The sequence below is a fragment of the Homo sapiens genome, chromosome 3 (genome assembly GCF_000001405.40).
Source record: "Homo sapiens chromosome 3, GRCh38.p14 Primary Assembly".
Classification (NCBI taxonomy): domain Eukaryota; kingdom Metazoa; phylum Chordata; class Mammalia; order Primates; family Hominidae; genus Homo; species Homo sapiens.
The window spans coordinates 73,666,986-73,739,074 of record NC_000003.12 but is presented as its reverse complement, the minus strand read 5'-3'; the positions used below and the strand labels follow the sequence as shown (position 1 = coordinate 73,739,074).

General features: G+C 39.3%; 1 long non-coding RNA gene across 2 annotated transcripts; it reads left to right on the top strand.

Annotated features, from left to right (window-relative positions):
* Window positions 1–32,051: 32,051 nt before the first annotated feature.
* On the top strand, window positions 32,052–60,815 carry LOC105377164 (uncharacterized). Of its 2 annotated transcripts, none has more exons than XR_001740755.1 (3): window positions 32,052–32,289; window positions 41,744–41,855; window positions 60,650–60,815. It is a non-coding gene; the product is annotated as an uncharacterized LOC105377164 (long non-coding RNA). The 2 variants fall into 2 exon arrangements; XR_940966.1 differs by lacking the exon at window positions 60,650–60,815 and adding an exon at window positions 44,965–45,191.
* Window positions 60,816–72,089: the final 11,274 nt, after the last annotated feature.

The following is a 72,089-nucleotide window of genomic DNA, read 5'->3' as shown; positions in this document are numbered from 1 at the left end:
ACTCCTGCTTCCCTTATAAATTTGTATCTTCTCTGTCTTCATTTTAGCAGATAACTAGAGAGAATTCTATGACATCTTCAGAACAGATGCACTCATAATATATGTTTGCACAAAAGGTTTTGTTGTTCTGGCCCAGCCATTTCTTAAAATGACCCCTATTAGTTAACAGACATCTGTGTTCCCAAATGATTGGGAGGAACGCTGTCACATGTGTTCCAGCCTCTAACAATGTAACTACTAGAACAGACATAGAGTAAAAGAAAATTCAAGGACTATTATTATGAAATATATTAATATTATATTGTTCCATATATTAATATTATATTGTTCCAGCCTCTAACAGTGTAACTAGTAGAACAGACAAGGAGTAAAAGAAAATTCAAGGTCTATTATTATGAAATATATTAATATTATATTGTTCCACAGTCCTGGTCTTCTGAAATTAAAACTATCGTATTACAAATCTGGCAAAAATTGGCATATATCTATACATCTGGCGTATACATACACGAGTGCACAATATTGCAATTTTCCTTAAAATTTCAGAAAGTATATACTAGTATTTTATCTTTTCCTGACCGTGTAAGCTCAAAAATATTTCAATTATTTGTCCTTTAGAATCTATTTTTCAAAAATATAAAGGGAGAATATACAATTCAAGGTATACTTTTATGAACACAAAAATTCTCTCTCCATATAAACTTGTGGAGATTTTCTTTCAGGTCAAATTCAATTAATCTTCATTGTGTCTTCATAGAAGAGCTGTTTGTAATTCAGCAGAAAACAAAACAAAGGTATAATGAAAGTGGTCAGCTTTTTTGGCTTTATTTTTCAATTACAAAACTTGAGGATAAGGCTTCAAGAGTATTCTAGTTACAATCCAAAGTATTGACTTGTGCTATGAAATATTATCACATGCAGAAATAAATTATAAGGAGGGAAAGTCTTGTTTGTATCCTAACCAGTCCCTCTGAATTTTATTATATCTGTTTTTATGGTATCAAAAATTAGATGTCCACAGTACGTTTTCAGAAATCCCTGCTTCTTGCACTCTTGTCAGTAGGATTCTCTGCCATCATCAACCTAAGTTCCAATCTCAGCTCCACAAGCTGTGTGACCTTGGGTCAATTTCATAATCTCAGCTTCTGTGCTTATGAAACAAGATAACTGTAAAGTATGGATTATATGGGATCATATCTGTGAGGGTAAAAAGCCCTGCAGGGTGCTCAGCACACAGCAAGCACTTAATATATAGCAGTTCTCATGACAATTTCTAATATTCCTGTAGCCTCTTCTCAGGTCTCTTACTGCCCAAAGATGAATGTGACCCCTTCAATCCAGCTATAACTCCACCTGTCTGAGGTAAACAAAGTTATGGTCATTAATAGCCATGACTATTTATATGGTGTTGTTTAATGAGCCCTTTGGGGTCCTCCCTGACATTCCAAATTTCCCACTTAACTCTTTGGGATGAAAACGCTGTCTTAGGAAGACCTATAACATAATACAAATGTCTGGGATACCATCTCAGCACCTATTAACACTGAGTCAAGATTTTATATCACCTAGCTCTCATGTGGCAACAGTTCTTGAGAGCAAGGAACACAGACAGAGGAGTTTTGATGAGGGAAACGGATGGGGAAAAAGTACTAAGCAAGAGGTGACATCAAGAGAACATATATCTGAGGGGTCTGCTTGCCCACCATTTTTTTATGCAACAGAAAAGGAATCTTGTTTCCTACCTTACTGAGGGGACCCATGAATGCCAGAATCCTTCACTCACCTGCCTGCTGCCCCTCCATCGCGGAGTCCTTTGGGGTGAGAGCTTATGTTCAGTTTTGCCAACACACGTGGACCTTATTAACAACAATTGCAACTTTTATTATATAGTCCTTTAGAGTAGTACTTCTGAAACCAATGATGTGCATGCAAATTGCCTGAAGACATTGTTAAAATGTATATCCTGATTCAGTAGGTCTAGGGTGGGGCCTGAGAGTCTGCATTTCTAACCAGCTCCTAGGTGTGCCAATGATGCCCAAAGGCCATAAAGAGAATCCTTACAGCTTACAGATCATTTTCACAGTGACCTCATGCATCTTTACAGCAAACCAGGGGAGAGGGAGGACCAATATTTTATCTCTATTTTATAGGTGAAGAGCCTAAGGTGCCTGGAAGTTAAATGGCCTTCTTAAAGCCAGATGAGCAGACATTCAGGATCCTAATCCGACATTCTTCCAGCAGCGTTGTGCTCTCTCCCTTTAATCTTCCGTGTCGTTAAGTATCATTACTGACTTCAGATCAGTTCATAAATTAACTTTGGAGGAAAAAGGGTAAAGGATGTAGCTGACTCTTCTTTCTGGTGATCTTGGATCTGTTATGTACTGCATCATATCCACCTCCTTCCCTCCCTTTCCCAGGTGTGCCTCCTACCTCATCCCATAGTCTTCACTATATAAATGCATCTGTGGCATGCAGATGAACCTCTTTAATTCCACTCCACAAATATTTGTTGACTTTATATTTGGGCAAGGCATTGAGTCATGATCTAGGGACAACAAGATTTAGTCCCTGCCCTCAAAGAGCATACACAATAGCAGAGAAGACCAGTGTCTTTCCAGCTCGCTACACTAAAAGTCATGCTATGCCAATGCAAGGCATGATTTGACAACAAGAGTAAACACGCTGCTAGGAAAGCAGTGAGGAGGGGCAATTAGTCCCAACTTAAGAGGATCAAGGAAGATCCTCAAAGAAGGCAGTATTTGTGGCTTGACCTTTAAAGTAATGCAGAATTTCAACACGTGGGAAAAAAGGTGGAGGAAGAAGAGAGGGAAGCAAGGACAAATCCCAGGCATGAGTACAGGCTCCGTGGAAGTGATTTTCTGGGTTTGTGGTGGTTGGTCTGTTGCACCTCCAATTGCCAATCAGGTCTGTACATCTGTAATTTAGTCGAGGGGAAAATGCAATACCTTGCCTCTGAGGGTACTGGCGGCAGAGCTTATAGTCTGGTATCACTTGCCCTCGGAATGGAACCCATCCAGGTTCCCACATCTCTTTCTTCCTGAGTCCAATCCACCTCAGGAAAAGTATCACTTTTCAAGAAGGGACTTAGAGGCTCCGATAACAAAGCTCTTATTGGTAGGTCATGTTCTTCTTGGCAGTCCCACAACCTGCCCCTGGATATTTCCTTTCTAGCCTCTTTCTTTTCCAATCATCCCTAATGGAAACATTGCCTCACACCTTCCTTTGCCAAGCCCTCCAGCTTACCTTAAGCCCCACTTCTGGGATGTCTTGCACGAAATCAGTCCCTATCTCCTACAAACAAATCAGTCAGGCTGTCCTCTTTGAGCCGTTTGGTTGCTAAGCACAGGTGATGCCGAAGCTTCTGATTCATGGACCTCACTCTGGGCGGCATAGATCTAAAGTGCCATTTTCCCATATTGACCCGTCACAAGAATTATCTGAGGTACCTGTGAGAAATGACCATTTTCAGGAAACCCCCCATCCTGCTGAATCAAAATCTCTAGAAGAGAGGCCAGGAAAGCCACACATATGTCAGGCACATGAAATGACTCAGGTCATCAGCCAGGTAGGAATCCCTGGTCTAAATTACCCCAAAAATCAAAGCCTGACACTCTCTGATACTATGGATACACGGGAACAACTACCAACTTTAAAAATCCAAGTTGTGCCCTCTTTCAATGTGTTGTTTTAACTGATCTATGCTTAACGATTTATGGGATCTCATTATACAACTAACTGTATGTATGCTAGGCAGTCTTAACAACATGAGCCCCCTCTGTCTCAAAGACCCAGGTATAAAACTTTGCTGAGAAATGAATTAAGATGAACAGATACTATACATATGCATGCTTGGTGTTGATATCTGTGTATGGCTAGGGTTTTATTTGTCCAAGCGTGTCAGTTGCTCAGTGGTTAAAACTGGAGGGGAAGAAGGAAAAGAACAAGATGAAAGGTTATAAGACTTGAAAACCAGTAAATTTGGGGAATGTTTGGCTTTTTGCAAAATATTTTTTAATCACAGATTGTCAGTCCTCTTTCAGATGTGCCAGGTTCTTGTTTAATTACTGCATGTAAATGTCCATATTATAATTAGCAACTGATAGATATACACATAAATACATATGAACAAGCACATACACGTATAATTTTTACATTTGCAAAGAGTGTTCTCTGGACAATCAGAAAGTGTATTTGCATAAATTGTGTTTAAGACTTCCCTATTCAGCTCTGCACACCCTTCCCACGTCCACTACCCCTATTCTTATGAAAAAGAATTGTTGAGATCAATAAAATTATCTGTCTTATATTGATTAAATTATACAAATACTACTATTATTAAACTGTATTCTTCAGCTTTCTGAGACAAGGGAAAAAATACTTTCTGGTATGTAAGTTCAAAGAAATAGACCCCTTACCAGACATGAGCAGTTGTCTTGGGAATGCAGATTTATGAAAATTGATAGCCTGTCTTTGTCTGGCAAAACAAAGTGCCTTTCTTTCCCGTTTTGTTCTCTGCCTGTGTAACAGAGACAATTCTTTTTTTTTTTCTTTTTTAGGAAGGGAGGGGGATGTGACTTCTTAAATTAAACATACCTCTCAAGTCCTCTGCAAGGAAACACCTCTAGGGTCTCTGCACTCCTTTGAGCCCCAGAAAAAAAGATGTTGACTTCAAGTTCAAGCTGAAATAAAGACTGAAAGCAAATAAGTTGGGGTAGAAGGAGACAGATGTTCAGATCATGTGTTTAAATTGATGATAAGTAAACAGGTTATTATAAACAAAGCCAAACAGCTGGACATGGTTACAGAGTGCTTTTTTAAAAAGTAAAATAAATAAAATTAAAATTTTCTTTTAAAAAATGAGAATGTAGAAAAATGTAAAAAGACGATAATTTTGTTCTATTTTGGTATCAGGGAGACAGTATCAAGGTTTTTATATTTTTCATTTCCATAAATTATGTTTATATGCATGTTACACTTACCTAGGCTTACTTGGCATATGCTAAAAATAATACGGACTTTTCATGTCCTGGGACACATCACGTGTTCCTCCAATTACCCTGTTTTCAGTTTCAGGGCCGCTCAAAAGGTAAACAGGCAGCTGACATAACACTACAAATTTAAAACGTCACTTGAACCATACCCATTTAATAAGGAGACAAAGGGACCACGGTGGCTTTTTTTTCCGCCCTAAAAATCTGGAAAGCAACTGCATTTTCTATCACACTTTTGGGGATTTGAACAGTATCCAGACATCTGTAAGATGTGTATTTTTAATCACTTCTGACTTTCACTTCCAAGTCTTGTGTATGAAAAACTTGAAACTGCCATGTGGCCTACAAGCCTGTGAAGGTCTCCCCACCCCATCCCCAAATATGTGGGGTTCCAAAATCATTTGTTCCCAATTTCCCCAGTTTGGGTTAGAGTATGTCCATAGGGCTCGCTGACTCTTGGTAAACTGGAAACCTGATTTGATTTGGCAATGTTTCTGCTAGCTGCACCTTCCCAGGGGGTCTTGCCTTCACTCTCTTTCTGACCTGAGTTAACTATATATTTTTTTCATTTGCCTGGAATAGTGGAACAATTTTACTACTAACTAATCACAACACTTATTAAGCATTTATGAGTTATAAGGCATTGTACTAGCATTGAAGTGAGAGGGGCCCTGTAAACAACACAGTATCTGCTATTACTGAGTTTGGCATCCAGTTAACAAAGAACATACAAGCAGGTGAAATGATCAATGACGATCAAAGATGTAAATAACAATCTGAAAAAGAACCAATAGCAAAAGGTATATTTGTAACTATTGCCAAGGATGAAATATAAGAATAATTAGAGTTCAAAATGGCAGAGAGAGTATTATAGTGGAAATACAAACTAACTAAGGGGCTACTATGATTGACCAAGTATACTGATTTGGCTGTGACAACATCAGTTTATACTTGTTGTCCTGGTATCATATTTATTCTTTTCATTCTTTTTTTTTTTCTTTTTTCTTTTTTTTTTTGAGATGGAGTCTCTCTCCGTCACCCAGGCTGGAGTGCAATGGCATGATCTCGGCTCACTACAGCCTCTGCCTCCCAAGTTCAAGCAATTGTCCTGCCTCAGCCTCCTTAGTAGCTGGGACTACAGGCACCCGCCACCACACCTGGCTAATTTTTATGTTTTAAGTAGAGACAGGGTTTCGCCATGTTGGCTAGGCTGGTCTTGAATTCCTGACCTCAGGTGATCTACCCATCTCAGCCTCCCACAGTGCTGGGATTACAGGCATGAGCCACTGCACCCAGCCTCTTTTCATTCTCATAAGTGTTGCAGTTAGTATAAGAAATTATGTGCTCACCCTATTTATGGAAGAGTGAATTTAGACACAAGGAAGGAAAGTGAGAAAGATATTCCAAAATGACATAAATGAAGATTACAAAAAGAGAAAGGGGAAAATAAGGCACGTACAAAGATTCAGTGAGTAAACCAATGTGTTTAGCAACAACACAGATAAATATATGTAGTGTATTTGAAGCTTATCACATCTAATCCACTACCTATGTACAGGAAATGATTTTTAAATTATTAAAATTACACCAATCTAATATATGGTGAAATAAACAGAAAATACAGATGATGAAAAGATTTGTAATTGCCCATAATTTCTCATACCCAGTATTCATTATTGTTAATATGTTCACTGCATGTTATTTAAGAGTTTTCTTTGCAGATGTAACCAAACAATGGCATCATCATATTGTCCATATGATTTTAAATATGCTCTATTCACTCACTACACTATGAATATCTCTCCATATCAATAAATAGATGTATGACAATTGTTTCATGTAATAGCATTATATAGTGAACTGTGATATGTTAAACAAGTTCCTAGGTTTGATATTTGGAAAAACTCATGGAGAATTTTTTGCTATTATGAACAGCATTGCAATGTATATTCTTGCACAAAATCTGTGTTCAGTTGTCCAATTACTTTCACTTAATACATGATGAGAAGGGTAATTTCTAAATAGATTATTTTTTAGAATTTTTAACTTGCAGCAGAGAAGTTGAGTCACCCAGGCCATTGACCTATTGTCATTTTGTTTCCACATGACCACAAAGAATAATCTTAAGATCCTTGACTTTTCTCCACTGCTGTTATAGCTATCTTAGTTTTCCCGAGGCACTGTGATAGCCTCTTAATTTATTTTACTTCTTCCACTCTAACTCTGTCCCAAATATTCTCCACACTGCAAGAAGATGAGTTATTTTAAAATGTCACCCAGATTATGTCATTCACCTGCTTGAAACCCTTCAGTGTGTTCCAGTGAAACTCAAATAAAACCCAAGCTGTTCACAATAGCAAAGACATGGAATCAACCCAAATACACATCAGTGATAGACTGGATAAAGAAAATGTGGTACATGTACACAATGGAATACTATACAGCAATAAAAAGGAATAAGATTAGCCAGGCACGGTGGTTCATGCCTGTAATCCCAGCACTTTGGGAGGCCGAGGCAGGTGGATCATGAGGTCAGGAGATAGACACCATCCTGGCTAACACGGTGAAACCCCGTCTCTACTAAAAATACAAAAAATTAGCCGGGAGTGGTGGCACACACCTGTAGTCCCAGCTACTCGGGTGGTTCAGGCGGGAGAATCACTTGAACCTGGGAGGCGGAGCTTGCAGTGAGCCGAGACTACGCCACTGCACTCCAGCCTGGGCGACAGAGCAAGACTCAGTCTCAAAAACAAAAAAAAAATAATATGATCATGTCCTTTACAGGGACATGGATGGAGCTGAAAGTCATTATTCTCAGCAAACTAATGGAGGAACAGAAAACCAAACACCACACCTTCTCGCTTATAAGTGGGATCTGAACAATGAGAACACATGGACACAGGGAGGGGAAAAACACACACTGGAGCCTATTGGGGGCAGGGGGTGGGCGGGGGAGAGACAGCATCAGAATAAATAGCTAACGCATGCGGGGCTTAATATCTAAGGTGATAGGTTGACAGGTGCAGCAAACCACCATGGCACACATTTACCTATGTAACAAAACCGCACGTCTGGCAACACATGTATCCCGGAACTTAAAACAAAACAACAACAACAAAAAAAAAAACAAAAAAAAACAAGCTCAAGCTCCCTCACATGATCTGACCTGTGCCCTCCTGGCCTTCCCAATCTCCTCCCCGCTCCCCGCCATCTACCACACCCCAGTACCAGGGCCACCTTTCAGTTCCTAGAAGGAGTAAAGCTGCTGGCTGCTTCTGGGTCTTCACCTACCACTTCCTGCAACACTCTTCTCCTTTATGACTTTGCTCAAATCGTAATTATATCAATCTATTTCTAGCTAGTTTATTTTTCAGCTCCTCTAGTGGATTCTACGTTCTGTGGTGGCACTAATGAAATTGGATTTTTTCACTATCGATTTGGCAGTAATCCTAATACAGTGATTGGCACATAATAGGTGCTCAGGAACTATTAGAGAGGTAGAGGGATGGGTGAAGTTTGTGGCCATGGACCCAAAAAACCACCCCCACATAAGCCTGGGTCTTTTACTCTTTTAGCACGGTATTCTTAAAACCTTAGCTAACCACAGCAGGAATAGAAGCACTGTTGGTGTCAGATAACAAAATGCCAAAATGGGAAGTACCTGGAGATAGACTAATATTATCTGTAAACTCCCTAGAGACTGGCACCTTGGATAGCCCTTTAGTCCATGTGAGGGCTTGGCTGACCCAAGACCAGGACGGAGGCAAGCAGTCCAGCATTATCCATCTGACTTTCCAAAGGAAAGCAGAAGTCACCCCAAGGGTAGGATGAGTGACACAACACAGCCGGCACCAGGATGACCAACAGGATTAGCTGGGTCAAGGCATCAGCCAGCCAGAGCAGCCGCGACAGGCCCAGCAGATGCCGAGGAGTGATCGGCTGTCACCTCTGCTCATCTCCATCTGTTTGTTTGGCTGACCCCAGCGCTGGCCCCAGCTTTCTTTCTGGACTCATAGGCAGCTGGGACCCAGGGAAAATGAGTATCACGCGAGAGTGTTTGGCAACTGTGTGTCTGATGTGCACTCATAAGTCATGGGAATGACCAGGGCGAGGTGTCAACTAACAATTTCTGCATGCTTCCCCTCACTCCTGAGCCCACTCTCCACAAGCAGAGAAAGGGGAGATGGCGATGGCAGAAATCTTCGCACAGGTAATTCAGAGGATAAACAAACCTCAGGGAGCTGGTCAGAAGTCTGACTGGGGCTAATCCTTTGCATTACCTTGCATTCACCAGACTGAGAGAGATAATCTTGAGCCCAAGCCCTCTGGATTCTAAATGCCTGCTTAAGACTGACACTGTGTAGGTAAACGTTTTAGGTCAGAATATTAGCTCAGTCATTTCCTGGCTGTGTGGCCTCAGGCAGATTTCCTAACTTCTCTGAGCCTCAATTTTCTCTTCTGGAAAATTATGCTCAAAACATATCCTAAGGCAAAAGACAAATGAGAGAATGTTACTTGGGGTCTTAGCACAGGCCTATAACATATTAAGTTGTCAATTAATAGTTGTCAATGACAGCTATTGTTATTATTAAAATGTATATAGACAGAAGTATGCATATACACATGTGTTTTGCTCAAAGAGCCTCATACTCTTTGGGGAAAGAAAGAATCATAGCATTTCACTTAGAGCTTTTATCCTATCCTACAAAAATCTCACCAATTTGAGGGCTCAAAATACCAACTGGCAAGTACTGTTCACACAGTGTTTCTATACAGAAGTTTATTGAAAAAAAGGTGTCAGAATACTCAATGAGCAACACGTATATGGTTGCTCATTGAATACGAGATACCACATTCAAGATACCAAGATAGTATTCTGCCAAGTTATGGAACAACTTGGAATCTTAATAATTTAGTTATCGAAAGCGTACAGAAAATAAACAAGAAAGTCCCTGTGTTGCCGGGCGCGGTGGCTCACGCCTGTAATCCCAGCACTTTGGGAGGCCGAGGCAGGTGGATCACGAGGTCAGGAGATCGAGACCATCCTGGCTAACATGATGAAACCCCGTCTCTACTAAAAATTCAAAAAAAATTAGCAGGGCGTGGTGGCGGGCGCCCGTAGTCCCAGCTACTGGGGAGGCTGAGGCAGGAGAATGGCGTGAACCCGCGAGGTGGAGCTTGCAGTGAGCCGAGATTGCGCCACTGCACCCCAGTCTGGGCGACAGAGCAAGACTCTGTCTCAAAAAAAAAAAGTCCCTGTGTTAAATGATTTCAGTCTTATGGGGGAAATAAGTAATAAGGGAATTAAAAACAGAGTGATACGTGCTTTGATTGGAGTAATCATAAGGTACTGTGGGAGTACAGGGGAGGGATGCCTTAGCTACCCTTAGAGGATGTGTGTGTGTATTTGTGTGCATGCACCCATGCAGTTTTGCACCCTTTTGAGTGTAGGAAACACTACCTGACTATAGGTGACAGGTAAACTCTAAATATAAGATAAACATTGGAGGGAGAATATGAGGAATGAGATAAAAGGGTAACTGCAGGGGGAGTAAAATATAGTAATGACAGTAGGCTACAACCTATCAGCTGTGTGACCCTGAGAAAGTCAATCAACCTCTCTGAGCTCAGTTTCTTCACCTGTAAAATAGGAATGTCAGCCCCTCACAACACTGCTATGAGGATTAAATGACACAAAAATAGCTCAGTGCCTGCATATTGAAAGTGTTTGACAAATAATAGCTGCTTTTATTGTCATTGATATAAATTATCTTAGGTTTCTCACAGTCCTTAGAAAGGAATCAGAGAATCCCCCAAGATATTTTGAAGCTTTGGAACCATTCTGTGATATTTGTCTTGTTTCTACATTTCATCTGGTCTGAGAAGTTCTCTCTGATCTTCTTCGGTGGAATGCTTAAGTATCTTCAATCTCATCTGGAGTGCTAACTCTGACGTGTTGCTAATGACTGCCTCAAGTGAAAAAGGGCACTGTGATCCACTGGCAATGTCAGTTATGGGGAAGGGTGAGGAGAGCAGTGCTACAGAGTTCCTGGTATTTGCTATCCAGGAAGCACTAGTACCATTTCTGTCACCAAGATGGCCTATTGTTCTTTCTAAGGACACCTCTGGCCTTGGCAGGTGACATCTAGCTCCCTAGTCCTCCCTAACACTAGTATATGCCCTGTATTCCTTCTCAAAGCTCCCCCATTCCCAGAAAGAAAAAGGCAAAACAGCCATATGCTACCAAACACATTTCTTCTTTCCAGGATGTCTTTGATTCTCTTTCATGAATCTGAGTCATCTCTCCACACCCACCAGCAGTCCCAGCTGAAATTACTGTTTTCCACAGCACTTCAAATTTTTATATCCTCAGGGCCTGCTTTCTATCTGGATCAGAATGCCTTTGGGGGAGGGGGAAGGCACCCAGGCTTCTCTCCTACAGGGATTTCTTCTTGAAATGTATTTTCTCCTCCACATCAAAGTCCATTGAAAACACAGAAACTTCAACCCATCAGGGGTTATATACACATATAAATACATTCATCACTTCCGCTAACCCTGGTCAGTATCAAGAGTAACTCCTCTGCGAGGGCACAAGAAGTACATTTCATAAGGCAGCCGACATGATCACTGGCCCAACACCATTTTCCTCTGCATTGCAAAACCCTGCATGATGTTCACACTGCAATCAGTGTGCTCTCAGGGCCTGCAAGCCCCATTCCTAGCCATCACTCAATTGAGGCCACTTCAGGGAAATCTTACTGAGTAGCAACAAAATCTGTGCACAGCGTGATGCAAGCCACATCTTCTGCAGCAAAGGAAATTCCATTGTCGCGGGAATGTCAGCCATTCCCAGAAGAGCCAGCTTCTCTGGCTCTCTAAGCAGTCAGAAAGCTGAGCTGACAAACGGATCTGAGTAAGCTCACTGCAGCACGACAAGCTGGCAGCACTGTCTTTCCCAACTCTTGCCTCAGTCATGAAAAAGACAAGAATCATTACATCTAAAGCAAAATTCTCAAAGCCTGGATCAAAATCATGAAGAGGAGAGGGGAATAAAGGATGAGGAGGAAGCATTTGTTTAAAATGCAGATTCCCAGGCACCCACAGGACCTACTAAGACTGTCATCCCTTAGAGCAGTATCCAGGAATCTGATTTAAACCCAAACATGCAGAGGTAGGCTTGGACACATATGCTGAGATTCTCACGCACAGTGAGGTTCGAAGCTGCAAAGAAAAGTTTAACTCGTCAGCCATAGTACTGCCTTCTTCTTCACAGACCAGTAGAGAAATGTGCTACTTGATTACTTAGCAGAGGAAACTTTCATAGCACCAACTTCCCAGAGGCAGGAAACGTTTTCAGCTCTTATTTTTCCCATGACACCTCGTTTGTTGTGAAGCCTTTGTTGCCCACATGCAAACTCTGCAGCATCTTCAATATGAAGCCTAAGTTTTCTCCATCTTTTTCAAATTTGTAAACGGATAAGCCCCATAGCCACATCTGCTGATAAAAGGCAACAGGCAAGACAATTTTAATTCATATCTATAACAGTCCTTCTTTAAACTTACGAGGATATCAAACTATTTTTTCCTTCACTTACATTATCTTCCCACCTGCCTTTGTTTTACTTCTGGATCTTTTTGGTTGCAAATAACATAATCTACTGAAATGAGTTGAAGCTACAAAAGAAAGAAGATTATAAAGTAACAAGGTAGGAAATACAGTTAGGCTTCCCCAGGAGCTAAATCTGGATCTTTGCAAACACTAGGAATTATAGTAGACCCTGTTTACTGTCTGTGCAGCATTCTCCTCTTCCTCCTCCCTCACAGAGCCCCAGTTTCCCTCCAGCATCCATCCCTCCCCTGGAGGCTCAATGGTCTCTGAGGAAGCTGCACCCATCCCAGCTCCCAGTGTTGAACCTGAGGGATCCAAGCCATTGATTCCTGTTCTAGCAATTGTATTATCCAGAAATGAAGCTCAAAGCTAGTATAATCTATATATTTTATACAATCTACATAATTTCCTAACTATGATATAAAAGATTTTAAACATTTCCTATAATAAGATTATATGCATTCCAATCAGAAAATGCCCAGGCATGACTCCTTTAAAGCACATAATAAATACTAGGAAAGTGGTGTACTTGTAAAAAGAAGCATTGTGAATTTGAGGACTCTGAGTTGACATCATGTTTTCTCAGCCTCAGCACTATTGACATTTTGGGCTAGATAAGTCTTTTTATTGTTGTTGTCGGGGGCTGTCTTATGCATTGTAAGATATATAACAGCATCCCTGGACTCCATCTACTAGACACTAGTAACACACACACATACACACACACACATACACACACATACACACACACACCTCACAACCGAAAATGTCTCCAGACATTGCAAACTGCCTCTGGGGGAAAGATTACCTCTGGCTGACAGCCACTGGTATAGACTGATAGAAGATGTGTTTTTTTGGTAACCGAAATACAACAAATAGTGTGGTTGCCAATTGTATCTTGCAAATCAGTGCTTTATGTTTATATGTAAATCAGTCATATAATGCACTCAAATGGTTATAGAGATATTCCCACCTGCAGATCAAGGAAGAATGTAAAATGGTGCAGCTGCTTTGGAAAACAGTCTAGCAGTTCCTCCGAAGTTTAAAAATAGAGTTGCCATATGATCCAGCAATTCCATTACTAGGTATATACCCAAGAGAAAGGTAAGCATACGTTCACCCAAAACTTTGTATGTGAGTGTCCAAAACAGCAAAAAAGAGAAAACAACTGAAATGCCCATCAATGAAGATTCAATATTCATTATGATGAATGGATAAATAAAATATGGTATCTCCAAACAATGGAACATTGTTCATTCACACTGAACATCTTATTCACACTGAAAAAGAATGAAGTACTGATGCATACTACAACATGGATGAACTTTGAAAACATGCTAACTAAAAGAAGCCAGCCACCAAAGTCCACATATTGTTTCATTTGATTTACAGTCATGTGCTGCTGATGTTTTGGTCAATGACAGACTGTATACACAACAGTAGTCCCATAAGATTACCATACCATATTTTTACAGCTCCAATATAGTTTGTGTATATATATATATATCCCCACCAAATCTCATGTTGAAATGTAATACCCAGTGTTGGAGATGGGGCCCAGTGGGAAGTGTTTGGGTCCTTGGAGTGGATCCCTCATGGCTTGGTGCTCTCCTTGTGATAGTGAGTGAGTTCTCACAAGATCTGGTTGTTTAAGTGTGTGGCACCTCCCCACTTCTCTCTCTTGCTCCTGTTCTGGCCATGTGGCATACCTGCTCCTGCTTTGCCTTCTGCCACGAGTAAAATCTCCTTGAGACCTCCCCAGAAATCAAGTAGATGCCAGAGCTATGTTTCCTGTGCTGGCTGCAGAAACATGAGACAAAGGAACCTCTTTTATTTATAAATTACTCAGCCTCAGGTACTTCTTTAGAGCAATGCAAGAACAGCCTAACACAGGTACTTCTTCTATGTTTACATATGTTTAGATACATAAATACTTTTGTGTAACAATTGCTTACAGTACTCACTACAGTCACATGTTGTACAGATTTGTAGCCTAAGAGCAACAAACTATACTATATATCGCAGGTATGTAGTAGGCCATACCATCTAGGTTAGTATAAGTACACACTATGATGTTACACAACAATAAAACTTCATAACAACACATTTCTCAGAAAGTATTGCCATTGTTAAGTGACACCTGACTGTATATCAAAAATCCAGACTAGGACAATCTATAGAGGCAGGAGGTAGATTAGAGATTTCCTAGGACTGAGAGTGGGAGATTGAGTGATTGCTATGAGTATGGGTTTTTTGGGAAGAGAGAAAGATGAAAATGTTCTAAAATTGATCATAGTGATAGTTGTAAAACTCCTTGAATAATGTAAAAAACATTAAACTGTGTACTTTAAATAGGTGAGTTCTATGGTATGTAAATTATATCTCAATAAAGGTCTTTTTTTAATATCCTGCAGGTCAGAGGACAGTTTCGTACTGTGTGAGACTATATTGTCATCTTCTTTATGCTTTGCAAGACATTTAACTTCTATTCCACCTGTTCTCTCAAATCATTGTGACAACAACAGCCCCTTACATTTCCTCACAGTGCTAGTTTCAGCCCCATGGAGAATCAGGAACCACTCACTGGTCTAAGCCGTTTCTCTAAATCAGTTCTTTCTTGCCAGTGATTGGTTGAGAAATTCGGATTTAAGCCAATCAGTAAATATGTTTAGCAGGGTGCCCACATGACTTGTGTTGGCCCAATCAGAACAAAGAAAAGACTTTTAGCCAGCGATTTTGGGGAGCCTCACTTTCTCTCTCCCTGACTGGGTTTGAATAAACACACAAATGCTTCTGATTGCTCCTGACAGCCACTTTGAGATGAAGAGTAAAACCAGCTGTAGAATCAAGCCAATGGTGTGGATGGTAAGGCAGAAAGAATCTGAGTTCATTGCTGAACTGCTGAATTAACCAACCCTACAGCCCAGGCTACCTTTTGATTTCCTGTTTTGTGAAATAATAAAATTCTTTATTGTTTTAACCACTTTGAGATCTGTTCTCTGTGAAATAGAAACCAAAGTGGACAGAGGATAGGGAGTGAGATTTGCTACTACCCTACAACAAGTTGAAGTCCCAGGATATCTGTTCATTCCTGGCAAGATTTCCAACTCTGCCAAGGAAGCACAGGAAGTGGAATCAATCCCATTCTAGAGGAAGCAACATATCAAAGAGCATGTTTTGGGACCCCAACTTTAAAATTAGGGTTCAAGTCAAGGCCCAGACCTAAAATGGGAAATTGGCAGACCAGGCTGTGTAAAGGGCTATGGTAAAGGGAAAACTAATGAAAAGATTCAGCTACAATGATACCCAGAGCTCATCTCTGCCATTTTTAGAGTTTCCTATTGCTTGTAGGTATTCTCAAGCTTGCTTTTTATTGATGTAAATACTCTGAATTCATTGTTTTATAATTTTGTATTGATGAGTCCAATATCTGAAGTCTTCATTGTTTTTGCTCTCTGTTGTCCCTGCTGGTTCTCACTCTCAACTCTCACTCTTGTTGCCTTATTTCCTTGTTTCCTTATGTGCTTGATTATTTTTAACTGTATGTTGGTCATTGTCCTTAAGTATTTGAGGGGATTCTATGTGACTTAAGTTGAAGTGACTTCCTCTGGAGATAATTTGAGTTTGCCTCTAGCACATACCTAGATACATAGGCAGTCCAGGACAACTTTAATGTAAATTCCTGAGTTGAGATCATGATGAACTTCACAAACGAGGAACACATTATCAGTACCAGCATCAGCCTTATTCCTACCATTATTGAGCATTCTGTGCATGTATTATCTAAGCTATTGGTCCTCAACCTTTTTGACACCAGGGAATAGTTTCATGGAAGACAGTTTTTTCCATGGACCAGGGAAGAGTTGGGGGAGATGGTTTAGGGATGAAACTCTTCCACCTCAGATCATCAGGCATTAGTTAGATTATCATAAGGGGCACTTTATCTACAACCCTCACATGCACAGTTCACAATAGAGTTCACACTCCTATGAGAATCTAATGCCACCACTGATCTGACAGGAGGTGGAGCTCAGACAGTAACGCTCACTCGCCTGCTGCTCACCTGCTGCTATGCAGCCTGGTTCCTAATAGGCCTGTGTATAGGTCTGCAGCCTGGAGGTTGGGGACCCCTGATCTAATTACTTCACTGCTTCCTCACACTTGAACTTCACAGAAACTATGATGCAAGTATCAAAATAACCTGCATAATACAGAAAGAAAATGAGGGCACAGTATATTAAGTAATTAACCTGAAGTCATATAACCAGCTATTGGTAGAGATATAAAAGACCTATAACCTAAAGTCCTATATGCCATGACCTACTTACTAAGCTATAAGTACTTAATAAATGTATGTTGATGATGTTCATCGCTGTAAAACTATTATTCCTGTGAGTGTAGAAAGGAAATAGAAATAAGATACAAGCTTGGCTGGATTAAAGTTTTGAGATGAAGTCCTCCAATCTCCATTTTTCTCCACACTACGTAGATGAACTGAGTATGCCTGGTAGTGAAACACCAGGCAAAGTTTGAAGATGCAGTCAAATGTTATGCATAAAACAGTAGACCAATGCCAACTCCTTAAAAGAATAGACATCTGAGAATCACAACTACCACTGAACTCACAATTAAGTTTAAAATTATTTTACAGGAAGAGGAAGCTTTGCAGAGGCACTGTCAGTAGCAGCCTGAATAAGTTATCCAAGAAAAAAATTGGAGAGAAATTTCTTGGAGTTTCCTGCTATCATTAAGCTAGAGATTCAGTACGAATTGAGGGTTCCCAAGGGCAATTTTCTGAAAGGGCATAGGCACTTTATCCTCCTCTGCTAGCCAGATTCTTATTGCCTGTTCTTGGGACCCTGCCATCAAGTGTTCTGGAGGCCACCAGGGCAGATGATGAGGCCACAGAGCCAGGTGATCTGAAACATTGCCACTGCCCTAGGTTGTGCTTTTCCTCATTATTCACCTGGACAATTGAAATTGAGTCCAGACTGGACTCCAGCCTCTAGTTGTCTGCAAGTACCTTAAGAGCAGGAATTACTGATCTTTACTCATTAGTGCCCAGTACAGTGATGGCACATTTGCCCGCTGGTTCAGCAGCAATTACTTCTTGAACATCTACTCTCCGCTAGTCACTGAGGATACAATGGTGAACAAAAACTTGCGTGGTACATGCTCTTATGGGGTGCATGGTCTAGGGAGGAGCATATAGTTGCCAAATAATAAAAGCCAAATGCATAATTACAAACTCTCTTATAAACGTGATGAAGGAAGGGAACTGAGGACACTGAAAATCTGATCTATTCTGGGGGTACAGGGGAACCTCTGAGAGAAAATGGCATTCAGGTTAAGTTAGGAAGAGTATAGTTTATTCGAGTAAAGAGGGAAAAAACAGAGACGAAGAGAACTATAGTTGCAAAGGCCCTGTAGTCAGAGGAGTAGAGCATAGATAACCCAATAAAACTTGAATGTATAAATTAATGATTGAGTGACTCAGAATAACAACTAACATTTCTATGGTACTTACCATGTGCCAGGAATTATTCTAGCGTTTAATTTATACCAACTCATTTAACCTCCACAACAACCCTATGTGATAGGTATTATTTTTGTCTCCATTTTGAAAATGGGGAAACTGAATTACAGAGAAAATATGTAACTTGTGAAAGTTGAACAATTATCAAACTGTGCAACTGGGATTTGGACCCAGGAATCTGGGCTGAAGCAGATAACTAGGGCTTCTCTGGTGATCTATGAAATCCCTGGAATAACATGTTATTAAATAGAGCAAATATGGTGGCCTGAAACAGGGAACATCAGTTCTAAAATTGAGTCTACGAGATCCAGGAGCAAAGTTTTTTGAAAGATGTGAGCTACTCAAAGGAATATGGAATAAGAAGAAGAATGCAATGGAATTAAACATGCTTGAAGGTTTTAAAAACTCAATTAAAAATGCCATTGTAAAAGAAAAAAATGTTAAATTCTATAAATTTGCAATAAAAATAGTAGAGAATAAGAAAACAAATACTAACTTCATCAAACTTTGGAGTGAAAATATTTACATAATCAGCATTGTTTCTTTTGAATATCTTTCCCATGCGCGTACTCTAAATATTATGAACATCATTTCTTCTTGTAATTTTTTCCTCCCTCTGTCATCTATAAATGGACCCTGCTTAACATTTTATATCCAAGTGCTAGAAGCATTGAGAATTGGGAAGCCCTGGAAAACCCCTTATTTCTCCACAGTAAGGATGTACTCATGAGCTCTGCTAGGAAATTCATTCTGGTTGTCAGCTGAGACTTTATTTCCTCTCTGATGCTCATATTTGCATGAATCCAAAATCCAAATTAAGTCATAGGTCGTGGGACTATGCAGGCAGGCAGCCAGCAGCTCTGCCAATGCCAGTTACCTTCATAAAACCAAGACGTCTTTTATTATCCGAGGATCCTCCGAGTGAGGCTTGCCCTTTCCACTGAAGTTTTCAGCAAGTTAAGTCCAGGGTACTTAGAGCTGCTTGTTTACTTTAAAATTTCCTCTCTTGCTCTCTCTCTCTGTCTCTCTTAACCCGCGACCCTTTTTCTCTCTCTTGTCTCTCTGTTTGTCTCTTTCTGGTTTTCTTTTTTCCTTTCCAGCTTCTTTGCTCCTCTTGGCTACTCTTGAGAGCAAGCATTGGCAGGCAATGAATCAAAGTGGGCTATTTTTGCTCTCGCTGTGAGGATGTTTACAACATATTGAAAACTCGGCTTTGTAGTTTAACGTCATTTTCAGTATATTTTCAGAAAATCTGACTGGCTTCCAAGTTCAGTAGATGACTGTGAAACCCACAGAGGGCCTTATGTACCTCATACCTTACCTTAGGCGGCTGCCCTGACTCTTAACGGCTCACATTGCATCAAATATGGCCCCACATGTGTAGAAATGGAAAGATGGGCATGCTGACCAAATTTATTTCCTAACAATGCTGATTTCATAAACAGTAGCTCAAAGTTGTGAAACAAGAAATTTAAAACTAGCTGTGTACAACAAGAAATTCTATGAACACTCTATCTCTGGCCTAATTAAGCTATTTTTCCTTCCCACCCAACCAAGCTGCCCCCAAATGTTTTGGATACATGTACCATCCCATTAGAATATAGTTAATCTTGAATATATTTCACCATGAAATATGAACATAGTAATTAGAGAATTTTCCATTCAACATCCCCTATCATATTCCTAGCATATTGGAGTCTGTTAGAATAGCATTTAACTGTTTTCATATGGGCTTCAGCAGACATCCTGGAAGATTTGAAATAGCCAATAAATTCAACACAATGAAACCTAGTCAAACTTCTATCCTTTTCCTTCCTTTCTTTTCTTTTTTTTCTCTCTCTCTCTTTCTTTCTTTCTTTCTTTCCAACTCCAGGTTCTAAATAAAATAAGATTAAGGTTGACCTAATTTTCTAAGAGCCGCCTGCTGATTTATCAGCTGATAGCATGTCTGAGGTATTCAAGCCAATTAAACTGGTTCACAAAGTATTGCTCAGTGGGTAAATATGAGGTAGAAACATCCAGGAGGTCTTCTTTTTATCTGATGCTGAAATCAGAGGTCTGGACAGGCTAATTGGTGTTTGTAAGGGTGGTGGGGAAATAGCCCACTGGTGTTCACTAAAAACTGTACTAATAACTCATTAACAGAAACCTCAAGCAGAGACACTCACATGTGGACAGTGCAGATAGAGTGGGGCTGAAATCGAGCTGGCCTGCTTTCTTGGACCAAGGCTAACTTTCCACTGAGGTTTTGATCCGTAGCACTGTATTAAGTCCTTGTTTGTGAGTGACTTCTATTGTCTAGGTACTTTGCAGGCTCACACCAGGCAACACTGGGCCTGTTGTTCCAATCCACTTTGAGATTCTGTAATTTAAACAGCACAGAGCGTGGGCCAGCCCCGAGAGTTATAACCTAGTTTAACTGGATTTAGAAAACTGGTTAAACTAGGCTACAACTCCCTTGGTCTTGAACCTGCAGTTTTGGTTTTGGTTTTGTTTTTCTTTCCCTTCTGTTCAGAGTATAAGTTCACTTGCTTTAGAAAAATGGAAACAATAAGAAAATGGAAAATGACAAATATGCTGGGGAATTTATTTGAACTGGCACAGTAGTCTTACCTATAACAAAGAAATTCTTTAAACTTCTAGCATTTGCTAATGACACTGGCCAGCACTATACCATAACTGCTTAAGATCTGACTTTCCCACTAGACCAGTGGTTCTCAAACTCCACCCCACATCTGTGCTGTCAGGAGGTCCTGTTAAGATGCAGACAGATGCCCCACTCATGGTGTTGCTATTTCAGTAGGTCCAGATGGGATCTGAGAATTTGTCTTTCTAATAAATTCCCACATGATGCCAATGCTGATGGCCCAAGGAGAACATGTCAAGAATGACCGCACAAGACTGGCAACTCCTCGAGGGCAGGAATAGTCTCATTTGTCCCAGTATTCATAGCACCTAGTGCTGTGTCTGTTACACATCCATATTCTAATAAATGACTGTAGCTATTTATCTAAGTAGTATTCAATATCTACAATTTGTCAGAAATTGTTCTAAACACTAGAAATTCCACAGTGAACAAGACAAAGATGTCCCATGTCCTCAGAGAGTTTCCATTCTAGTGGTGCAGCCAAGTAGGAAACAAAGAAATTTATAAAGTCATGTCAGTTTGTGCTAAGTGCTATGAAGGAATTCAAAGCAGGACAAGAGGACAGAGAACAATGGAGGCAGGAGGCACTGTTAGATGGGGTGTCAGGGAAGGCCTCTCTGAGGAGGAGACATGTGCAGAACACTGAATGAAACGAGTGAGCAAGTCATGTGAAGATCTAGTGGAGGAAGATTTCAGGTGGAGGTAGAGCAAGTGCAAAGGCCCTGAGACAGGAGTAGGATTGGTGATGTGGTTTTGCTGTGTCCCCACCCAAATCTCACTTTGAATTGTAGTTCCCATAATCCCCATGTGTTGTGGGAGGGACCCAGTGGGAGGTAAGGAATCATTGGATTTGGCAAAATGGAGGCCCTTGGTGACTGTATTAGTTCACTTTCATGCTGCTGATAAAGACTGGGAAGAGAAAGAGGCTTAATTGGACTTACAGTTCCACATGGCTGGGGAGGCCTCAGAATCATGGCAGGAGGCAAAAGGCACTTCTTAAACATCATAGCGGCAAGAGAAAATGAGAGAAGTGCGAAAGCAGAAACCTCTGAGACTTATTCATTACCACAAGAACAGTACAGAGGAATCTGCCCCCGTGATTCAAATTATCTCCCACCAGGTCCCTCCCACAACACATGGGAATTATGGGAATTATGGGAGTACAGTTCAAGATGAGATTTGGGTGGGGACACAGAGCCAACCCATATCAGTGACCTTGACAAAAGCAGTTTCAGTGAAGTGGTGGAGATGAAAACCTGATTGGAATGAGTTAGGAAAGAATGGTACATGGAGAAGGAAGGACAGTGAGTAGACATAACTATCCCAGTGAACATATTTTATAAAGAAGAGCAGAGAAATGGGACAGTGGTAGGACATGGAAGTGGAGACTTGGGAGGTTTTTCAAGAAGGAAGATTGCTTATCCTGTTTGTAAGCTGGTAGAGACAATCCAGAAGAGAGCGAGAAATGGATTATGTAGGAAAGAGCAGTGTCAACTGCAGGAGTGAAGTGTGTGAGTAGATGAGAAAAGAAGAGACCCAGTACACAGAGAATGAGAATGCAGATGCAGTACATGTTCAGAGGTGATTGGGAAGATGGGCAAACTCTCTTCCACCCAGGATTAGGGAAACACAAAGCTTTAATAAACATGAGTCACCTAGATGAGTAAGCGAATAAACCAACTAAGGATATGTAATCAAGTTGCAGAACTACACTCTTTCCCACTTGATATGGTGTCTGTAAATGTAATGTGGAACCCATCAGCAGCGTTTCCTCACATCACATTTCCTTGCTGGGGATCAAGCATGGAGCAGGCAGAGGGTTGGGTTGAGGATATAACTAGGGATGGGATGTGCCAGGGCAAGAAATTTGCAGGTATATGGAAGACAAGAATAAGAATGTTAGACTTCGGACTCTCACCTGGGCAAATGGGGAAAAGATATGAGAGGTGTCTCAGAAGAAGACAAAGTGGTAGAATCAATGGCTAGACGTCTTGAAGGAATGGATGGAATTATTGTGCTGGGAAAATGATTTGGAAGGATAGGAGGAAGTATATTTCTTGATAAGTGTAGTTCTGGGCTGATTGAGGTAGATAGAAGAAAAGATTATTGGAAGTGATGAAGTTAATGAACAGAGAGGCTAGTGGGTTGGCTTGATCATAGAGCTGACAGATTGAAGCCAAAAGCCACCATTGAGCCATGGTGGCTCATGTCTGTCATCCCAAAACGTTGGGAGGCCAAGGCAGGTGGATCACTTGAGCCTAGGAGTTTGAGACTAGTCTGGGCAACATAGCAAACCCCCTCTCTACCAAAAAATAAAAACATTAGCCAGGAGTGGTAGTACATACCTGTAGTGCCAGCTACCCAGGAGGTTCTGCTGGGAGGATCACCTGAGCCATAGGAGGTCGAAGCTGCAATGAGCCCTGATTGTGCCACTGCACTCCAGCCTGGGTGACAGAGTGAGACCCTGTCTCAAAAAGAAAACATGAAAAAGAGCAAATAACTCAAAGCAACGAGAAGTTACCATTCTATGTAGAACCCCTAATCACCTACAATTTCAAAGTTGTGTACAAAACATAAAGAAGCATACAAATGTCAAGATAAATAATGTTTGTGACATAATCTACTTTACAAACAACGCACTTGTTGCACAAAGCCAAACTTACCCATAAAATAAATGCAATTTGGAGGGTTTTTGTTATTTAATTCAAGTCCAAATCATTATATGACTATAATGTTTATAGCCCAAAGAGAAACCTGGATGAGTGAATTTTATGATTCGGAATAATACTGTTAAACTAAGAGTTAGATAGATTATTGCAGGTAATTCCCTGTGGCCTCAACAGCAGCAGTATTTGGGTAGCTCTATACAACTTGTTTGCATTCGTTTATTTAATTCTTTTAATAAACCTACGGAGTTCCAGAAATAGGTGATAAATAAGATCAATCTCTCCAGTCTGGAATTTCACAGTTTCATGTCTTTTATGTATGCTGTGACTCTTTTTTTTTTTTTTTTTTTTTTTTTTTTTTTGAGACAGAGTCTCACTCTGTCACCCAGGCTGGAGTGCAGTGGCGCAATCTCAGCTCACTGCAAGCTCCGCCTCCCAGGTTCACGCCATTCTCCCACCTCAGCCTCCCGAGTAGCCAGGACTACAGGCGCCCACCACCACACCTGGCTAATTTTTTGTATTTTTAGTAGAGATGGAGTTTCACCATGTTAGCCAGGATGGTCTCCATCTCCTGATCTCGTGATCCACCCGCCTCGGCCTCCCAAAGTGCTGGGATTATAACCAACTTCACTGTACTTTTAACCTTGGCTCTTGAAATATCAGGGCTAAATGTGTGGCCTACCATGAAAATGTACAGAACTTCCCAGCAGATGCTTTGCAGACTAATATATTTTTTTCCTCTCTTTTGCTCCCTTATCTTGTTTTCTTCGACTATTTTTTAAACTCTTGATTTTACAGTTGTATGTACCTCTGTAAACATCTTTAAGTTCTTCATGAAACAGATTTAAGAATAAATGAATAAGTAAATAAATAGCATAAGGCACTGTACTATTGACTTTAGTAAAACTGGCTTTAGTTTCTTAAAAATTGACACATTAGCTCAGGTAACTGGAAAACTCTAGGGCTGGACTTTAGGCATAACTGGATCTAGGTACTTAAGTAATGTTGTCACAAATCTGCCACTGTTCATTTCTGAACTCTGCTTTCTTCTGTTAAAGCATTAATTCCAGACACGAACTCAAAAAGTAGGGCAAAGAGATATACTAGAAATTTCTAGCAATCTCAATAGAAAAAAAGTACTCCTATTTCCCCATCAGTACCTTGGTGGAGTCAATAGACATTTCCAAAGCAATCCCTGTTGCTAGGGTAATGCCATGTTCTATTCAGATAAGTCTGGGCCACACATCCATCCCTGGGGCAGAATAATATTAGCCCAACCAAAATCACATGGATTAAGAGATGGAGAAAGGATAGTTTCCATTAAGGAAAATTAGAGTGCTGTGCCAAAGAAGGCAGATTGGATCATTCGCAAGATGAAACCACAGATGTCACCACTCCAAACTTACAATCTAGTTGGGAAGACAGGTCGTGGGTACCAGAAATGAAGTGAGGCAGTGCATACACGATATACGAAAAGAATGGTTCAGCCATGATGCATATCGCACGACAACAGATGAGGAGGAGGTCATTTTGAATGAGACACGTCAATCATTCAAATATCATTTCCTGAGGACATTCTATGTGCCAGCCTCGGTCCTAGCTGCTTGGAATACATCCATGAGCAGAACAGAGATTCCTGCCCTTCTAGAACTGACATTCCAGATAGTAAACCACAGATGTAAAAACAACTGTAGAGTTTATTAGAAGGCAATAAGTACTGTGAAAAATGGGAAAAGATGGAGTAAAGTAAGGATGATTGGAGGTGCTGCAATATTAGAGTAGGCCTCATTGAGAAGGTGACATGTGAGTCAACACTGAAGGAGCTGAATGAGCCATGTGAATATCTGGAGGAAGGGCATTCCAGGCAGAGGGACCAGCCAAGGCAAAGGCTCTGCAGCCTCAGTGAACCTAGAATATTCCAGCAACAGCACAGAGGTCAGTGTAGCTGGGCTGGTGCGAACAAAGGTGAGAGTTGAAAGACATCAGGTTGGGGAGATGATGGTGGGGAAGTGGGAAGTGGAGCCGACGTGGTTGGGTCTTCCTGGCCTTTCTACACACTTAGACTCTTAGTGAAATGAGAGCCATTGCAGGGTCTGGCAGAGGAGTGACCTCTTTTGACGTACATTTTTAAAGGATCACTCTGGCTGCTGTGTAGAGGACAGGCTGTAGCAGGAAAAGAATAGAAGCAGGTACAACCATTAGGAGGCAATTGCATCAATCCCAGAGCCAGTTGATAGTAGCTGGGACCTGAGTAATAGCTGTTGGAAGCGGGTTTGAGCCAGATTCTGAATAAGTGTTGAAGGTAGAGCCCACAGGATTTCCACTTCCTATGGCTCTACCTTCCACCTCCACTAGCTCATGTGCTTTAAGAAATGGGCAGGATTTACAAGAAGAGAAAGAAAAAAAACATTCCAAACTAAATGAAATAGAAAAGCAAAGCAGAAAGAAAGAAAACACAATTAATTAACAGGCCATTGTAAATAGAAAATTTGACTAGAGTGGAGAACTAATATAGGGAAGCCATGGAAGGTCAGTTTAGAGTCAGATATTATAATAGATGTCTTCAGTGTGGGTTAAGAACTTCTGACATCATCCTGTCCTCAGTGAGAAATATTGCAATGTTTTGGGAAAAATAACAAGACAGAATGTTAAGGCTTAGGGAAATGAGTTAGACTCTGGGAAGCATTTTGAGGGTGAGTTTCTGGTGGCAGCGAGATTTCTCACAGAACTTCTAACAAAACAAGTGCTTTAACCAAAGCGAGGCAGCATTTTGTAGGGAGTAAGAGAACAGGTTTTAGCATCAGACAAACATGGGTGGGATGCTGACTCCATTCTGTTGACCATGGTCAAATTATTTGGCCTCTCTGGGCCTCCATTTGCTAATCTGTAAAATGGACATAACTGTATCTAATTCAAAGGGTTACCATGGGCATCAAATGACACCGTGAGTGTTCAAGTGTTTTGTCCAATACCTGGCACCAAGTAAGCACTCAAAAAAAACTATTCATGACTATTTTTACAGTAACAACTTTAAATTCAAATGAAGTTGAAGGAATTAATAAATGTAAGGAGAATGAGGGAAATAGAAAATCACTGTTAGAACATCACAGTAATAATTAAGACAGGCAAGATCCACTGATGGATGCTAAAATTAGTGGGCAACAAAACGATACAATGGCATATCTGTAGAATCTCAAAGTATCTTCCTTAAGACACTTATTAATTACAAAGGAGAAAGTATTAACTTGAGAGCAGAGGAACCCAGAAGACATATTATCCAAGTAATTAAGACGAACATGATCATTGTTTCAGGCTGGAGGCAAGGAGATATAATAGCTAAATGTACTTTGGGATCCTGGAGCTGAAAAAACAGATATTACTGGGAAAACTGATGAAATATGAATAAAGTCTGTTGTTTAGTTCATGGTATTATACTTAGATTACCTTCTCAGTTGTGATAATGGTACAATGGTTGTGTATGGTGTTAATATTAAGGGAAGCTGGGTGATGAATGCATGGGAATCTTCTGTACTAGTTTTGAACTTTTCTGTAAGACTGAAATTATTTTTAAACAACTTTTCAAATGGCATGGAAATTATCTTTGAAAGGTATCACGAAAGGAGGCATCCACAGTGCTTAATGGGTTGGCTTTGAGGAATGAAGGAGTTGGTGGGTCAAAGCCACCTTGAAGACTGTTCCTTGAGATATTGTGGTGCAGGATCCAGGATTAGGAAGCCTTTAGTGAGGAGCTGCTTGTGTGAGTGTGAGCATGGGATAGTGGAGTGTGTGTGTGGGGGGGTGTTGGAGAGGCGGTAATCACTCTTACTTTAGACATGTATGCAGAAGTTTTCCAGGCTGCTGGATAATGGAAGCATGAGATGAGAGTAAAAAAGACACAAGGCAGAGAAATCAGGTTAGAACCAAATGAGAGAAAATAATAAAAGACAATTGTAAAGACAAGATCCTCAAAAAAGAGGGCTTAGAAAGGTATGAGGAGACCTCAGTGGACAACTGAACATTATGACTTTCCATATAACAATTAAAGAAAAACCAAAGAATGACAGAGATGAAGTCAGAGAGGGAAAGAGAATCAAGCTGACGTAGCATCACAGGAACCAAGAGAGGAGACTGCTACATGGTCAAGCCAACCTTGACCAATGCTGTTGTCATACCAGGTAGGAAAAGGACTCAGAGAAAGAGTAAGAAGCAAGAGGTGATTTTCAAGACCATTTCATTAGACCAAAGTACACAGAGGGTGGATGTCAAATGGGGTAAGAGGTGATAAGTTGAAGGTGGTGTGCCCTTAAGGTCTGGAAGCCACAAGTATGGCCCTAATTAGATCCTCAGACTTAGAGGGAACTAGCAAATTAGATATTCTTTCGTTCACTCATTGAGTACATATCTGAGTGCCCACTATGTGCTTGCAGCTTTCCAGAGGAAGTGAAGCAGATATACAATGATCGCTTCCTCTGGAAAGCTTCAATCCTAGTACAGTCATCCCTTGGTATCTGAGGGGGAGTAGTTTCAGAACCTCCCTCAGATACCGAAATCCATGGATGTTCAAGTTCCTAATTTAAAATGATATATTATTTGCATGTAACACATGCACATTCTCCCATATACTTGAAATCATCTCTAGATTATTTGTAATACCTAATACAACGCAAATGCTATGTAAATAGTTATTATACTATATTGTTTAGGGTATAATGGCAAAGAAAAAAGTCTGTACATGTTCAGCACAGATGCAGTTTTTTTTTTCCCCAAAATATGCTGGATGACAGTTAGTTGAATTCATGGGTACAAAACCCACAGATATGGAGGGCCAACTGTATATTCTGCACACTGACATTCAAACTCCTCAGTAACACAGTAAGCTTTGAATTTTGTTTCTGAAAGAGACTAAGAATAACCTGGATGAGTTAGCAGTAAGACATCTTTTTAACTCAGCACTAGGAGTTTGATCGAGATGGCAATGACTTATGTGATTAAGGCTTTGAACATTTGATCCACAGTTCAATCTCTGAGGTGCAACTTGTTTTGTTCCTGGGTTTGAGGAAATCTCCTCCTTTGTTCTCCCACAGAACACAAAGCCCATGACACTATGCTTAGTATGGCTGAATTTCCCATCATGAGCTTTTATGAGTAATATGCTTTCTTTGAAAATCTCACTCATAAATTGCTGAGTTTAATCTTACAAATAAGAATGAACTAGCATATTAAAACAACAAAATTATGCTTTTATTTTTACAGTAGACAATTTACAAAGAGTAAGTGTATAAGACAAAATTTATACTTGGTTTGACTAGAATAGTACAACTTCTCATCCCAAAATGACAAAATGCATAAACAAAGAGCAAAGAATATTGATTTGCACAAGCAAGGTACATATACAGGAACACAGCTTCAAAAAAAAAAAAAAAACACCTTGTACGTTGTAGAGCCTCAATAAATGTTAAGTTAAATGTCTAGAAATGGTGAAAATCCAAAGATAATTTATCACTTGCCTAAATTTCCCAAAGGCTTTTAACTACTGTTTTATAGTGGCTTTAAAGCTTAATAGTAAAGAGTAGGAGAGTTTATGGTAGGAGTTCATGTTGGTCTGCAGGAATTCTACCATGCTAGGAGAAATGAGAAACCAAAGACGGTTATCAAGAAAGGATATCTTAACTCCTTTAAATTTCCAAGGATGACTCAGCAGCTTTTGGAAATGCTGGCCTATTTACTAAATATGTGACCTCAGTCAAGTTACTTAACTTCTCTGAGCCTCAGTTTCCTTATCTGCAACAACCTTATTTCATATGGTTGTTTTGATGACTTATAGCACAGTGCTAGCTCTTAGTAAATGGCCAGATAATGACCATTACTTTTCTTATCTTCCCTTAACTAGATTTGGCAGAGCACGTTATATTTATTTATCCTTTGGTCTTTAGTATAAAAACGCTGAGCAATGTGTTCAGCTGAAAAATAATTACTTTTCTACCCTCCCTTATACATAGGGATGGCCAATGAGATGTGTGCAGAAGCTCTGGGCAGAGGGCTTCTGGGAGAGACCCTTGCCCTTGCTCTTCTCTTCCCTCCTGCTTGGCAAGCTGAGGGTTAGAGCTCTAGTGGCCATCTCAGGACCTAAGGATGGAAGCCATGCATTGAGGCTGGCAGAGCAAAAAAGATAGTGGGAAGCTGGATCCACAGTGATTGTATGGAGCCTCTAAACTAGCCCTGGACTACTGTCACCAATTTTCTTTAAAATGAGGGAAAATTCGTCCCTAATTGGTTTGAGCTAATATTGTTGAGTCTCTGTTATCAAGAGCAAAAAGTAATTTCTAACTAATACACTAAATATTGAAAATCTTCAGCATTTCCATCCACTTTCCTGTTGACCTGCCAACAAACACTTGCACAGCTGTAACTAGTTTGTCTCCGTTTTCATTCATCACTTGCCTCTGTGGGAATAATCTGCTCCTTCCATTTAACCCAGGATTCACTTTTCCTTTGGGGAGATGAACATCCCTCAGTTACCTACAACTTTACTTATTGAATACTGTACTCTCATCTTCCCCTTCTTCCTTGATCCACACATACACACACACAAACATGAGCTCTGATCTAGACATGCAAGGATGTCTTGAATAGGAAGATGAGAAGAAATTCAAGAACAGTCTCTGACAGTGGAACTGAAGCCTTGGACAAACAGATTTCTTTTTCTTTTTTTTTTTTTTTCTTTTTTTTTTTGAGACAGAGTCTCGCTTTGTTGCCCAGGATGGAGTGCAGTGGCATGATCTCAGCTCACTGCAACCTCTGCCTCCCGGGTTCAAGCAATTCTTGTGCTTCAGCCTCCTGAGTAGCTGGGATTACAGGCGCCCGCCCGCCATCATGCCTGGATAATTTTTGTATTTTTAGTAGAGACAGGCTTTCACCATATTGCCCAGACTGGTCTCAAACTCCTGACCACAGGTGATCCACCTGTCTTGGCCTCCCAAAGTGCTGAGATTACAGGTGTGAGACACTGCACCTGGCTGGACAAATAGATTTCTCACACAAAACAAAATAATTAAAGTGTGTGCATGAGTGAAGTGTATTTTTATCAGAGGACTATGCATTCTATGGTGGCTTCTCTCCACCCCCATAGAAATAGAAAAGTTAATCTCTCCTGCAGTGGAGCACTGACCTCATCCTCCATTTCAAACATGGAGTGATAAGAAAGAAAAGAGATCAAAGATAAGGAGGCAGGAGGCCTACTGGGCAAGTTACATGATAGGGTCATTTTCTACAGCTTGGGGGTACAGAACACAGATCACTAACTCTCTTGCTTCAGTCAGATGGGTGTGAGAAAAATCACATGAACACCTGGTTTATCTTTCATTTTCCCCACTTTGATAGAGACACGTGTTTTAGGATGATTTCTACACTGTAAGAACAACAATATTGTAAACACAGTAAGAAATGAAAATCTAAAAGAGCCTCGGTGTCAGGGAGAGAAAAAGCAAGAATGCCAGGGACCATGAGGAACAAAAGGGCACCTGTCATCTCTAAAAGGGGCCCCTTCGTTCTAGCAACTGTTTCCATGCCAGATCTTCAAATTGCTCAAGAAAAGCAGGAACTCATATTTTTGTGTGAAACCTCCTAACTTTCAAATGTTGACTCATAACCTTAAAACTCTATGTGAGCCAAATAAAACACATTGGTTGGCCTAATAGGGCCAACCTGCAACTGGGCCTTGGTGGAGAAGAACTAGGGAAGAGCAGCAGGGGAGGAAACTGAGATAAAGTCAAGGATTCATTCATTTAATAAATGTCCATTCAGGTGGCCTTCATATGCACCCAGGACTGTGCTAAGCATTAGATGTGAATGAAAAACCAAGACAAGAAGTAGGAGGTGATAAGAAATTGTTAAATCCAGCAAAGAAACTTTGAAGTAAGATCAGTAAGAAGGAAATTATTAAGTTTGTTGAGAGGAAGTCTGTAAAAACTCAGGCAGAAAGATGAAAAGGTACATTATTAAGAATTAACGGCGAGATGTGGGGACTCATGCCTGTAATCCCAGCACTTTGGGAGGCCAAGGTGGGTGGATCACTTGAGCTCAGGAGTTTGAGACCAGACTGGGCAACCTGGCAAAACCCATCTCTATATAAAATACAAAAATTAGCCAGGAGTGGTGGCACACGCTTGTAGTCCCAGCTACCCATGAGGCTGAGGTGGAAGGACCACTTGAGCCTGGGAGGCAGAGGGTTCAGTGAGCTGTGATTGTGCTACTGCACTCCAGCCTGAATGACAGAGGGAGATTCTGTCTCAAAAAATAAAAATAAAAAAAAGAAAAGAAAGAGAAAGAAAAAAGAAGGGAATGAATGGCAAGGTGTGTCCAGCAGCTTCCCAGTGGGTGGTGTTTAACCAGGCTCTCAGAACTCTCACCTGGTATGCACACCCTCGCAGAGTTTCCTCCCATGCTGAACTGGGTTGGCCTATGTAACCAAGAGGATGTTGCAGGACAATGGAGCACAACTTCCAGGGCTAGGTCATAAAAGGCACTCTGCCTTCCATCTTGCTGTCTCAGATCACTCACATGGGGGAAGCCAGCTGCTACGTCATAAGGACACTCAAGAAGCCCTATAGAAGAGCTCACATGGTAAAGAAATGAGGCCTTCTGCCAACAGCCAGTGAGGAACTAAGCCCTGCTGGCAGCTGCCAGATGAGCAAGCCATCTTGGAAGAAGACCCCCAGACTGTTAAGCCTTCAGATAACTGCAGCCCCAGCTGACACAAGAAACCAGAGTCAGAATCACTCAGCAAGGCATTCCTGAATTTCTGACCCACAGAAATTGTAAGATAAGAAATGTTTGAGTTTTTTTAATCCACTAAGTCTATGGGTAATTTATTATGAGCAGTGGATAGCTTATACTCTAAGAAAAATAGAGGCATTAGATATAAACCACCAGTCCAAAAATTTTAACAAACAGAAAAAAAAAAAATAGACAGCAAGTGGTGGAGTGGAGTTGGAGGGAGGAGAGGCTGAAAGAGAATAGTGTCTGGTAAAGAGCATGGGTTTTAAGATAAATCAGACATGAATTTGAAACCAGCACTGACACCTATTAACTATGTGACCTTGGGCAAACACTTAGAGTCTCTAAGCATCAATGTCTCCTTTTATCTGTGTTCTCAAAATAATAGTAACTACTTCACATAGTTACTATAGATCAAAAGACAAAATGAACAGGAAATACCTACTTCACACATAGCAGACACTAGACAGGTATGTTATTAGTGACCGCTTCATTGAAGGTAAACATGACACACTCTGCTGACCTGCACTGCCTGACTTTGCAGGGAACAGAGTACCATTTCAATGCTTATCGGGTTTTTCTTTTCTTGTTTATTTTTTATTCTAAAATATATCAGAAACACGATTTACTATATTTAACTGGATTGTCTTAAACTTAAGTTCTGTGTATCCAAAACATTCCAAGGACAGCAGAAGCAAATAAATCTGAGAAAAAATGTATTCGAATAGAAATAAAAATTGTTTTTAAAAAATTCTCCTTTTCTTGTCCTTTAGAGCAAGGTAGACACCATGCTTAGTACACACACAAAACCTCCAACATCATCTACTGACAGATGGTTCATGTCAGTTCCATGTTTATTACTTTGAAGAGAATAAATTTCTTCAACAAGAGCTACTATGCACTTAAGGCATATTCTCAAAGTCTCCAAGGCTTAGTGTTCATATTTATAGTAGCAATTCATTTAAAAACAAAAATAAATAAATAAAAGCATTTAAAGCAAAGTAAATTAACCTCAGTAGTATAATACTTTTTTCTTTTTTACCTTTTTTTTAAAAAAAATTAATGATGGATTTCTTTTTTTCTTTTTTTTTTTCCTTTTTTTTGAGACAGTCTCACTCTGTCACCAGGCTGGAATGCAGTGGCACAATCTCGGCTCACTGCAACCTGCAGCTCTCTGGTTCAAGCGAATCTCCTGCCTCAGCCTCCCGAGAAGCTGGGATCACAGGCACGCACAAACATGCCCAGCTAATTTTTGTATTGTTAGTAGACATGGGGTTTCACCATGTTGGCCAGGATGGTCTCGATCTCCTGACCTCGTGATCTGCCTGTCTCAACCTCCCAAACTGCTGGGATTACAGGTGTGAGCCACCGTGCCCTGCCCCAGTGATGAATCTAATCTACCCAAAGTGTGAGCCATAATCCTTGCTTGGTCATTAACAAGTCAGCACCAGCAAGGATTAGTTTGTTCTTACGAAAGACTGACAAGGTTTATTCCCTGGTTGTCAGACATCAGTGTTTTCTAGGTGTGGATGTGGGTAGGATTTGAAATGTGTCTCCTATTTGCTTTTTCCTTTCCGGGTAATTATCTCATTCTTATAATAAAATATATCTGCTCCCTTCAGAGTGGTTCAACAGTCAGATCAACCTCACCCAGCTAGTTAATAGAAAAGCCTGACCTAAACCCTGGTATCTTGTCCCCAGATTGATTGGGGATGTTTTCTTTTTCTTTTTTATTTTTACTATAGTCAACTATCTTAACAGCTTTCTTAATTGGGTCACCAAGTCAGTCTTCTTTTCCCTTCTAGTAATCCTGGTCTTTCTTAACATTCCCTTACTCAAGAACTTGTACTGGCTCCCTTTTCTCACCCTCATCAATCCCAGACAAAATTATCCACCTTTCTGCTCTGCTCTTATACAATTAGCTGTTTTTCTAAATGTTCCTAAAAACTGACTTTCTCATTGAGCAAGATTGCTATCCTTAAGCAATTAAATCTCCTAAAAGAGACCATGCCAATGTACCCTGGTCTGTGAACTTCCTACCTGCTAAATGCCCTCCCCGCCTCCCCTCCTTTTGAAACCTTTATAATCCCTCTGATGAAATTCCATCTCTTCCACAAAATCTTCCACTCTTTCAGGCTGCTTGGCTTTCAACCATGCTTGAACTCCCATCACACGTGTAATTAACACTTTTTACTTCACAGTCTGTTGTGTTTTATTGTCTGTTGTGCCAGGTATCTTCTGTTTTCCCCTCTAAACCCATTCTTCATCCTTCTCACCCTGTTCTGTGCCCCTGGAGCCTGACTTGTTCAGTCTACTGCAGTGGTTCTCAAAGTGTTACCCCAAACTGCAGCATCAGAATCACCTGAGAACTTGTTAGAAATGCAAATTATCATTGGGTCCCCACACAGAGCTGCGGAATCAGACTCTGGGGATAGGCTCCAGCAGTCTATCATGCAGCAGGCCCTCCAGGTGTTTCTGATGCATGCCCAAGTTTGAGAACAACTAGTCAGTATCCACAGACTCTCCTGTCTTCTGGCTTTAGGGTTGGGTCTGACCTATGTTTAACCCTGGCAGGAGATAGAATGGAAACAAGATTGCAACACTGGGACTATTCCTTGTGGTTCCCCTACCCCTAGAAAACAACTTTTTTGTTTGTTTGTTTGTTTGTTTGTTTTTGCCTTGTTTTGTTTTTGGAAAACACCCTTGAAAAAAGTCACTTTATTAAGTCCTTTGAGTGTGTCATCTATTTCCTGTTAGTACTGTGACTGATATACAAGCCATATTTATTATTAACATAAGTGATATTACTCAATTATATTCTTATTTCCCCTCTCTGCTTCACTCCAATCTACAAAAAATGTTGAGAAATGCAGGCAAGGATTTTTGTTGATTCCTCAAAAATCTAGACCTCTTAGGTGGGGTGGTAGACTAAAATACTGCCCCCCGCCCAAAGATGTTTCGTGTCCTAATCCTCAAAATCTATAACTATGTCACCTTACATGGCAAAAAATGGACCTTGCTGATATCATTAAGTTATGGTTAGGGATATTGGGAGATTATTTACATTACGAGGGGAGGCAGCTAATCTAATTACAAGGGTCCTTATAAAAGAGAGGCTGGAGGGTCATAGTCAGTGAAGGAGATGTGACAAAGAAAGAGAGGAGAGGGAGAGAGATTTGGGATACTGCCTGCTGCCTTTCAAGATAATGAATGTAGGAAAAGGCAAGGAAATAAAAGATTGTCCCCTAGAACCTTCTGAAGAAACACAGTGCTGCCAACACCTTGATTGTAGCCTGGTAAGACTCATTACAGACCTCTAGCCTCCAGAACTATAAAAGAACACATTTGTGGTTTTGAGCCCCTAAGTTTGAGGTAATTTGTTATAGGAGCAATAGAGAACTAATAAGGGTAGTTTATGAAAAATGAGCCTCTTGATCAAATAAATTTTGGAAACCCCACACACCCTCCTGTTAGAGCTTTTAAGTGAAAACTACAATGAGAAATATTGCACTGAAGAACCTTTTCTAACTTCTTGAAATCCACTGTTTCCAAATTTTTTTTCCTGGGAAGACCTATTAATACTCCACAGGCTAATAATGATAGTAATAATGGCAGTTAACATTTATAAAGTTCTTACTACCTTGCAGACACTGTGTTACATGCTTAAATACTATATAATTCTACCAACCTTTAAGAGGTGATTATTATTCTCATTTTATAAAGTGGTAAACTGAGGTTTGGAAAGGTTAAGTAATTTGATTCATAGCCACACCATTAGTAAGTAGGAGAGGTCAGAATTGAGACTTTGCTTAACTCCAACATTCATATTCTCAACATGCAACCCTGTTCTTTATTCTTGAGAAACATACTTTGAGAAACATTAAGTATAGCCAGGCTCCTCTATGGCTAAAATGAAAACATTAACATATAATGTCCAATGCCTTTACAAATTCCAAATGCATCTCTTGTCATAGTTCAAAATGTTCCATGTTAATTTCATTACTAACCTCAGGGTCAAGCACCAAATGGAAACCAATTGCTGTCTGGTTTGAAAGCAATTGCCATTCTGTGTGTGTGTGTGTGTGTGTGTGTGTGTGTGTGTGTATGTAAGATTAGAGGAGCTCACCTTTCCATGCAGGCACAGCTTTCAGATTATAAAGTAGCTGAGGTACAGGGATGTGGCCTAGCCAAAGGATTAGCACAGTTGAAAAAGTCAGCCCTCCATGTCTGTGGGTTCCATATCCATGGATTCAACCATCTACAAATCAAAAATATTCAGAAAAAAAGGACGGTGTGTGTGTACTGAACAGGTATAGACTTTTTTCCTGTTATTAGTCCCTAAACAATACAGTATAATAACTATTTACATAGCATTTACATTGTATTAGGTATTATAAGCCAGTGGCCCCCAACCATTTTGGCACCAGGGACTGGTTTTGTGGGAGACAATTTTTCTACGGGACAGCAGGGAGAGGGGTAGATGGTTTGGGGATGAAATTGTTTAACCTCAGATCGTCAGGCATTAGTTAGATTCTCTTAAGAAGCTTACAACGTAGATGCCTCACGTGTGCAGTTCACAATAGAGTTCCCACTCCTATGAGAATCTAATGCCACTGATCTGACAAGAGGCAGAGCTCAAGTGGTAATGCTCTCACTTGTCCACTACTCACCTCTTTACAGGCCACGGACCAGTATAGGTCTGCAGCCCAGGGATTCAAGACCCCTGTTATAAGCAATCTAGGGACAATTTAAAGTATATTGGAGGATGTGAGTAGGTTATATGTAAATACTATGCCATTTTATATCAGGGACTTGACCATCCATGGATTTTGGTATCAATGGGGGGCAGTCTTGGAACCAGTACCCACCGATAACAAGGGATAACTGTATAACTCAGAAACACCATTCAGAAACCTCAGGCCTATCAACATTTCTCTTTTAGAGAGCTGTGATTTGCCCATCAAAATGAATTATTGGCTAAAATTAGAGAAAAATCTCAGACTATTAAGTACGAAATGTTTTTGCAAGCAATCCAGTTGAGAATAATGTTTGAAAATTTACAGAAAAGAAAAGCTCATGCAGCAGTTAGATGAATTTTCATTTCTTAAATAAATATTTATCACTCAAAAATAGTTGCCATAGGGCATTTCTTGTGTTTCAAATGCATATCTTGGTAAGCAAATTTTAAACTAGTTGGTATACTTTAGTTATCTTTCACACATGTTTATACGGAAACAAAGTAATTTCAAAAGGTGATCGTGGCCAGCACAGTGCTTTGCGCCTGTAATCCCCAGCACTTTGGGAGGCCAAAGCAGGAGGATGTCTTGAGCCCAGAAGTTTGAGACCAGCCCGAGCAAGATGGTGAGATCCCATCTCAACAGAAATTTAAAAATTAGCCAGGCATGGTGGTACACACCTGTAGTCCCAGCTACTCAAGAGACTGAGGCAGGAGGATTCGTTGAGCCCAAGAGTTTGAGGCTGCAGTGAGCTGTGATTGCACCACTGCACTCCAGCCTAGGCAACAGATTGCGACCCTGCCTGTCTCTTTAAAAATAAAATTAAAAAGTAATCATATGTACTGATGGAGGTTTTTTTAAGCACTTCTTTCTAATTTATAATTCTTTATCCCCAAAATGAATAACACTACATGCAATATTTACTTCTGGAACAGAAAAAAGTCATTAGTGAGACAACTGATTACAGTCTGGAGTTTAATGGATAGAAAGGCACTAATGTTAATTTCCTAGTTTTCACAAATGTGCCTCAGTAGTGTAAGCTGTTCACATTAGGGGAAACTGGGTAAAGAGTATACAGGAGCTCTCTGTACTATCTTTGCAACTTTTCAGTAAATCTAGAATTATTACAAAATAAAACACTTAAAAAGTTGAATAAAATCAACCATGTTACAACACATGGGTTTAACGATATTGTTAATTATGTATTCTACTCAGAGCTCAGATGACTTTTGAGACCTCATCTTCTGCTCCCACCTCAGTTGCCTATGTTTAGATACCAAGTATCTAGTAGGAGTCTAATCAGGAAAACAAAACCAATTAGCAAAGCAGTAAAATGCCCTGTGGTTGAAACTTCTTAGGGGTAATAGCTGTTTTGTTTAACCAAATTCTTTTAACTTGAGGCTTCCTGTGGGTATCACCTTCTTACACAAGGTGCCATACAAAGTAAAACACAAGCAAACAAAACTCTACGTCAAAAGGTCACCTCACAGCCAGCCTGTGTGTGATCACTTGCACATTTACCTGTTTGTCGCCATCTCCCCATCTAGATTTCAAATCCTTCTAGGGCAGGAACCATATCTGCTTTATCCCCTGATCAGCCCCCCAGGTACCTTGCCTGACATAGTGGATGCTCAAACACTATTTGAACATGGATGTGTGAATGAATGACTTAGCTGCCATTTATATGAAAGGAGTCTTGCAGGATGTAAAGTAAGAATTGGCACCTCTGCATATACAGGCAAAACAGAGCTCTTGTACCCACATGTATGTTTTTCAGTCAGTCAAAGAATAAAGTCCCCAGTGTCCTGAGTCATGAACGTGGATTCAGAGCTGAATGAGCCCATGAGGCACAAATAATATGAAGAGTAATTTGCTCCTTAGGAAAACAAATAGGTAAACAGAGTTCAAACCAATTCCAACATGATGACAGTGAAGAACATGACTGCCACGTTAAAGCATGACCCTGTATTTTCTAATGTGGGAAGGCTCCAATTCATTCATTTAAAAAACAAATTTTTTTAGCTCCAGGGATTTGGTAGTCAAAGAATAAGTCAGACAGGAGCTCTGCCTTCACTTGGCTTACGGACTAGTGGAGGAGATTGAGAATAAATATGAGAAATAGGAAATAATATGATTGCAGGTCGAATGCCTCTCCACAGTGCCAAGTCCAAGGATAGTAGCAGGAGAGACAGCATTCATGATTTGAAGTTGCAAGTCCTGGGCAGGCTTTCTGAGCTAAAGAAATTCAGGCATCAGCAAGGATATTATGAGAATCGAGTGAAATTGCATGGAAATTCTTTATAAATCTAAAACACTAGAAAGTATTAGTGTGTAATGCATACATTCATTTGGGTCACTATTTCCACATTTATTCATTTTTCATACTTGCACTGAGCACCTACTACATATGTGCCAGATGCTGTTGTGGAGATATAAGAATAAAGGAAATGCAAACACTACTGTCAACACAAATTATAAGTGTTTGAGTTAAATTCTGGAGTCTACTGCCTTAATCAGTAGCTGGGGTCACAGTGACCCTGGTTCTCAGACACACCCAAGAGATAAGCCTCAACCTTTGAAATTAGCAAAGTCAAACAAGCCTGTCACTTCATTTTCTTTTTCTCCTCAGCATTAGGAATTACTGTCAGTGGTAACATACAATTTCCCAGAAGTTGACAGTTCAACTATTTTGGCATCTTATTTGAAAATTACCATTATTACTTTTAGCATGTGAGCAATTTCTTACAGCCTAGTGGTTTGCAGAGTTTTTCCTTAACCTTTCCACTAATGATGGGATGACATACTTTATTTATTTTTCTAAGTCCCTTCTAGATTCTACCAATAGTAAGACACTTTATTTTTTGAATTGCTATTTAAAAAATGAAATCAGTTTAATCTTCCTGCATCTCTACTTTATTTGGATGCTATAAGGTTAGTCATGAAGGTCAAAGAAAGAAATTGGAAATCATTAATATTCATTTCTCTCAGACATTAAAACGTCAGCATTGTGAAGAATTTGGCAGGTAGGTAGGTTATGCCAAGTATGAATCTTCTGTTTAACTCTTGGCTTATTATCATCCTTGCGATATGGAGACAGAAAGTGAGGAGCATTAATTTACACAGACTTACAAAGGGCTAGTGCACAAGTAAAGTTGTTAATAAATAATGATAAGGACAATCATCATCATCATCATTATCATCATCATCATCATCATCATAGCAAAGCCTTATACTAAGAGCCAGGCAACACTCTAAACACTTGATACAAATTAACTCTTTTTTCACTATGGTAAAATAAAGACAACTTGAAATTTACTGTCTTGCCCATGTTTAAGAGTACAATTCACTGGCATTAAGTACATCTACGTAGTTGTGTGACCATTGTTACCATCCATCTCCAGAAGTTTGTCACCTTGCAAAACTAAAGCTATGTACCCATTAAAAAATAACCCCTCATTCCCCACTCTTCTCATCCCCTGACCACCACCATTCTACTTTCTGTCTCTATGAATGTGACTACTCTAAGTACTTACATAAAGGAATCACACAATGTGTATTCTCTTTTGACTGACTTATTTCACTTAGCGTAATATATTCAAAGTTCATTCTAGTTGTGGCATATGTGATTTTTTTTGTTTTTAAGGCAGAATAATATTCCATTGTACATATATACCACATTTGACTTATCCATTTGCCCATCAATGGACATTTGAGTTGCTTTCACCTGTTGGCTATTGTGAATAAAGCTGCCATGAACATAGGTATAAAAATATCTTTAGTCCCTGATTTTAACTGAGTAGATAGTCAGAAGTAGAATTGGATCAGATGGTTATCCTTTGTGTAACATTTTTATGAACTAACAACTGTTTTCTACAAAAGGTGCACTATTTTACATTCCGACCAAGAGTGCACAATGATTCCAGTTTCTCCAAATCCTTGCCAACACTTATCACTTTCTGTTGTTTTGGTAGTAGCCATCCTAACAGGTATAAGGTGTGAGGGATTATTTTCATTTTGTAACTGAGGCATAGAGAGGTAAAAATAAAACCTGCCCAGGGTCAGATTGCTATTAACTGTTAGAGAACTGGGACTCAAACCCCAGGTAATGGAGTTCCAGAGTCCATGCTGTTCTCTACTGACCTTTTAAAAATAAGATAAGCTACCATTTATTGAGCACTTACCATGTGCCAGGCACTGCATTTTACATTAATTATTTAATCCACACAACTGGCCTGTGAGACAGTTCTTATAATTGCATCTACTTTTCTAATGAGGAAGATAGAAATTAAGTACAGTTATTCCTTGGTATCTGTGGGGAGATTGGTACCAGGCCTCCTACCAATACCTAAATCTGTGGATGCTTAAATTCCTGATATAAAATGGTATAGTATGTGCACATCCTCCTGTATACTTTAAATCATCTCTAGATTATAACAATACAATGTAAATGCTATGCAAACAGTTGTTATAATGTATTTTTATTTGTAATTTTTAATTGTGGGTTTTTAAAAACATATTTTTATTTTTTGATCTAGTGATGGAATCCACACATACAGAACCTGCAGATATGAAGGGTGAACTATATTTTCCACAGTTACTGAGCTAGTTAATAACAGAGCTGGAATTTGAATCCAGATCTCTGAATCCAGGGCTGGGGTAATTAGTCTCTCTCCTATACTGAGTTTTAGATAAATCATTATCCTATTAAATTCTTTATCTTTCTGTGTGTCCTCAGTGGAGATATTTTTCCCCCCTATAGCTAATCAGCTTCCTTCAAATTGGATTTCGTAGTGATATGGATCTGTTCACAGTCTTATGGAGGCTGATGCTGGCATTTGAATGCAGTTCCTCGAGGCTTTCCGATGAGCTAAGTAAGTTGAAACATGTACACCTGATGTAACATTCCTTCCCAGGTAGAGTAAGTTGGCAGGATTCAACATTTCACACGGGCTATGACTCTCAAAAGAGCCTCTCATTTACCACTAGTCCTTCCCAGTTACCTTGTTGTTTTCCTTAAGATACTTTCCTCCAATAGGTAATGCTAAAAAGAAAAATTTCTCGCGGCCTCTCCTGATAACTGTTTCCTCAAACCTATTATAATGTCTTTGGAGCAGACAAGCAAATTTTGCCATCTTCACTCTTGGGCATGACCCAAATACCAATGTCTCAGTGTCCTTCATAAACTCTGTTAGGTCTTCCCAACTATGTATAAATTGGCTTTGTCAAACATGAGTCCCCAAGGAAGTGGGAAATGCTATTCAATGTAATGGGATGTAAGCACAGGAGAGTGGTTGCTGGAATCATTTAGACATGGTTATGAGTGGTTATGAGTATGGACTTTGGAGATGAGTGGTTATGAGTATAGACTTGGGAGCTCACCCAATTTAGCTTCAAATTTCTACTCAACTGTATCATAGATGCTTTCCTTTGGGCAAGCTATTTTACCTCATCGAGGCTCAGTTTCCCCATCTGTAAAGTTTGAATTTAAAAAGTATCTGTGTCATAGGGTTTTAAAAGGACCAAATAAGATCATATTCATCAAAATAATAGCATGGTATTTGGCACACACTAACATCTCCATACATGTTAACTGTTCTATTAAATCACAATTAGATGACAGCATTCCAAGAGTGAAGACTATTGTCCTGTCTATCATGGAGCCTTACACTTAATAGGTGATCAAGAATTTTTTTAGATAATGATTGCTCATTATTTTAATGGGATACTCAAGGCATTTTCAACATTGTGACTACCCACTTCAAAATCACAAGTTTCAAAACTAAAGAACAAGAAGCATAAAGGTAAGGAAAATAAGGAGGCTTGGGGAAGCAGGCATGGAAGACAGGCACACACAGGAGTTTCAGAAGTCATCATCTTCTGAGCTCCAGCCTTGCAGATTCCTCATACTTCAGGCCAAAAGCAGTTGGCTAGAGTCTCTGTGTGAAGAGATGGGTTGTTGAGCAAGGATCTGCATGTCTAAACGATTCCAGCATCTTGCCCACCGGAGAAGTTGTCCTGACACTTCTCATCAGCAATTATTCTGCATTTCCACACTTACACATTAAGAAATTTCTTCTCTCTAGGACATCCTATGCCAAATCATCTTGATTTGGACCTTTGAACGCAGTCAGGCCTGGAAGCATTTTGCTTGTAATTGGAATGTTGTAGCATTGTACTAGAAAGCTGGCCCAATGCTTTCATCACTTCTGGAATTTAACTCTATCTCTTTCCTTGTTGTTCTACAATTGAGCTTCCCAGTATAGTAGCCACTATGCACATGTGCCTATCTATTTAAACTTGAATTAACTGGAATTAAATAAAATTTGTATTCTGTTCTTCAGTCTCATTAGCCATATTGCAAGTGCTCAGCAGCCACTTGTGTATTGGTCAGAGCAGATATAGAACATTTCCATCATCATAGAAAATTCTGTTGGGCAGTGTTGCTCTAGGAAATAAGCTTAAGCATCATGGAACAAGTGATTCACATGATAAATAGTGCCATAGCTGGTTAAGGAGCAAGGCAACTGTTAAATGCCCAGACACTGTGGTGGTGCCATAAATTCCTTGACATACCTCCAGTGAAAATGTGGAGTCTAATTCTCCTTCTCTTGAGTATGGGCCAAACTTGGTGAACTTGCTTCTAATGAACAGAATGAGATGACAGTGATGTTATGGGACTTCTGAGGCTATGTCAGAAGAGGCAATAGGGCTTCTGCTTGACTGTCTCTTTTTTAAAATGCTCACCTTTGGAACTCAGCCACCATGTTCTAAGAAAGCCCCTGCCATGTAAAGAGGCCACATGAAGGTGCTCTGGCCAACAGTTCTTACTACAGCTGCAGCTGATAGCCAGCATTAAACTCTAGACCCAAAAGCCTTCTGATGATTCCAGGTTCCAGCCTTTCAGCTACTTGAGCTAATACTGGGTGGAGCAGAGACAAGATGTTCCCACAGCATCCTGTCTTAACTGCAGAACCATGAGCCAAAAAATGTTGTATTAAGCCACTGTATTTAGGATGGTTCATTACACACAAATGGATAACTGAAACATACATATTCTCAAAAAGTGGCACATTTTAATGAAGTATCTTTAGCAAAGTATCTTTAACGAATCTTTAATGAAGTTCAGACCACGATGAAAAGATGTTAGCGGAAACACAAGGGTCCCTCTCTTCAGTACCTAAATGAAACATCAATGGTCAGAACATGAGACAAATAGAAAGAGAAGGAAAATTATTATGTGCTTTTAAAAATGGAAACTTCTCCACCATCCAATTGCAGTAAATCTACTTCTGGCTAGATCCTTTCTCTAGCCCCCTTCTCATATTCTGTGCTTGTTCCCCAAGATGTCAGAATCTCTGATTCAGTGGCATCTCTATGATCCTCTGTAGGGATTATAATCCTACAAGGCTTTATCTTGTATTAAAACATCAAGGCTTTATCTTGATATTTTATTTGCATAGAAGCCTTGATGTTTTTAATAACATTATATTTGACAGTTAAAACAAAATGTCAAAGATTTCTAAAGATGCTTTTTGTTCTTAATTTACCTAAAATTGAGAAAATGTCAATTGTCCATAATAGTTCTCTCAAACTGCTTTAATTTTCATTAGTTTTGGATTTCCACAAGAGTAGACTGAGGTGCAAGTAGCTTATTGTGAGGGTGTTGGATAGATAAACACAGAGAATGAGTAAGACAAAATACAAGGATGCATTGTCAAGTTGTCACTACTGGGGGAGACTGGATACTTAACCCCATGGGACTGTCAGAAAAGTTTGATCTACCCTAGAGGAATAAAGGAGGAACCATTTATCTGTTGGCTTCCATTTCTCATGGATCAATTGTTGATTTGACTATGCCATGTGAGTGCCAAATGGGTTCCCAAGGGCATCTCATACCATGACATGAGAAAAATCTAAAGCAGAAAGAAAGAGGGATGCCATGGAAGCCAGAGGTGCAACACAGTCACATTTCTCCTGCAGGAAACTGGATGAAGCATGAGTGGAACCAGTTGTCTTGGACTGGCTGAAATGAGAGGTGAGGATAAAGGAACATCAGAAGCTTTGAGATGGTGCATGAGATGTATTTGATACAGTCCACCTCTTGAACAGCTCAGCTATGCTTTTGCCTTCTAAGTTCAAACAATACACAGTCTCCTTCAGCGTGGTAGCCACCACAATCTCTGCAAAGACTTCATGCAAAGGCGTTAATGAACCAGGTTACCATATTACTTACAGCTGGTCCTGAGGCTGTGATTGATATTCAATAAATTTCTCTTTCACCAACCAGTCTAGATGCCTTTGATGGTTAATTTTAGGTATCAACTTGACTGGATTACTTTTAGATGTCAGCTTGACCGGATACCCAGATAACTGGTAAACATTATTTCTGCATATGTCTGCGAGGGTGTTTCCAGTACATGTTCACAAGATTAGCATTTGAAACAGTGGGCTGAGTGGGGGCAGGCACCAGCCAATCAACTGAGGGCCTGGATAGAACAAAAAGGCTGAAGAAAGGAAGATTTATTTTCTTTCTTTTTCGGAGATGGAACACACTTTTTTGCTAGCCCTTGGACATCAAGACTCAAGGTCCTCTGCCCTTTGGCCTTCAAGACTTGCACCAGCAGCCCTGCAGGTTATCAAGCCTTCAGAATTTTAATTTATGAGCAGCCATCTGAGTGGAAATGAACAGCCAAAGGAATTGCTTTGAAGCCACAGATCATAGTAAACACACTGTATTCTCTTAGTTTGCTTATTTGGAATGACTGTCAGCATGGTGAAGAGGCATAAATATCACCCTTTGGCACCTGGGTGCCATTCACATTCAAGTGTACTCTTCAGGTAGGAAAGTAAATGGATGTATTTTAGAACAATTTTCCACACTAAGGATTGTAATAGGAACCCATCATAGCAGATTACTTTTTGTCTCCTGTGTTCCATCAGCTAGGCTTGCCTCCTGTTGCAGTCACAGTCCCACCCACCTCATGCTGACAGTTGGCACTCCCACAAGTGCATACCCTACACCTTACATTCTGCCTCAGTACCTTTTCTGGGACTTCTAGAAGCTACTGGACCCAGAGCAAGCCCAGCTCCTGAGGGTGAGGAAGTTAATTCCCAGGGGCAACCCTCATCTCAAAGGGGTTGGGGTGGATGAATACCCCAGCCTCCCATCTTTGGGGTAGACAATTCTGGAAAGCATTCCACACACTTCTCAGATGTCCAGCAGAATCAAGCCACCATTTCCCAGAGCGGCAGTCTCAGTATTGGCTTTTGTTCCTTCCCTGTTCTATCCTTCTTATTCCCTCACTCTCAGTTCTTGGGATCAGCTCCCATATAAAAAATATAAAGCAGACTTCAGAAAAAGAAAACTATCAGAGATAAATAGGGGCATTTCATGATGACAAAGAGCTCAATTCTCTAAGAAGACATAACAATCCTAAATGTGTACGCACCTGACAAGGGAATGTCAAATACACGAGGTAAAAACTGATAGAACTCCAAAAAGAAATAGATGAATCCACTATTATAGCTGGAGATTTAAACCCCCTCTTTCAGTAATTGATAGACCAAGCAGACAGATAATTTATAAGATATAGTTGACCTGACTAGCACTATCAATCACTTCAATCTAATTTATGCTTATAGAATACTTCACCCAACAACAGCAGAATACACATTTTTCTCAAGCTTACATGGAACATTCACCAAGAGAGACCACATTCTGGGATATAAAACCATACCTTGATAAGTTTAAGAGGATACAAATCATGCAAAGTATGTTCTCAGACTGCAATAAAATTAGACTAGAAATTAATAAGAGAACAATAGCTGGAAATTTCCCAAATATTTGAAAACTAAGCAACACACTTCTAAATAACACATGGTCAAAAAAGAAGTCTTACATGAAATTTAAAACCATTTTGAACTAAAATGAAAATATAACTTATCAAAATTTGTGAGATGCATTAAAAGCTTAAAGGGAAGTTATGGCATTAAATGCTTATATTGGAAAAGTAGAAAAATCAAAAATGAATAATCTAAGCTTCCATTTTAGAAAACTAGAGAAAAAAGAAAAACTTAAGCTTAAATAAAGCAGGAAAAAATACCATAACAAAAATTAGGGCAGAAATCAATGAAATTGAAAACAGGAAAACAAAGGGAAAATCAACAAAAGTAAAAGCTGGTTCTTTGGAAATATCTATCAAATTGACAACCCCTGGCTAGACTAACCAAGAGAAAAACAAAGAAGACACAAATTATTACTATCAGAAATAAAAGGCCATCACTACTCCATGAACATTAAAAGTATAATAAAGGAATTATCCTTGTGGCATTTGTGAGCAAACTCTATACACACAGATTTTATTATTTACATAAATGAACCAATTCCTCGAAAGACACAAACGATTAAAACATACATGAGCAGTAACAGATAATCTGAATAGGCCTATGTTTATTATAGTAATTAAATTAATGATTAATAACCTTCCAAAAAGAAAGAACGAAGGCCAGATGGTTTCACCAATGAAATCTATCAACCGTATGAGGAAGAAATAATAACAATTCCCCATAATCTTTTTCAGAAAACTGAAGTGTCAGGGAATACTCTGTTACTCATTCTATGAGGCCAATATTACTTTAATGCCAAAAAAAAAGATAAAGGCATTACAACAAAGTAAAATACAGACCAGTATCCTCCAGGGTCTTCAACAAAATATTAGCAAAAAATATTCACCAAAAAATTAGCTAATAAAATTCAACCATGTATAAATTACACACGGTGAAGTAGGATTTATTCAAGGTATGCAAGGGTGGTTCAACATTCTAAATTCAATCAGTGTAATCCACCACATCTATGGATGAAAGAAGAAAAATTATATGATTATATCAATTGCTGATAAAAATCTTCAGCAAAATAGAACTGGGGGTACTTCCTCAATTAGATAAAGAACATCTACAAAACAAACAAACTACCAGCTGACATCACCCTTAGTGGGGAAAAACGGGTGCTTTCTCCCTGCTCATATTTACACCATACTTGAAGTACCTAGTGTAACAGAATAAAAAGCTAAAATAAAAGGCATACAGTTGGGGAAGAAAGAAACCAAATTGTCTGTAGACAATGTGATTGTCTATGTAGAAAATACCAAATAATTTTTTAAACCCTTCTGTAACAAATAAATGAGTATAGCAAGGTTGCAGGATAAAAAGTTAGTATACAAAGTTCGATTCTTTTTTTTTTTTTTTTTTTTTTGAGACGGAGTCTTGCTCTGTGGCTGAGGCTGGAGTGCAGTGGCGTGATCTCAGCTCACTGCAAGCTCTGCCTCCTGGGTTCATGCCATTCTCCTGCCTCAGCCTCCCAAGTAGCTGGGACTACAGTCACCTGCCACCACGCCCAGCTAATTTTTTGTATTTTTTTAGTAGAGACGGGGTTTCACCATGTTACCCAGCATGGTCTCGATCTCCTGACCACGTGATCGGCCTGCCTCAGCCTCCCAAAGTGCTGGGATTATAGGTGTGAGCCACCATGCCCGGCCAGTCGACTGTTTTTCTATATACCAGCAATGAACCATTGAAATTTGATTTTTTTGATTGCCATTTACGGTAGTATCAAAAAAAAGCATAGATATAAATATTTTAAAATGTAAAAGATCTATATGTGAAAAAGAACAAAACTCTGATATAAAAAATAATAGAACATGTAAATAAATAGAGAAATATTCTGTATTCATGGATTGGAAAATTCTATTTATCCCAATTTGATCTAGAATTCAGAATTCAACAAAACCCCAACCAAGAGCCCAGCAAGCTATTTTGGTGATATTGACAAACTGATTCATACATACATAAAATGCACATTCTAATATGTATATATTAGAATGCATGTAATACACACACACACATACACACTAAGGCAAAAGGCCTAGATTATCCAATACAATAGTAAGGAGTAAGAACAAAAACAAAATGAAAAAAAAAAAAACACAAAGAAAAAAAAGAAAAAGTTGTAAGACTCATACTACCAAATTTTAAGATTTATAAACAGCGTGGTATTGAGGAAACTATAGACACATAGATCAATGGAACAGAATAGAGAGCCCAGAAATAGACTCATGCAAATGTAGGCAACAGACCCTTGACAAAGAAGCAGCAGCTTTTTTTTTTTTTTTTTTTTTTTTGAGACAGAGGCTGGAGTTCAGTGGCCTGATCTCAGCTCACTACAACTTCCACCTCACCGACTCAACCAATTCCCCTGCTTCAGCCTCCCAAGTAGCTGGAATTACAGGTGTGTGCCACCATGCCCAGCTAATTTTTCTATTTTTAGTAGAGACAGGGTTTCACCATGTTCTGGTCTCAAACACCTGATTTCAAGTAATCTGCCCACCTCAGCCTCCCAAAGTGCTGGGATTACAGGTGAGAGCCACCCAGTCTGGCCAGGAGTAGGGGCATTTCAATGGACAAAAGTTAGTTTTGTCAACAAATAGTCCTGTAACATCTGAACATCTACATTGAAAAAAAAAAATGAATCTAGAGGGAGATGTTATGCCTTTCATAAAAAACTGGATTTTAGACTAAATGTAAAATGCAAAAATATATAGTTTCTAGATAAAAATGTAGGGAAAAATCTAGTAACCATGATTTGGCAATGAGTTTTTGAGCCTAACACCAAAAGCATAATCCATGAATGAAATTTGATGTTAGATTTTATAAAAATTAAACATTTCTGCTCTGTGAGGAACATTATTAAGAAAAATTAAAAGACAAGTAAGAGACTGGGAGAAAATATTTGCAAAACACATTTAAAAGGACTTGTATTTAAAATAAAAGGACTTGTATCTGAAATATATAAAAAACTTTAAAACTCAACAGTAAGGAACCAAGAAACCCATTTTAGAAAGCTCAAAGAGTCTGAACAGACATCACACAAAAGAAGGTGTAAGGGCAAATAGGACACACATGGCAAATGAGCATAGAAAACGATGTTCAATGTCGCATGCTGGATAGGATCCTGGATCAGAAAAAGAACACTGGAGGAAAAAAAAAAAAACTAAGGAAATCTGAATAAAGTATGTAAAGTATAAACTTTAGTAAAATAATAATGCATTAATATTGGTTCATTAATTGAATCAAATGTACCAATACTAACATAAGATTTTAATAATGGGGAAACCAAGTGTGAGGTATATGGAATTTATCTGTGCTAGCTTCAAAAATTTTTTATAAATCTAAAACTGCTTTAAAAATAAAGTTTTGTTTTTGTTTTTGTTTTAAAAAAAAAAAACACCTTTCTTTACCAAGAAAATTGAGGGTAATAAAGTAGAGCACAACATCGTGTTGGTGGGGGGTGGAGGAGTAAGCATGGGACTGGAGACTCAAGACCCCGCTCTATTTGAGCCCTTTTATTAATATAGCTGCATAGCTGCATGACTCAGCTTCTTGGAATTTCAGTCTTCTTCATTTATTATAATAATGGTAGTTAAAATTTTAACAAAAGTCATGAGATCAGGAACCCCAACTATCTTGTTTATCACTATAACCCCGGTGCCCAGAAGAGGTTAGACACATCATAAATATTCAATAATTATTTGTTAAGTAAGGGGATGAATGAGGGAAGGAAGGCAGGAAGTGCTCTCCCACCCATTACTCCAAGTCATGCACTCAATACTACATGAGGTGGGAACTACTGTTCTTCCCCATTTGGCAGCTGGTGCACTCCGGCTGAAAGAAGTTACATTTCTTGCCCACACACAACCAAAAAGCAACACAAACAAGACTCAAAGCAAACGGTCTGACCCCAGACCCCACACACCTAACCTATGCCCCCTGCGCCCTTAACTTCTAGTGTAAGAACAATATGGAAGGAATTTGCCCTTTCAAATATCCCATGCTGCACTGCTTCTGCACCATGATGGAGCCTCATTAGATTGTCTCTAGGGTCCCTTCCATGGTGCCAGTTATAGGACTCAAAAGAACAGAATCTTCTCCCCAAAGACTCTCCCTAGCCTCGCTCTGTTCCTATTTGCCCCCTACCCCATTTATCTCCATTCAAACTTTGCTTGGATTAAATCACCTCATCCATAATTTGCCTTTCTCTGGATGCTGCAGGGGAGACAGAGACAAAGATAAATGCATGACCTCCACATTCATTTGTATGATAGCAGTATCTTGTTCTGACATCCAGAGGTCTGGGCGTACTCCACAGGTTCAAGTGAAAAGAATAAGGTCTGGGCTGGGGGTAGTTGGACAGGAGGCAGAACAGAGACTTTTCCCTTTAAACGCCAGGATGATAAAAAGCAGCTCAACTCAGATAACATCAGAAAACTGCAGCCCAAGTAAGATCCCTGTGTTGGAGTTCCTGGTTTTTGTTGTTGTTGTTTTACCCCTAAGTTCAGACCTAATTGTAAGATAATGACTCTAGAGTAAGATAAAACTCAGGGAAAATGTCAGATTGTGGAGGAGAAAGCTTTTATTCAAATTAAACATCTTTGATGCTAAGAAAAAATATATATAGGGCAGATGTCAACTGCTATTTTATAGCAATCATCTAATTGCTAAATTCCTCCTTAAGCATAGTGCATTTCTTTTTTTTTTTTTTTTTTTTCTTTTTTTGGAAGAAGAAAGAGCAAAGACGAGTTCTTTTCAGCAAGGATTCCAAGCCAGTCATCTCCTGTGTTTTGAAACAAGCTGACATTTTAGTAGAAAATTAGGCTTTCAATATACTGCTCAAGATAAAAGCTTGCATCCTGCACTATGTAGTCCATGAATGCTGTTTGGATTTTTTTTTTTTTAATGCTTTTACAGTTTTTAGAGGATTTGTAAGCACCACACATTTTTTTTCCCTGAGTAATAAAACTGGGGGAGATGTTTGCAAGTCGTAATGTTCCATAAATGGTTCCAAATTTACAGTTGCACTATAAACTATATTAAGTGATCCAAAAGCTAGTTTGTTTCTTTCACCGGTGCTTTCAGAGTCTATAAATTAGACAGTTTAAGCCATGTAAACACCAAGCGAACAGTCACGGAATCACTCTGGGACAAGATGCACACGTTGACTTTTCAGAACATTTTGTGTCCCTCCACTTCCAGGCATTTTCAAATAAATCATTGGTGGAATGGAGTCAACGTCCCCACCTCAAAAGGAACCCAACAGGCAACTGGATTCTGATGTCAGATTCCAACCAACTAACAAAGATGAGAAAGGTGACCCATACGGTGGAGAAGGCTTATCATGTGACAACTGCTTTGTCCTCAAGAGACAACTCTGCCTTTCCATCAGAACCCTTCTTTACACAAGACCCAAGGTTGGCCTTGCAGAAATTGCTAGAGAATAATAATAATAAATATGATTACTGTTATTATTTTGTATTGAAATTGTATAAGGTCCAGGTACTATGTTAAACCCAATACATGAATTATTCATGCTAGCCTCACAACCTTATGAAGATTATTAGATGGGGCAAGTGAGGCTCAGGTTAACTAATGCAACTACCTGGTTCAAAGTAAAACAGCCAAGTCTTTGGGCACCCAAAGCTAAGCCATTGACTTTGGGTTTATAAATGGTTATGTCTCGACAAACATAATTATTTTGAGCCTAAGCAGATAATAAAATGCCTTGAGTCAGGCTTGTGTGCACTGTATCATGCACTATGAATTCAGTTTAGCCAAAAGAAGAGCAGTAATCATAAGGATGAGAAGGAAGAGGTAGCTTCATTACCTTTATTGAGTGATTACTACATGCCAGGTACTGTGCTAGGCACAGTTCATGAAGGTTTTTGTTTTCTCTTATCATAGCCCTCAGAAGTAGACTCCATTAGCTCCTCCATTTTGCAGATGAGAAGCCTGAGGCTTAGACAGGTAAAGTAGATTTCCTAAGTCACATGACTAAGAGTCTGAACTGTGGCTTGAAACCGTATTGAGCTATGAGACGCATTCCCTTTCTACTGCACCAAGCTGTCAATACCATCTTTGCAAAAATGACAGGATTAGAGGCTTAAACATTTATCAGATATATGCTGAAACCCAAGTCCTCTTCCAACTTTTTAATCTGCTGTGCATGATAAAACAGGACCAGAAAGCCCTAGAGGTCAGGCCATACCCTTTGCCATACTGACCTCTCCTCCCCAAGTCACAAAGAGAACTTTCTAAGTCCGAGTCATGGTCACATTTACCCTTTCTGCTGAGAGCCCATTGCCCTGTTTTGTTTATTTGTTTGTTTTTAAAATATCATTGAAAAACACAAATCTCACCTTTCAAATCATGTGTAAATCAAGTCCCCATTTTCCTTTCTTTCTTATCCTGCTACAGTGGACATTTGTTGTTTTTGCCTCTCCATCATCCCTTCCCCTTATTTCTGGTAACAGAAACTTAATTTGCATTTGCAGAATAACCCTCGCCCGCTTCTCAATCCATGTCTCAAAAAATAGAGACATATTCATGACAACTTTATTTTAGCACTTGGATCCATTCTTGTTTGAAATTAATTGCTTAACTTTTCTGCTACATGATCCAGTAAATTCCCCTTTTTGCTTAAGCCAGTTTTGTATGGGTTTTGCCCTTTATAAGCAACAGAGTCCTGAGCCTTCCCAAGCCACAGCTTTAAGCCTAAGTCACAATTACAACTGAAAGATTGAAATTGTTCTTCATGTCTACCTCCACCCTTTCCTGCAGTGTCCTCCGCAGTACTTCCAAGCACTTAGCACTAGAGTGCACATTTCTCATAAAAGGGGAACACATTCATTGGGTTCAGCAGACTTCCTGAAACACCTTAGATACAGACAGCACACTCTCCAATTAGCAACGTAAAGACCACACCATCATCATTGCTTTCTGCTTCCTGGTGTTGGTAACTAGATCCCTTGCAGCTGTCTGCACCCCTGAATCCTCCTATTGTTTTGGGGATTAAGGGCTGGAGTATGAAGTGTGTTCAGAGGTTGACAGCCATGATTATTATGAGTGCTCAAATGTTGGAAGGGCTCCCAAGGAAGGGCGTGGAAAAGTACGCCTATGTGTACCTTTATTATGCAAAACAAAAACTAACAGATAAAAGCCATGAAAAGCAGCTTGACTTTTCTGATAAATACAGCTTTGGGCAATTATATTTTTAATAAACTCCTCCAGATGATTTTGCAGGACACCTGAAGTCGGGAGTTCGAGACCAGCCTGACCAGCATGGAGAAACCCCATCTCTAACTAAAAATACAAAATTAGCCAGGCGTGGTGGCGGGCGCCTGTAATCCCAGCTACTCCAGCGGCTGAGACAAGAGAATAGCTTGAACTCGGGAGGTGGAGATTGCAGTGAGCCGAGATTGCGCCATTGCACTCCAGCCTGGGCAACAAGAGTGAAACTCCGTCTCAAAAAAGAAAAAAAAAAGAAAATCACAGCAAAGTTTAATATTCAATGATTGACTATATGAGGAAGGGACTCATGTGAAACTTAATGCTTGAGTTGATCAATATTAAGGTATATTATGAAATCTGGAATACCACCTCTATGCTAATGACTCCCAAGTTCAATACACCGAGGTCGAAAGACTCCTTTAAACTTCAAACTTCTATATCCAGGTGCCTGCTTAATAGGCATCTCAAATAGAATTTTTGATGTTATTATCTGCACTCAGTTGCTGCCAGTCTCCCCCACCTTAGTAAAGAATACCATTATTGACCTATTTGTTCAGGCCAAAAATCTTGGAAGTCGTGCATCTTTGGCTCTTCCCTTTCCCTGACATTCACATCCAACCCAACAGCACATTCTTCCACAGTTGATCCCTTCAAAGTTGATCCCAAATCAGACCATCCCTCATATCCTTCATTACTGCTAATCTCATCCAAAGCACCATCATTTCTTACTGACAGCTGCCTTAGCCTCTTAAGTATCCTCAGGCTTCCTCTCTTGTCTCTTGGAAAAAAATCCTCCACCCAGGAGGCAAAGTGATCTTTTAGAAATGCAAATCAGATTATTTCTTTCCTCTAACCCTTGATTTGCTTTCCATCACACACCCAGTGTGATGGTTAATATTAGGTGTCAAGTTGATTGGATCGAAGGATGGCTGGTAAAGTATTGTTTCTGGGTGTGTCTGTGAGGATGTTGCCAGAGGAGATTAACATTTGAGTCAGTGGATTGGGAGAGGAAGACCCACCCTCAGTGGTGGTGGGCACCGTCCAATCAGCTGCCAGCACAGCAAGAACAAAGCAGGCGGAAGAAGGTGGGATAAGCTGGCTTGCTGAGTCATCTGGCTTTCATCTTTCTCGTGTGCTGAACGCTTCTTGTCCTTGGACATCAGACTGTAGGTTCTTCAGCCTTTGGACTCTTGGACTTATACCAGTGGTTTTCCAGGGGTCCTCAGGCCTTCAGACACAGACTGAAAGCTGTACTGTTGGCTTGCCTACATTTGGACACAGACTGAAAGCTGTACTGTTGGCTTGCCTACATTTGGACTCAAACTGAGCCACTGCTGGCTTCTTCCTTCTTCAGCTTCCACACAGCCTATCGTGGGACTTTGCCTTGTGATCAGGAGAGTTCATTCTCCTTAATAAACTCCCTTTTATATATACGTATATCCTATTAGTTCTTTCCCTCTGGAGAACCCTAATACAGCCAGAATGAAATCCAAAGTCCTTAAGTTGGTCTACACATAAACATATATGGCTTGCCTGCTTCTCTTCCTAACCTCATCACCTACCAGGACATACAGCCAACATCCATCCTCTGCACTAGACATGCAGAGTTCTTATTCTGCCTCTGGAACTTCATTCCTGCCTCAGAGACTTTGCACTTAGTTTTTCTTCTTTCTAGAAATCAACTTCCCGCTTACTCCTGTGGCTGACTACCTCTCTTTCTTCAGAGCTCTGCTCAGTTGTTACTCCATCAGAGAGGAGGTCCCTATCCACCCTATAACACAGCCCCCAGAATCGCCACCTGCTACATACAAATGCTCCACACCGACTCTTACCTTGATTTATTATTCTTCATGGCACATATTCTAGTATGTATTTTTAAGATCTATTTCTCTGTTTCCCTCACTAGAATGCAAGCTCTCTGAAGGCCCAACAATTATTTCATTCACCACTGTGTCTCCCTTGCCTTGCAGGGGCCTTCTCATATCAGGACGCAATAAACATTTGTTGAATTAACTAATTAACAACCAAGTGCCAGCTTCAGCCATAGCAGCCTCAGAGCTCCCATTTTTACCTTCTCCCCATACCTTTGGGAAAACATCACTCACCTGCAGTTTCCCCATAGATAGGGGCATTCATCTTAAAGAGAGAAATAATTAGCACTCAGATATGCTAAGCATCACTCTGGGGCAGGTATTACACCTAGCCCTTTGCCTGCAAGGTCTCATGAATTTCAAGAACAACACTATAAGAAAGTTAATGATAATTGTCCCCATTTTGGTGACAAGGAAACTAGGATATGAAGAGAGGTGCCTTGTTCAAGGCCTAGGATGCAGACAACTCAGAATTGAACCCAAGCCTTCTGACCTCACAGTTGCACCGTTCCTCTTCCTCATCTCCTCTTTATCCTCAACATGCTGAGCAAGTTTCCCAGAATCGTAACAAGCAATAAACAACAACAACAAACAGGCTATTCCCTTTTTTTTTTTTTTAAGCTTTTGATATGTTTCACTGGGTTTTTAATGAAGACATACCAAAAGAAGGTAAACTGTAGGTAGGGAGATGCAGTTATGACACAAGAAAAATGTGACCTTCTTCTAATCCCACCACTGCACCTCTAGGATTATATAGATGACCTCATTTGGCAGTAATAATTTCAGTAATAACTGGAGGCACCTGGCTGCTGGAAGTCCTAGGCTAAAAAGCCCTACTTCCACATGTTTCTCACTTTGCAATAGGCCCTGACAATGATGAAAAGAGCTTAATTGAGAAGTCCATTGCAGCTGGTGGGACCATAGAGGCAAAAGCCAAAACCTGGTGCAGGGATGTCCAATCTTTTGGCCTCCCTGAGCTACACTGGAAGAAGAATTATCTTGAGCCAAACATAAAATACATGAACAGTAATGATGAGCTAAAAAGTAAATAAATCAGAAAAAAAAATCTCATAATGTCTTAAGAAAGTTTACAAAGTTGTGTTGGGTTGTATTAAAGCCGTCTTGGACCGTGGGTTGGACAAGCTTGACCTAGTCGTTGAGTTCAGAATCCCCATCCCCAGGCCTCCTGCATTAGTGTAATGGCACAATCCACATACGGGGGCGTGTGCACCAGGCCAGAAGAATGTGTTCTTCTGAGTTCTCACTTGCTTGGCCACTTAGCTAAGCCCCAATGACCAAAGCTGATTCAGACCTTGGTCACACCCACTTCTTTTTTATTTGGGGAAATGCTAAGAGAACAAATCTCTTAAGATTTGTCTTTATTATGACTCATGCATTTCAGAGTTTTCTCTTGCTTTTCCTTTCTTATTTTCTTTTAAGCTGAAGTTGTCAAAACGGGGGTACTGTCTCAGTGTGCAGGTTGCACACTGCTCAACTCTGGGTAGCACCATTTACAAAGACCACAAAGTGAGACTCAATAGCTCTGGCTAAGGTGCTTTGGTGCCCTTTAAGTTCTGGAGCCTCATTTTTTTCATTTGTAAATAGAAGATAAAACCTAACTTATTCCCTGAAGTCATTTGAGGATGTATTGAAATAATAGAGGTAAACATGATTCATGAATTGCAAAGTTTATTAGAGAGGGCGTGAGAGTGTCTGTGTTGGGGTGGGGTGAGAGGGTTGACTAGCTGCATTTCTATAAGCAGAATTCCATTGTTACAAATGGCTCACTTTATCCCTAGAATGGAGGCTCCCAGCCTACCCTCTACTTACTACATGGGAATGTTTATTCAGAGTACAAACAAATGTAAAGAATTACAATTTTTACACCACCTCCCTCAAAAAATATATGCTAGATAAAATAAAACAAAATAAAACAAAATAAAATAGTGTAGGCTCATTTTTTAAGTGGTTGCTATTTAACCAGATATTTAAAAGGTGAACTCTGAACTCCGAGGTATCCTTGAGCAAGTAGGTCCATGTCCACATAATCTCAATCTAAATTTTTAATCAAGAAGACACCTCTTTCAATCAGATTTTTACAGTGAAATAAATGTTGTTTTCAGGATACATTTGATGAAATGGATATACCAATCAGGAGAAAAGTGAAATAGCCAAGCAAATCAGACATTCCATCTTAGTCCAAGCACGACCAGCCCAGAAGCAACAATAAAGTCCTGCCAGAAAAACTGATGTTATCGCTAGGGAAATAGGAATTTCTTGAGCCATGTTTTGACTCCCCTTATAGAAGAGAGAGCAGTGTGCTGTAGCCAGGAAATAATTATAATACAAAGCTTCGGCCATCTGTGTGATTTTTGAAAATCGAACTGCTCTAAAATTACATGGAGACAATCACATTCTGGGTTGCCTTCACTTCGTATTTTCAATTAGTGAAAGAGTAGACGATTTCAGCTGCTTACAGTTTCTCTGCTCAATAAAAGCAATTCACAGTTACATTATTTTTTTAATTGATCTTCATTCATTAGTGCCAAATGAGAGAAATAATTGGGCTCTAATTACCCTGGCATCTGAGTAAGTGGTAGTATAATTTTCCGTTTGGCTCCAAAGTAGTCTCAGTAATTAAGTCATGTCTCTCCTGCTATCTAATTTAAGAACCTGAAAGAAATGAAAGAGTGAAAAAAAAATTGACAAAAACTTAATCACAAGCCTTATTGATATGCAACTTCTTTCCTATCTGCAGCTTCATTTTGGTTTTAATCAGGACTGGGGCATAATGCCAAATTCAGGGAAGATGGGAGCAAATAGCAAACTACATTAAAAGCATAAGTCTCCTCCATTGCTTATTTGAGATAGAAATCCAATGCTCAAAAACGTTTAATGCTAAGATGGACAGAAAAATAAATACCAACCCACAGCATGCCTGAGTGTTTTTATTTTGATTAACATTAATTTGATTGCAATCCGATCACTTTCGAAACCCAGATAAAGATGTAACATGAATAATTATGATAGTTATTCACTTATATTTATATAACCCCTCATAGTTTTCAAAATTCTTTAACGTACGTTATCTCATAGGAACCAGAGAGGCAGTGTAACTTTGTACTTAAGATGCCAGACCTGGAGTGAGATCCCCTGGGTTCTAATCTGAACTCTACCATTTCCTAGTTTAGTACAACCTTGGGACAAGGAATTCATCTCTCTGTGGCTCATTTTCTTCATCTGTAAGATGGAGATGATACCAGTACCTTTCTCCTATGTATGTAATAATAGGTAACATATATGTAATAATGCTTAGAACATTGACGTATAGTAAGCTTGCCCTAAATGGCAGCAAATGGTTGAGTCTTTCAGAATAATTATAAACCCAAAGTTAAGTAGTGTGGTATAGAACAAGGGTTGGTGGCTGGGTGCGCTGGCTCACACCTATAATTCCAACACTTTGGGAGGCTGAGGTGTGGGAGGATCGTTTGAGGCCAGGAGTTCAAGACTAGCCTGGGCTACCCCTTTGGCAAGACCCTGTTTCTACAAAAAATTTTTTTAAATTAGCTGGGGGCAATAGTGTGCACCTATAGTCCCAGCTACTTGGGAGGCTGTGGCAGGAGGATCCCTTGAGCCCAGGAGTTCGAGGTTGCAGTGAGCTATGGTTGCACCACTGCACTGTGGCCTGGTGGTGACAGAGCAAGACCCTGTCACACACACAAAAAAAAAAAAAAAAAGAGAGAGAGAGAGAACAAAGATTGATAAACTATGTTGCCCATTTTAGCATGGCTTATGAGCTAAGAATGATTTTACTTTTTTTAATGGGTGGGGAAAAAAACCAAAGAATAAGAGTAATTAGTGACATGTGAAAATTATATGAACTTCAAATTCCAGTGTCCACAAATAAGATATTATTAGAACATAGCTGCACCCATCATTTATGTATTGTTTATGGTCACTTTCATGCTACAATGACAGAGCTAAATAGTTGTGACAGAAACCACATGTCCTAAAAAGCCAAAAAGATTTACTATCTGGCCCTTTACAGAAAAAGTTTGCTGACTCTTCGTATAGGTGTTAAAGTAAGTTACAAGAGCAGGACCCTCAAAGTAAACAATTAGGAAAGAAGGGAACAGAAATCATTTTGCATTTTAAGAAAGAAGAAGCTGGGGTAGTACTTTGGAGCCAAACAAACCAGGTTGGAATCCTAACTCCAAACTTAGACTTCTCACCTGGAAAATGGATTATAATAATACTTACAATAATCCTGCATTCGTCACAAGATTGCTTTAAGGACTATACTAAATATATATGAAGCACTGAATATTCAATAACTTTTTAATAAATATTCACTATGTGGTGGACTTAGGCTATGGACATGTACAAAGGTCAAGGTCAAGAATGACAGAATGAGAAAATACAAAATCAAGTTCAGAAACTTCAGTCTGAGAATCAGAGAACCAAGTCAAAGTTCAGGAGAAAGAGGTTAGAGTTAGGAAGGATAGGAAATACACGTCCTCATTATTATAAACTTGGCAAGACTAAGGACAGGGAAACAGAATTCACCTGGATGCTTCTAACAATGTGGCCTCCACCTAACCCCTGCAGCGCTTTCCCCACCTGAGTGTGACATGTACTTGTGGTTTCAGCTGTTTCTATTATCCATATTTATCCCCAAGGGTGTAGCCAAGATGAGAAGTATGTACGCAGGAGTGAAAGAAGTTGATGTGTTCTACTGGGGATCTGTCGGGTTTGAGGAGCCAATGGGACAGTCAAGTATACATGAACAACAGACAACTGGAAGTGAGGAATTGAGACACAGCTACAGCCAGAATCCACTGGGGGAGTAGCGTTCATTAAGGTCCTCAAAGATGAGATCAAAAAGAACACATAGGTAAGGAAGATGAGGAAGCCAAGATCAGAACTGGTACAGATGTTGGCCAGGTGCCATGGCTCACGCCTGTGATCCTAGCACTTTGGGAGGCCAAGGTGGGTGGATCACCTTAGGTCAGGAGTTCAAGACCAGCCTAGCCAACAAGCCAAAACCGCGTCTCTACTAAAAATACAAAAATTAGACAGGCGTGGTGGCAGGCGCCTATAATCCCCGCTACTCAGGAGACTGAGGCAGGAGAATTAGCTTGAACCTGGGTGGGTGGAGGTTGCAGTGAACCACAATTACAGAGAAAGAGCAAAACTCCATCTCAAAAAAAAAAAAAAAAAAAAAAAAGAACCAGTACAGATGTAGTTGGCCAGATAGTAAATCTTTTTGGCTTTTCAGGACATATGGTTTCTGTCACAACTATTTAGCTCTGTCATTGTAGCATGAAAGTGACCATAAACAATACATAAATGATGGGTGCAGCTATGTTCTAATAACATCTTATTTATGGACACTGGAATTTGAATTTCATATAATTTTCACATGTCACTAATTACTCTTATTCTTTTGTTTTTTTCCATCCATTAAAAAAAGTAAAATCATTCTTAGCTCATGAGCCATGCTAAAATGGACAGCATAGTTCACCAATCTTTGTTCTCTTTCTCTTTCCCAACCCCTTTGTCATCGCTTCCTTTCATCTTGAAGTCTGGAAAGCCGATGCTCACTTAGCTGATTTCATCTCAAAATTCCAAGTTTGGGGGAGTTCTGGGTGACAGAAACCCGCTCAAACTCGTTTCCATTTTAAAAAAGGAATACACTATAAGAACACTAGACCATTTCAGAGACTACAAGAGTAAAAAAGAGGCAGACTTTACAATAAACTCTATTGGGAGGCTGAGGAGGCCCAATACATAGACTTCTTCATTTCTTCGGTTCTAAAGCAGTTGGAAAATAAGGCCGAAGGGTCAACAAATGAGAGACTATCAACTTTTGTGCACTTGTATATTCTCAGATCCTAATATAATAATGTCCAACATATGGTAGATACTCAGTGTTTACTTGCTGAATTGAATGAATGAAGGAGTATAAATAAATGAATGAAGTTTTTGTTATCCCAGGCAAGAACTTTTTAATGTAAAAGAATAAGGCCCAGATGATTAAATTTCAAAAACCAGTGGCAAGTAATGAGCATGTATTATAGCTTTTAACAATATGTTGAATATTGAATTAATGTCTGTCTCTCTCATGAGATTATAACTTCTTAAGGGTAGAGGTTGTGTCTGTTTTGATCATGATCTAGCACAGAGTCAACAAATGTTTCTGATAAAGGGCCAGATAGTAACTATTTTCATCTTTGCAGGCTATGTAGTATCTGTTGCAACTACTCAATTTTACTATTGTAGGACAAAAGCTGCCATAGACATATGTAATGAGTGGGCATGGCCATGTTCCAATAAAACTTTATTTACAAAAATAGAAAGTAGGCATATTTGGTCCACAGTCTGCTGACTCCTCTTCTAGCAAACAGAGTTCAATAAATACTGAATGAATGAATATTCAGTATCAACTCGGTATCAGCTCAGGAAGATCTCACACTGTGCCCTGACGAACATCAGTGTAAATGATGTCTCCTTCCTTTCCTTCTCTACTGCAGATTCCGTCAGATCCTCAGGTTTTATTCACTTAATTTGGTTGTCAGTTAAGAGTCATCCAGAATACAGGAGGATGACACAATGATAATATTTTTTAATTTTAAAAAAAAGAAGAATTGGGGGTTCTCATAGTAGACCTAGAGCAAAGGAAAAACTGATTTGTCAGATTTGAAGTGGCCCAGATATGAGAAAGCTATATGCAAGTGATTTTATGAGACAACCACCTGGGCTTTCAGGTCAAAAGGCCCAAGTTCAAATCTCTTTCTGTCACCTCCTATCTATGTGACATTGAGGAAGTGATGTCTTAGTGATGAGCCTTAGTCTCCTGACCTGTAAAATGGAGATAACAATACCTTCTTTGCAAAGTGATTGTGAGGATGAGATAGAGTTTGTAAACACTTAGATTTGCTTATGATGAAAAAAATGCTCAACAAATCTCAACTTTGTTAGTGCTGATATTATCATTGTTTTTATTCAGTTCTGAAACTCTTTTTTAAAAATGGATTTGTTATTCTCCCAAAGATCTGCAAAATGCCATTTGGCCCCAACCAACCTTCATGAAAAATTCAAGACCTTTACTCAATGTACACATTTCCTTTGACATCATTACACAATGCAGAACATGTGCGCAGTTACAAAGGAGAAAACAAGGCTTTGTGGCATAAATTATTGATATATTTTGAAGCATATGCAAAATGAGACATGGGGGAGGGAAATAAAGTGAATAAAGAGATGAATTTGAAAGAAACACAATTTACAAGCACAATTAAGTCCCTATGAAATGATCCTGGCCAAGTAACAATAATTTAAACAGGCTGCCTATAAATTAGGGAAAATTAAGTTCATTAAACTTGTTTATTGGCAGGGGTGGTGGGTGGGGGGTGGTTATTCTAAAGCCATATTCCTCATGTTACCCCCAGCAAACAACAGGGCTTATCTTTAACAAGAAAATAATGTTGATGTATGTAATCAGCATGCCTTAATAGAGAAGGGAAAGAATATTCGTCTTTGGGGTGTTTTGCAGAATCCAGCTAGACTACAAAGTGCAAGAAATTCAACCATCATTTGGTTAATTCCCCACCACCACGCGTGGGTGCACACACATATTTTGTCATTGTAATTAAGGAGTTATGTTCTTTCCCCCAGAGTGTCTCTAGCTATAGAGTTTCTCAATTAACATTGGCTCCTGTGAGAAGCCCGATATGTAACCTGAATAAGAGCTAAGTAACACTCAAGTGTGCAAGTAACCCTTAAGTGTGCTCTCGTTTCCTTTCCAGTTGTATATTTCATCTATCCTTACAAACAAATTTCAAACAGGAGCCACAGAAATTGCTTCTCCCTAAGCAGAACTTTTCTTCCAAGTGGAGAGCAGGTGAATTTTACCAAAATAAATGGATCTTCAAATAAAAACAGAATTATTGGTCTTGCAGAATTTGAAACATCATTCATCTTATTTTGTATTTTGTTTTTTTTTTATTTCCTGTAATGCTTGGAATCTGAGGACAATACAGTGAGATGCTCCTATAATTTCTTAACCTGAAATTGTGAGAAATAGGAATGCTTCCAAAGAGACAGGGTATATGGGAAACCGGTAGAAAGAAACAAAACCAAGTCTCTTTCTCTTCCCTTAATCCTAACTGCTCAGAACTTCTGTCCAGAAAGCCTTTCTCACAACTGTTTTGGTACTTATCAAGTTCTACACCAACTTAAAAAAATTATCAGATACATATTGAATCTGCAGGCTTCCTGAGTACAGCAAGTCCTTGACTGCAAAACTTACTGTCTTTTATCTTTCTATTTGTCTTGTCTACAGAAATAGGACCCCAAACTCAAATGCCCACAGGGATCAACAGAATATAAATTAATGTAACAAGCCAGATATTTCCACATTAAATACATAGATGTATTCTTTACTTCTACAAAGAAATACACTCTTTCCATCTTTCTTGAAAGATATGGTCATCTGTACTTTTTTTTCACTCTTCTGAGTCATGGATACAGAGAAATATTTCCTCACTGCGTAAAGTGCTTTTGCAAGCTCAATAACAAATGGCAATTTGCGCTGTCGTGTGGGAAAAACAATGGTGAGCGGTAGGCTTTGTGGTGAGCTGAGAATACAGTGGCCTCACCCAGAGAAGGCTGAGGCTGCTGAGCAACACAGTAAATAAGGAACCAACCGGGAAGGTTTGTGTGAGGGATAACAAGCACCTCCTTAGAACAGTACCTGGCACTGATCAATCATTCAACAAATATTAGCTGTCATTATTATTGTCATATCATTGTCACTGGTTGGAAATGTGTGGGGTTGGAAATGAGAATTAGTGCTGAGTTAGGTCTGTAGCCAGAGATCAATTTGCATTTAAAGAAACAATTTATTCACTTTTTCCATTCCTGCCCCATGCTTTTTGTCCTCAGATTTCTTTCCTGATTTTCTCTCAGGAACACGCCTCCCCACCCCACCCCAATACCCAGAAGCAAAATCCTACATAGGCTTCAGGCTCAACTCCAAAACTCAAGGGCCTCCTGCTGCTCTATTCTGCCCTCAATTTAGAATCCAAATTTTCATAGCCCTTTGTCCAGCAGTGTGCTGAAGCGGGCTTGTACCAGCTCAAGAACAGCAATTGTTAAATTTTCAGGAATTTTCTAAGCCAGTTGTTCAACACAGCACCGTTTAAAATCAAATTATATAAAATTAAAATTCAATGAATTATATTAAAAACAAAAATAATACACTTCCTAATTATTTTACTGTTGATACATTTTACTGCTATGTTTTTGAGATTATTTAGGTGTATCCTATCTGTATGGTAGAGATACTATTTAATGGTGGGCTACTACACGTCTCTTCGCAACTCTTTGTTCAGTGATTTCAGTTGGGTAGTTTAAAGTTAGCCATGATGAAAATAGTTACATTATGGAAACCAGCAATCACTACAAATCAGGGCTTCTTCCCATGCCACAATTGAGAGCCAGGTGTTAACTATTTAGTGGAATAACGTTGCTTTTATCCTTCTATTGAATGCTCATAATTTTTAAAAAATCTACACCTCTCTTAGGACACTGTGTTCTTCTTTGTATTACACATCATTGGTTACAAGTCGTAAAATTTCTTCTAGACTACATTCCTGGAGGCCAGGATAGATATCTTGTTCACATTTTTATTCTCCAAAGCACCTAGCACAGTATATGTTCAATATGTATTTATCACATGGAATTAATTACAAGTCATAACTCAGTTCTGGGAAATGGAAAGATGGGCTCAAGCATCACATTTAAGTAAAAGAACATACTCTCTCTGTGCATCGACCAAATCAAAACGGGAAGAGTTGGATGCAGGGAGGCCAGCCAGAAGCTGGTTGCCAGAGGAGTTTGTAAGGGAAGAGACAAGGTGAAGGGACGTGCATTCAGGGGTGGTGTGGATGGAAAACGACAGAAAGAGGAGATCAAATTTGGACATAATTACTTTGGGGACACTGATAATATTGAAGTCCTTATTTTCTTCGTTTCTTATATTGGGATAAATAATTCTCCTTCACAAATCTCTCTGCTTCTTCTAAGTCTTTCAAATGATTTGGTTGAAAGTATGTGAGAATAGAAGCTAGAGTGATTTTCTGTGCCAATCCTTGGTATTTCAGATGTCAATTATTTCCTTCCTGCCTGCCCACACCTCTTTCTAAGGGGAACCACCCTATGTAGAACCATTACAGCCCACATGGCCTTGTTTTCTATCCTGAGACCTTGCTTCCGTGGCTGAGTGGCTCAGGGATGTTTAATATCTGACCCAGTAGGCTGGCCAGTGATGTGCTAAATGTGAAAAAACTGAACCGGCCAGTCACATCATCGCTCGTAGGAATTTCACCTGGGAAACACAGAGAGCTGGAGCCAGTTAGAATGGGTAGAAAGAACTGAAAGGGTGCCACAAAGATGATACAGATTAGAACTGGTGCCACGGCAAACAGAAGCAGCAGAATTTTTGAAAAAGCAGAAAAAGGCGTTTAGTGGATAGAAGAATTTGCAGCAAATAGACTGTGAGAAAGACAGTGATTGTAATAGCTAGGTCATGGGGCTGTTTTAGTTCCTTGTTTAACAGTTATAGTTCATAGTTGTAGACACAGGAAATGTAAGTTATCTACCCAAGGTTCCACACAGTAAGCAGTCTGACTTCTCAACCTCAGACAGGTGATTTTTCTAAAACAGATAAGTGGTATATTGGCTACCACTCCTACTCCATGCCCCAGACAGAAATGGCTGGATTAAACCGGTAACATTTATCATGAAGCCTGAATTTAGCTACTAAACTCTACTCACACTAAGCTCTCAGCAGCCACTCTGTGATTAAGAATGATTGAGTCTATTACTTATATGTTCATTCTGCTATAAAATCCATTACAAAATATTGTTCAATGATATTGATAAGTTTCTTTTCAAAAGTCAAAAAATGATCAATGAAATTAGTTAAAATCCAAATAAAATATCCAACAAATTTTAAATGTTTTTTGAATAGGATATGGCTTATAATTTTGGCCAGCTATGAAGAACTTGGATTCATTAAAGAAAAAGAAAGAAAGCTATTTTTTAGATAGAGACATGGTAAAGAAATTAAACCCCATTATGGAAATCGAACTAGAAAACCACAGAAAAAGACAAAAAATATATAAAAAATTAAAGATCATCAGCAAACAATTGCCCATAGAATGCAAGACTTTTCTAATGATGTCAAAGATCAAATTATTCAAAATATGAAAAAATTGCAACTACTTTCTTGTAGCTTTCTTTTTTAGCAGGTACACTGCCCAATTATTACTCTGGGTATATTTGATCTTAAAGGATTTCCAAATTGACTAAGAAATGCTAAATCAAACAAAAAAGTCAAACTTGGATATATATTTTTCAACTTTTCATGTCTGCCAAAGAAGCATTTTAGCTAGATATGAAAGTTTCTATCATGATGGATGGCATTCCAGGTATGTTAGGTCAAACATTCAAAGTTAATGCAACTTTAAAGCAAGAGATGGGTGATCCCTTTATTGTTTGGTTCTACTATAAGATTTATATTGAAAATATTTGTGCTCCATTTTCTTAAAGAATACTCTATGAAAAGTGTCATGGTACAATTGTTAAAAATCATTCAGTATATGTGCAAATGCTCGAAATTATTGCCGCATTATAGATTTGCTGATGAGAATAGAAGGCAATGATTGTAATGATCTTATGTATTTTGTCAATATCACTGGTTGAGTGATGGAAGAGTTTTATAAAGATTTAACTCCAACCCTAGATTCTCTTGAAACAAAATGAATGCTTGCCACATATTCAATAATCAAAACCAAAAAATGTCAGGATGATTTTGTTTCCACCAATATCACACTAGATTTGAACAAGCTAAATTTGAAGCTTATTTGTGACCCAGCTAGACAACTATGAGAATTTATGTTAAAATGTAAACTTCTCATAATACAAATCAATAATGATTTCATGTATTTTCTAACATTAGTCAAAATGAAGAAGATAATTATTATAAGTGCTAGCCTTATACAAAGTCGCTTCCAAAACTACAAGAAAAAATTGAGGAATACTTTGTTATTAGAAAAATTGAGAGTTGCTTTTCAATTTATCTTATACCTATTTTGATTTGATGTTAATAATTCTGAAGTGACGTAAGAGAAGTGAATTTGTTTAATCTGGACACTATCTGAAACTGATATGTGAATCTAGTTTTTCAAGTGTAAATTTGGAGAATTTCCAATGCAAATAGAGTATTCAAATTGAGATGTGCTTTTTTTCCCCCTGCACTCAGCTTGTGGCCCCACCAATGATCTTCTCTCTGTCCTATGAGATGTATTTTAACTGTAAAATATGCACCAAATTTCAAAGACTTAGTATTAAAAAATTAAAATATCACATTAATCATTTTTATATTGATTTTATGTTGATACGATACGGTTATGGATATACATGCTTAAATGAAATGTACTATTAAAATTAATTTTACCTATTTCTTTTTACTTTTTAAAATGTGGCTACTAGAGAGTTTAAAATTGCCTATTGACTGACATTGTATTTCTATGAGACAGTGCTACTCTAGAGATGTGACACTTTTATGTCAAGATTTGTGCCCACAACCTTAGGTTTTCTCAATTATTAAGAGAGTATTAAGATACCAAAATCTACAATGTAATGTCTATTTTTGTCTATGGGATCCCACCGAACTTCAATTTTAACATCTGTAATATTATTTTACAATCTGACCAATGAAATCAGCACCCTGTACTAACAACATAGAGATATCCTACAGCTGAATATTAACAACTGTAAAGTATGTAGCTCATTGGGCCTTTCATAATTGTGTCTTAATGCTTGGAATATGTGTGCTGGCTTGACAGATGAGAGTAGCATAACTTAGTCAAAAAGTGAAATTACAGGGCAACTCTAAGAGTTATAGTACTGAAATTCATATCATTCTCAAGATCAGCAGATGTTGCCATTATACTACATACATCAATGTCTTCTGCTAGGGAAAAAGATAGATGGATGGATGAATGAATTAGATGAGATTGAAGTTTATATAACATATATATAGGCTGTAGGCTATTTCCACATTTCTTCATCTCTATTTTTTCCAAGAGAAATGTCAAATATTATTTTTAAATATATCAACAACCAACTCATTTTGTCATTATATGTTTTCTTGACTCTACAATGATTGTTGGAATAATCTATGCCTGTAAACACTTAAATACAAGTTCACATGCTTACAAACAACCAAAAGACAAAAGGATCAATAAACCTCCAATTAATTCCCACTGTACAGATACTCTGCTTTATTTTGGAGGCTTACCAAAGGGTAAAAGAAAAATCTTTTTTTAATAGAAGAGAAAATGAGATGATGTAGGAAAAGTACTGAACCAAGTTTCACATTAGTGCAAAAAAACTCATTAAGTTATTGAAAATGTAAGAAATGAAAGAAAAGGAAGTGGCTCCTGGTAGTAATACGTTACGGAACTAGAAGAATCTTTAGCATTCACATTATTATTTGGTTGATATTTTAGAGATGACACTGAGGCTAGGAGGAGGGTGGATATGACTCACCCAGGGTCATAGCTGGGGATAGCATAGAGCTCCAAGCCAGTCCGGTTCTTTTTTATCTCCATCCCACATGGTATACAGTCCACATCTGGTCATGTAAAACAAACAGGGCTTTCATTTATTTTTTTCCTTCATAAATGCAGGAAGTATCTGCATTTCCAAGGAAAATATTTATGTATTTTTAAAGTGGATTCTAAGACCAATTGAATACACAAATTAAAACAAACAAATATACTTGCCTGCTGGCCAATGCATTTCTGAGGCCCAGTTTTGCTTTACACATGAAAACAGATATAAAGGTTTAACTGGAATAAAAGAGTGCCTTTGATTTTGTTATCTTGTTTTTGGAAGAATCTATGCCCCTCCTTCCCCTTAACATTCATTTCATCAAATGGTGTTACTGCCTTAGCAAAAACACAACAAAACAAAACAAGGCAGAAGTGATTTGAAAACCTTAAAGTTGTATTTCAGGTGTTCTTAAAGGAAAATGGATGAGTGGGCAGTGAGCATTTTTAGGGTTCCATTTTCACTTCAACATAGGATTGTGAACTTGTTAACCTAAAGTGTCAGCACAGATTTGGAGAACTATTTTTCATTTAAGAATGGCCAACCTAGCTTTCTTTTTCCATTTTAATGGAACAGTTACAAAAGCCCATCATGGGGCCACTACAGAAAAAGCTCATTATCTCAAGGCCATGTGACATCCTCAGCTCAGTAGCCAAAATAATCTCAAGAAATTAAAGAAAAAGAATGGTACCCCACTGCACTTTATAAACATGATTAAAGTCAATGTAGGTGGGGATAAAATAGGCTTAGATCTCTGAGGTTTCTATATTTGAATGAACTGCGTTGACTTTGTGGCTGTGAGAGCATGCCACCCTGGTATCTTCCCCATAGTCATGTTGATTAATTGGCTAATGTAAATTCCAAGGAGTCTCACTGGATAGATTAAAGAAATAGCAGTAGGTCATGTTAAGTTTAAAATTAATTGTGGAACTTAATCATCAGTAACAACCATGAAATTCATCCTTGAAATATTTTCCAAAGGCCAAATAAGATGTAATAAACAAGAAACCATTATAAATATTAAAATGCAGCCCTTTCTAATCTAGACAATATTGGAGCTCTAAAAAGAGCCATTTAACTGGTGTTTGGGCATTTTTCTTCCACTGTTTTCTCTTAACAAGCCTATACTCATGTACCTAGTCCCATGTTAACGTCTTCATCCTTATATTCATTGTCATCTGACTGCCCCCAAGTCAGGACAAAGGACAGCCATCAATAATTGCTGTCATTGGCGACTCTAGGCCACAGCTGCAAGTTAGACTCTTCCTCTGACCCCATCTACAGGGTTCGCTGCTGGATGACCTTGGTCAGCCTGAAACCTGCTCAGCAGAGCTCTCACTGGGCCTGGTCATTAGACTCCAGGCCAAAAGTTGCTAGGGTCAGTGCCAAGAATCTTGTGTTCAACTTACTGCTTCCACCAGCATGGTTCTTTGAGCCTTCCTCTGGCTTGACAAGAAGCCACCTTGTAGAGGAGAGAAGTTTATGACATCAATAATTTTTTTTTTGTTAAACTTTTAGACTTGTTGGTTCTGCCTCCAAAAATATATCTCAACTCTGTTCTTTTGGATGCTTGGAAGACTCCATTTTGACAATCTACCCCAAGCCACTGTCAACTCTCATCTGAATAGAAAAATGACCTCCTTTCATTCCATTCGCCCATGATTTATTTTCACCCAGCAGGAAAAATAAGTAAATAAAAATACCTCTTCAGAATATAAATTAGAGTGTATCTATGTTTAAAATCCTCTGACGGGCCGGGTGCAGTGGCTCACGCCTGTAATCCAGCACTTTGGGAGGCCAAGGCAGGTGGATTACCTGAGGTCAGGAGTTCAAGACCAGCCTAGCCAACATGATGAAACCCCATCTCTACTAAAAATACAAAAAATAGTCAGGCATGGTGGCAGGTGCCTGTAATCTCAGCTACTTGGGAGGCTGAGGCAGAAGAATCACTTGAACCTGGGAGGCAGAGACTGCAGTGAGTGGAAATCACACCACTGCACTCCAGCCTGGGCAATAAAGCGAGGCTTTGTCTCAAAAAAAAAAAAAAGAAAGAAAAAAAATCCTCTGATGCGTTCATTAACTATAACCCACAATGTCTCCCTAGTACCCATCCTCATTTACACTCAGGGCCAGCTAAAAAACCTGTAGGGCCCACTGCAAAATGAAAATGTGGGGCCTCATGTTCAAAAATTATTAAAAATTTCAAGATGGTGACAGGAAAGTATTAAAACAAATGTGGGACCTTTCTAATGATGCCAGCCCTGTCTCCACTGCCACCATGACTAACCATCCAACATATTATATTCTTTTTGCAACCAGTACATTGGAGCACTGAATCCTGCTTTGGAAGACAGAACTGTGTGTATGCCATGCATTCCCATCACTGTAGAGTAGCAGGGTTTTGGAACATATCTTTCTGGCATTTTTCCTTTATGG